Source organism: Xenopus laevis, chromosome 7L (assembly GCF_017654675.1).
Source record: "Xenopus laevis strain J_2021 chromosome 7L, Xenopus_laevis_v10.1, whole genome shotgun sequence".
Taxonomy (NCBI): domain Eukaryota; kingdom Metazoa; phylum Chordata; class Amphibia; order Anura; family Pipidae; genus Xenopus; species Xenopus laevis.
Genome location: NC_054383.1, coordinates 58,499,696 through 58,571,784, shown reverse-complemented (window position 1 = coordinate 58,571,784; position 72,089 = coordinate 58,499,696). Strand labels below are relative to the sequence as shown.

General features: G+C 41.1%; 1 protein-coding gene across 4 annotated transcripts; it reads right to left on the bottom strand.

The window, feature by feature from the left end:
• Positions 1–26,196: 26,196 nt before the first annotated feature.
• On the bottom strand, positions 26,197–47,654 carry LOC121395443. Of its 4 annotated transcripts, none has more exons than XM_041568996.1 (6): positions 46,878–47,645; positions 29,631–29,794; positions 28,891–29,536; positions 28,104–28,754; positions 27,858–27,972; positions 26,197–27,190 (listed from the first exon to the last, which is right to left on the bottom strand). In XM_041568996.1, the coding sequence occupies exons 2-4, from the start codon at positions 29,654–29,656 to the stop codon at positions 28,515–28,517; spliced, it is 912 nt and encodes a 303-aa protein (XP_041424930.1). In that variant the 5' UTR covers positions 29,657–29,794; positions 46,878–47,645; the 3' UTR covers positions 26,197–27,190; positions 27,858–27,972; positions 28,104–28,514. The 4 variants fall into 4 exon arrangements, with proteins under 4 accessions (XP_041424930.1, XP_041424931.1, XP_041424928.1 ...); XM_041568997.1 differs by having other exon boundaries at positions 27,858–28,276; positions 28,640–28,754; positions 46,878–47,639; XM_041568994.1 differs by having other exon boundaries at positions 26,197–28,754; positions 28,891–28,998; positions 29,416–29,536; positions 46,878–47,651.
• Positions 47,655–72,089: the final 24,435 nt, after the last annotated feature.

Sequence of the window (72,089 nt, the reverse complement as noted above, 5' to 3'; positions counted from 1 at the left end):
CAAATTTATCATGTTAATTTACTTAACCTTGGAAGGACAGGATATCATTGATTGCAGTACCAGCTTATGCTGTTCCTAAGGTAACTCGCGAGACCCCTCTCGTACGTGAGGTTACCATTGCAGAAACTTTGTCCACCTCCCAAAAACAGGAGGTAAAAGAATTCTTAATGAGAAAGAGATACTTTTTCTGACCTGAAAGGAAAGACTCCAGTGGTTGAGCATGATATTGAGGGTTGAGGGTGTTAAACTCAAACCCTATAGGATTCCCGAAGCGAGACGAAAAGCTGCGGCTGATGAAGTGGCAAAAATGCTTGAGTTAGGGGTAAATGAAGAGTCCAATAGTGACTGGTCTAGCCCTATTGTTCTTGTTCCAAGCCAGATGGTAGCTGGCGGTTCTGTAATGATTTTCGCAAGCTTAATTCGGTATCCAAGTTTGACACTTACCCAATGCTTAGACAAGCTTATAGACAGGCTGGGTACTGCTCGTTATCTGACAACATTGGATTTAACAAAAGGGTATTGGCAGATACCATTATCGGAACAGGCCAAGGAAAAAACTGCTTTTGTCACTCCAGGCGGTTCTTTCCAGTACAAAGTAATGCCCTTTGGCCTACAAAATGCCCCTGCCACGTTTCAAAGAGCTATGGATAGAATATTAAGACCTCACCAACAGTATGTGGCTGCATATTTAGATGATGTGGTGATACACAGTACAGATTGGGAGTCTCACCTGCACAGAGTTCAAGCTGTGTTGGATTCCCTCCGTAAAGCAGGCCTTACTGCCAACCCCAAGAAATGTGCCATTGGTTTGGAGGAGGCCAAGTATTTAGGTTACACCATTGGCAGAGGTGTGGTAAAACCCCAGGTAAATAAAACAGCAGCCATTCACAATGGCCACGCCCTCTTAATAAGAAGCAGGTTCGAGCTTTTCTGGGTATCACTGGCTATTACAGGAGGTTTATTCCTCATTTTGCCACCTTGGCTGCTCCCTTAACAGACTTAACAAAGGGAAAAAACTCTGTCATGGTCAAGTGGTCCCCTGAGGCAGAAAAATCTTTTCAGGCCCTCAAAGATGCGTTATGTGCACAACCAGTCTTATAGTCTCCAGATTTTTCGCAGGACTTTGTGGTCCAGACAGACGCATCAGATGTGGGGTTAGGGGCAGTATTATCCCAGCTTTATAACGGGGAAGAGCATCCAGTGGTGTACTTAAGCAGAAAGCTAAATGATTGTGAGAGGAAGTATGCCACAATTGAAAAAGGAGTGTTTGGCCATAAAGTGAGCCTTAGACGCCTTAAGGTATTACCTCGTAGGCAGAAAATTTGACCTTATTACTGACCATGCACCTCTAAAATGGATGGCCCAAAAGAAGGAGACCAATAGACTAGTGAATCTTTGGTTCCTCACGCTGCAGGACTACTGTTTCACAGTGAAACATAGGCCCGGGTCAGAAATGGACAATGTTGATGCCCTGTCCCGGGTTCATTCCTGTTGGGCCTCAGTTGTTCCAACCATTCCAACCATATACAGTATATATATATATGTAAGGAAAATTAGTGATTCACAGAGCAGAAGATAGAGAGAATAGAGCAACACCTTAAAGATGGCGTTTAGGGCTTTTAGCAATTCAAGGAATGTGACACTGTTTAATGGTTGATTTTACCATATATAGTATGCTATTTGCTAAAATGTATATATTTCTTATATCCTGTGTGGGGGAAACATATATAAAGCTTTATTTGAGGGGAGGCTCTTTGACTTCTGCCTGGAATTCAGAGTGCCTGGTTATGTTTGAATTGCTGCTGAACCATTTTATGGAGGGGTCCCTCAGCTAAGTATCAATAAATCTCTTATGTTTGTTTTACTTGTGTGTGTCAGTTTAATCACTCTAAAGACTGAACAAGAGCCCAATCTCAATATATTTGGTACGAGGAGTGGGGTCTGTATTTTGATAACTGATGGTGTCTGTATGTCTACTCTACCTCTTTTCCTTGTCTATCCACAAATTGTATTTTTTGTATTAGGTCTGGGGATAGTAGGTATTGTGAATTGTGTATTTTAATAAGAGACATTCTAAAAAATGTCGTGGCTAAAAAGGCTCAAAGGGGTGGGGAAAAGCACTAGTGAGAGAACGGGGACAGTTGGGTGTCTGTCACAGGACAGTGGATATCAGTAGCCCGGGAATGTGCTAAGAACTCCCCTGCCATTGAGGTGGCTAACCCAAAGTATGTAGTAGCGAATCTTGACTTCTCAAAGTATGATAAGAGGGAAGGTAGAGCTGCTGCAGAGGTGGGTTGGTTGTGTTTTCAAGTGTTAGAGCAACAGACTAAGCAGATACAGGATTTAGAGTTACAACTTCAAACTGTGAAAGACCAACTGCAAATGTTAAGGTTATGCAGTCAGAATGCAAAGCAAGAAAAGGAACAATTAGCTGCACAGTTTGAACAGTATATTATAAAGACTGTTAATAGGAAAAGAAGGAGAAAGAAGCAGAAGCTCCTTAGAAATCATGCAGAAGTGCGGGCTTTGATAACCTCTCAGGATTGGGAGGGTGTGAATGAATGGTCAGGGTCTGAAGAGGGATGGATGATAAAATTTGTGAAAATGAAGTTGAGGTCAGACCCATTGTAACTCATAGACAAAAGAGAGAGATGAGGGAGAAAAGTGGACAGCAGGCAGAACACACATGTTCCACATGGGGAGGTGATGTGTCAGCTGAGCAACAGTTAACTGAGGAAACTCGGTCATGGTCAGCTAGTGAATTAACTGAAATTGGGCAAATGTTTACACAAAAGGTTAGAGAGGGATTACTGGAATGGGTTTTACGTGTCTGGGATTTAGGACAGAGAAGCAGTGGGTTTAGAAAGTGTAGCCAAGGATCCCGTGTTCGTTTATACATGAAACGTGGGTGTAACACAACTGGGACATTTTCCTTATTACATTTAATTAGGGATTCTATTGCACAAACTATAGACAGTCCCTATGAATTAATAGACCAGAACCCTTGGGAAGTTACAACAGAGGGGATGCAGAGACTGAGAGCAATGGGATGTATGTCTGGTATCACTCCCGATCCTTTACCTGACACAGGGGTGAAACATGTAGTGGTTGACTGGGAGGGTCCTGACATGGCTGCTTTTACCCCATTGATCAAAAGGAAATTGCTTATCACAGCCCTAGAACAGTTAAAATTACTCGCAGACAAATGTTTCTAGATTTGCTAAACAGTGGTGTTCCAATAGAAACAGAAATGTTGTTGGAAAGGAGACTAAATTTCTGCTCGCTATGTGGAGGGAACTAACAGCAAAGGGGAAGTTGAGGCCAGCCAAACCTAAAAAGGTTGCCCTCGGTGATGTTGAAGAATCAACTCCGTCAGCTCCTCCTATAATTGACTTAGATGAGGAGTTGAGCCCAACCCCATTAACTCTTCCCTCCACATCACCATATGCAGAGTGTAAGAATCTGTTAGATGACAAAAATCAATGCTATGAAACCTGGGGATCCATGCCCTTACATACCAGTCATTTTATATTGGCAGGGACACAACTCATTCCAAGGTACAGCTCAGCCAGACCAACAAAATGCAGTTGCAATGACTGAAGGGTTGGGAGGCAAAGCTGCTGTTGCTGTACCTGTTGGAATGCAATTAGGTAAAAGTCGTATTTTTTAAGCACAAATCTTAATTTTCTTAGTACCAGATAATATTGTGGGAATGGATATTTTTAAGGTACAATATGTTGTTATATGGTTGGGAACATTTATTGTTGGAGTCAAGAGTTTCACTATAAATGCTGTAATGCCAATTGTGTATGACAACATTGAATGGACTCCAATTCACATATTACCTCCACCAAACTTGAAACAATGCCACCGTCCAGGTGGTCAAAAGGACATAATAATGGCAACTGAGATGATGGTGGAGGTGAGAGTTTTCAGACTGGTAGTCAGTCTATTCAGTGCCCTAATGTTGCCAGTAAAAGAGACAGATAGCTCTTGGCTTTTAACCATTGATTACAGAGAAGTGGATAAAGTAGAGTCCCCTTTGGCCATATCAGTGCAAGAAATGGGAACAAGTGACTGATGCATTTACCAGTTTGGTTACAAATCAAGGACTGGTTCAAAGTATGACTTTCATGACCATTATATGGACTGACCCAATCAAAGTTATTCCACAACTGGTTTTGAACTGTATAATAGAGGCACAGCACATCACTGGACTGTTTTTTTTTTGCATATTATAAGCACACGTATGGTCATGTAAAATTGTAAAAATGATAGCATTAACACAGATTAACTCCGTAAGGCAAATAAACCTTCATGTTTCTCAAATAAACTTGTCATTGTTTTTATTATCATCATCATCGACTGTGAATTAACCAGTGTTACATGGTCTAAATTGCCTAATCCATTAATGATGCTTTTCTATATATCTCAGAGGGGAAAAAAGGGAGAAAAGAAAAGGAAAGGGAGAAGGTAACTAGGGAAGGGGACGGGAGGTGAGCGCAGAGGAGTCAAGTCCGTGAGTCAATTCATATCTATCTGAGTTGTCTCATATTCTGCCCAAGGAAGCCATAACAGACCATTTTGATAGTTTTTGCCCTGTAGATATGCTCTAATAGTCTCCATATTTTTCATCCATTTCACTTTAGCAATAAGGGCCGATTGGTTCAGTAGAGAGACGCCCTTCCATTTGGGGCCCTTAATGTTTTTGCAGCCGTAAGTATATGAGTCGCTAGCTTGTTGGATTCAGAGGATTTCAATGATTTAATAGGCAAACCTAGGAGAAATGATAAAGGCTTGGGCTCGATATGTTGTTTGAAGACAGCTGACAGGGTATTAGCCACCATTTCCCAAAATGTTTTAACTATCTGGCAGGTCCACCACATGTTATAGAATGTTCCTCTCTCTCCACATCCTCCAAAACATTGTTGGGCAAGGGTGTTTTTCGATAGATGGGCCAGCTTTGATGGAGTGATGTACCATCTGAATATCCGTTTATAGGCCTTCTCCATTATTATAGTGCATACTGACGTCTTACTGGCCATCTCCCATATTTTCTGCCACCTTTCACTTTCAATTGTCACCTGTACATCTTCCTCCCATCTGATCATATACGTTTGTGTTGAAATAGTATTGTCTTCAGAGAGCCTATTGTACAGACTCGAGATCAGGTGGGCAGATCGGTCCGAGGAGTTGCACAAGAGTTCAAAATGCGTGGGGGTCGGTGGAAATGAAGAAAGGTTCGAGAGATGAAATGGCGTATTTGTAGGTAGCGGAAGAATTGGCCATTTGGTATCCGAAGGTTGTCTTTGAGGTCTTGGAAGGTACATATCTCCCGTCCTTTGACCAGGGTTGCACATAAGTGAGCTTTATTGTCAATCCAGGGCAGGAAGTCTCGTGTTTCTATTCCCAGAAAAGTGCAAAATATGGAGTTGCATGGGGATAAGTGTAGCTTTCTCTGTATTTGTCCCAAATTTGTAAAGAGTGCGCTGAAGTAGGGGGAAGATGATCAGGTATGTCCCTATCTGCTTTCGGGATCCATGTAATCTGATCCATTGTAATTGGAGCTAAGTAGGTATTTTCGATATCTAGCCACGGCATGGTCGGATTTCTATGCATAGCCACCATTTCTGATAATCTTGCTGCCATATAGTTTCTAAATATGTGTGGAACCCCTAGTCCTCCGATGTTTTTCGGTTTCGTCATTATATCCAATTTGATTCTGGGACGCTTATTATTCCAAATGAACTGTGTGATGGCTTTTTGGAGGGAGTTAGCTGTCTTCTCTGAAAAGTATACCGGAAGGACTCTGAAGAGGTACAGAATCTTAGGGAACAGTGTCATCTTCACTGCTAAGATACGGCCGAACCAGGACAGCCCATATTTGCTCCAAATCTGTAGGCTTGATTTTAAGGAGGCGATTAGCGGGATATAGTTGCTATCATATAGGGAGTCATACTTGATGGTTAACTGTATTCCAAGATATTTAATGGCCCTTTCTTGCCATTGGAAATCAAAGTTTGTTTGAAGTAGTTTTTTCTCCATAGGATGCATCCTGATTGATAATGCTTGTGATTTGGAGTTGTTGATCTTGAACCCTGATATAAGGCTGAATTGGTCTAGCAGTTCGTTAAGGTGTGGTAGGGAGGTCTGAGGTGAACTCAGAGTCAGGAGAATGTCATCTGCATATAAGCTAATTGTAACGAAGTCTCACCCTGGTGGTCTAGTGGGGGGACGGCAGGGACGCCTGCCGCCCCCTCGACGGGGACGCCCGTCACGCCGCGCCGATCCTCGTCCTGTGCCGGCTCCCTAGTGCGCGCGTGCATGCGCACTTCTGATTTAAAGGCGCATGCGCGCTGACGTCAGCGCGAGAGGCGCCAAATTCAAAAAGTATTTAAAGGGCATTCTCACAGTAATCATTGCCCGTGATAGGATTTTGTTCCTGGTGCTTTTGAGCTTTTGCTATATTCTGAACCTGTTTGATTCCTGTTTTTGACCCCTGCCTGGCTATTTGACTATTCTGATTTCTGGATTCTGACCCTTGCCTGATTACTGACTACCGCCTCTGATTAACCCTCTGATTGACTCCCTGGTTTGACCCATGCCTGTCTGATAACGATATTCTCTGCCTGCCTCAACCCGGCCTGATCTGACTACTCCTTTGCCTAACGCCTTGTACTGCGATCTTCTGTTCAAAGACTTTTCTTTACTGTCGTGCCCCTCTGCCTATCCAGAACCCTCATCTTGCACCTCTCGTTTAAGTCCAGGTGGCATCCAAGTAAGCCGAGGGCTCCTCCCGAGGTCCAAAAGCGGTCACACTACTGGTGAAGCACGAGCCGAGACCAGGGTGCCTGGTGTTTGTTCTGGTGTTGGGTGCCGACCGAGACATTATCACGGGCCCAAGATGGACGAAGAAGGTCGAGCTGCCGCTGCTCCTTCCACCACTGAAGCGCTACTTACCACACTGTTACAGGGCCTGGAAGAACATGAGCAGAGGCAAGATTACCTGATGCAAGGTTTCCACAATTTGACCCGTCGACTGGATGCTTCTGTTCAGTCTCCAGCTTCAGTAGTCACCCCTCCTGTGGCCACTCCTGTGGGTTCTCCTGCTCTGTTGGGTAATGTATCCAAAACCCATGAACCCAAAATTGTGTTTCCTGATAAATTCAATGGGGACAGGTCAAAATTTTTCATGTTCCAAGAGGCATGTAAATTATACCTCAGCTTTTTCCCCCATTCATTCACTACTGGCGAGGAAAAAGTGAGGTTTGTAATAACCCTATTACAGGGTGATCCCCAAGTTTGGGCTCTCAGATTGCCCCTCTCAGATCCTGCCCGTTTTTCCCTTGATTCATTTTTTAAAACCATGGCTGTACTTTATGATGACCCGGATCGTGCATCTTCTGCCGACTCCGCGATTCATAAATTGCGCCAGGGGAGACGGGATGCGGAGGTGTATTGCACCGAGTTCCGCCGGTGGGCAGTGGAGACTGGGTGGAACGACATGGCGCTTCGTAGCCAGTTCCGTATTGGGCTGTCTGATTCTGTCAAAGATAGCTTGGTAAATTACCCTTTAGCCTCCAACCTGGATGATCTCATGTCACTTGCCATCCAGGTAGATAGGAGGCAGAGGGAAAGAAGGGGTGAAAGGGGTTCTCCTATGCATTCTGGGTTTACCAATGTTAAGTATAACTTTTCTAATATGGTGTCCAATGTTAAGTCCCCTAACCCTTCCATGGTTCAACCTCAGGAGGAAAAAATTCAAACTGCTCACGCACACCCAGTAGAATACTAACCCTGGTGCTCGGGGAAAAGGGCTTCGGCAAACCCACGACAATATGAAGAAAAGAATTCACCGGCACACAGGTATTGCTGGCAGGGTGAAAGCCCTTGCTTTAAAGTTTAATAGTGCGACATGCAACGTTTCAAGCATGATGCTTGATAAAGGGGTTGTCCCCGAAACGTTGCATGTCGCACTATTAAACTTTAAAGCAAGGGCTTTCACCCTGCCAGCAATACCTGTGTGCCGGTGAATTCTTTTCTTCAACCTCAGGAGGAACCTATGCAATTGGGCATATCCAATCTAACCCCTGAGGAAAAAGCCCGCAGGCGTTCCCTTGGTCTTTGCATTTACTGTGGGGAAAAGGGTCATTTCCTGAATTTATGTCCTAAGAGGCCGGGAAACTTCCAAGCCTAAATGGAGAAGGGGAGCTCCATTTGGGTGCAGAAGTTTCCTCTCCCCAGTCTACCTCTAGGATTCTGATACCTGTTAAACTCACCTGGCCACGGGTTCTGTCAGGGTGTCCGCTTTTGTGGATTCAGGGGCGGAGGGAAATTTTCTGGATGCCACCTTTGCGGCAAAATTTGGTATTCCCTTAATCCCCCTAATTCCACCTATGAGGATTTTGGCAGTTGATAAAAAACCTTTAGGTTCAGGCCTGGTAACTATAAAGTCTGTGTCTCTTTCCATGTGCTCTGATAATCATCACAGTGAGAGGTTAGCCCTTTTTATAATTGAGGGTGCGTCTTCTCCTCTTATTTTGGGGTTACCTTGGCTCCAGACCCATAATCCTCATATTGACTGGGTATCAGGGAAGATTCTGCAATGGGGTCTTAAGTGTGGTGGTTCATGTATTCCTCAGGTGGTGGCAACCACTTCTTTAGAAGGTTTACCTGCAGCATATGCTGAATATGCTGACGTGTTTTCTAAGAAAGCTGCAGAAACCCTTCCTCCACACAGGCAGTATGATTGCTCTATAGATCTTATTCCTGGGTCTATTCCTCCTCGGGGTAGAACATACCCTCTTTCCTTGCCGGAGGCCCAGGCAATGAAAGAATATATTAAGGACAACCTTGAAAGAGGGTTCATTAGGCCTTCTAGTTCCCCTGCGGGGGCGGGTTTTTTCTTTGTTGGGAAGAAGGATGGTGGTCTACGCCCCTGTATAGATTATAGGGGTCTCAATAAGATCACCATAAAAAACCGCTATCCCCTCCCGTTAATTTCTGAATTGTTTGACCAGGTTAAGGGTGCCAAGATCTATTCTAAGCTAGATCTTAGGGGCGCCTATAATCTCATACGCATTAGGGAGGTGGATGAGTGGAAAACTGCATTTAACACCAGGGACGGCCACTACGAATATCTTGTAATGCCCTTTGGTCTCTGTAACGCACCCGCCGTGTTCCAAGAATTTGTCAACGACATCTTTCGGGACCTGCTGGGGATATTCGTAGTGGTCTATCTTGACGATAGATAGACCACTGCATATCACCATATGCAGAGTGTAAGAATCTGTTAGATGACAAAAATCAATGCTATGAAACCTGGGGATCCATGCCCTTACATACCAGTCATTTTATATTGGCAGGGACACAACTCATTCCAAGGTACAGCTCAGCCAGACCAACAAAATGCAGTTGCAATGACTGAAGGGTTGGGAGGCAAAGCTGCTGTTGCTGTACCTGTTGGAATGCAATTAGGTAAAAGTCGTATTTTTTAAGCACAAATCTTAATTTTCTTAGTACCAGATAATATTGTGGGAATGGATATTTTTAAGGTACAATATGTTGTTATATGGTTGGGAACATTTATTGTTGGAGTCAAGAGTTTCACTATAAATGCTGTAATGCCAATTGTGTATGACAACATTGAATGGACTCCAATTCACATATTACCTCCACCAAACTTGAAACAATGCCACCGTCCAGGTGGTCAAAAGGACATAATAATGGCAACTGAGATGATGGTGGAGGTGAGAGTTTTCAGACTGGTAGTCAGTCTATTCAGTGCCCTAATGTTGCCAGTAAAAGAGACAGATAGCTCTTGGCTTTTAACCATTGATTACAGAGAAGTGGATAAAGTAGAGTCCCCTTTGGCCATATCAGTGCAAGAAATGGGAACAAGTGACTGATGCATTTACCAGTTTGGTTACAAATCAAGGACTGGTTCAAAGTATGACTTTCATGACCATTATATGGACTGACCCAATCAAAGTTATTCCACAACTGGTTTTGAACTGTATAATAGAGGCACAGCACATCACTGGACTGTTTTTTTTTTTTAAAAAAAAATGTCTTTATTTTATGGAAAACGTTAACATGCATATTATAAGCACACGTATGGTCATGTAAAATTGTAAAAATGATAGCATTAACACAGATTAACTCCGTAAGGCAAATAAACCTTCATGTTTCTCAAATAAAATTGTCATTGTTTTTATTATCATCATCATCGACTGTGAATTAACCAGTGTTACATGGTCTAAATTGCCTAATCCATTAATGATGCTTTTCTATATATCTCAGAGGGGAAAAAAGGGAGAAAAGAAAAGGAAAGGGAGAAGGTAACTAGGGAAGGGGACGGGAGGTGAGCGCAGAGGAGTCAAGTCCGTGAGTCAATTCATGTCTATCTGAGTTGTCTCATATTCCGCCCAAGGAAGCCATAACAGACCATTTTGATAGTTTTTGCCCTGTAGATATGCTCTAATAGTCTCCATATTTTTCATCCATTTCACTTTAGCAATAAGGGCCGATTGGTTCAGTAGAGAGACGCCCTTCCATTTGGGGCCCTTAATGTTTTTGCAGCCGTAAGTATATGAGTCGCTAGCTTGTTGGATTCAGAGGATTTCAATGATTTAATAGGCAAACCTAGGAGAAATGATAAAGGCTTGGGCTCGATATGTTGTTTGAAGACAGCTGACAGGGTATTAGCCACCATTTCCCAAAATGTTTTAACTATCTGGCAGGTCCACCACATGTGATAGAATGTTCCTCTCTCTCCACATCCTCCAAAACATTGTTGGGCAAGGGTGTTTTTCGATAGATGGGCCAGCTTTGATGGAGTGATGTACCATCTGAATATCCGTTTATAGGCCTTCTCCATTATTATAGTGCATACTGACGTCTTACTGGCCATCTCCCATATTTTCTGCCACCTTTCACTTTCAATTGTCACCTGTACATCTTCCTCCCATCTGATCATATACGTTTGTGTTGAAATAGTATTGTCTTCAGAGAGCCTATTGTACAGACTCGAGATCAGGTGGGCAGATCGGTCCGAGGAGTTGCACAAGAGTTCAAAATGCGTGGGGGTCGGTGGAAATGAAGAAAGGTTCGAGAGATGAAATGGCGTATTTGTAGGTAGCGGAAGAATTGGCCATTTGGTATCCGAAGGTTGTCTTTGAGGTCTTGGAAGGTACATATCTCCCGTCCTTTGACCAGGGTTGCACATAAGTGAGCTTTATTGTCAATCCAGGGCAGGAAGTCTCGTGTTTCTATTCCCAGAAAAGTGCAAAATATGGAGTTGCATGGGGATAAGTGTAGCTTTTCTCTGTATTTGTCCCAAATTTGTAAAGAGTGCGCTGAAGTAGGGGGAAGATGATCAGGTATGTCCCTATCTGCTTTCGGGATCCAGATAATCTGATCCATTGTAATTGGAGCTAAGTAGGTATTTTCGATATCTAGCCACGGCATGGTCGGATTTCTATGCATAGCCACCATTTCTGATAATCTTGCTGCCATATAGTATCTAAATATGTGTGGAACCCCTAGTCCTCCGATGTTTTTCGGTTTCGTCATTATATCCAATTTGATTCTGGGACGCTTATTATTCCAAATGAACTGTGTGATGGCTTTTTGGAGGGAGTTAGCTGTCTTCTCTGAAAAGTATACCGGAAGGACTCTGAAGAGGTACAGAATCTTAGGGAACAGTGTCATCTTCACTGCTAAGATACGGCCGAACCAGGACAGCCCATATTTGCTCCAAATCTGTAGGCTTGATTTTAAGGAGGCGATTAGCGGGATATAGTTGCTATCATATAGGGAGTCATACTTGATGGTTAACTGTATTACAAGATATTTAATGGCCCTTTCTTGCCATTGGAAATCAAAGTTTGTTTGAAGTAGTTTTTTCTCCATAGGATGCATCCTGATTGATAATGCTTGTGATTTGGAGTTGAATTGGTCTAGCAGTTCGTTAAGGTGTGGTAGGGAGGTCTGAGGTGAACTCAGAATCATCTGCATATAAGATAATTGTAACGAAGTCTCACCCTGGTGGTCTAGTGGGGGGACGGCAGGGACGCCTGCCGCCCCCGCGACGGGGACGCCCGTCACGCCGCGCCGATCCTCGTCCTGTGCCGGCTCCCTAGTGCGCGCGTGCATGCGCACTTCTGATTTAAAGGCGCATGCGCGCTGACGTAATGACGTCAGCGCGAGAGGCGCCAAATTCAAAAAGTATTTAAAGGGCATTCTCACAGTAATCATTGCCCGTGATAGGATTTTGTTCCTGGTGCTTTTGAGCTTTTGCTATATTCTGAACCTGTTTGATTCCTGTTTTTGACTCCTGGCTGGCTATTTGACTATTCTGATTTCTGGATTCTGACCCTTGCCTGATTACTGACTACCGCCTCTGATTAACCCTCTGATTGACTCGATGGTTTGACCCTTGCCTGTCTGATAACGATATTCTCTGCCTGCCTCAACCCGGCCTGATCTGACTACTCCTTTGCCTAACGCCTTGTACTGCGATCTTCTGTTCAAAGACTTTTCTTTACTGTCGTGCCCCTCTGCCTATCCAGAACCCTCATCTTGCACCTCTCGTTTAAGTCCAGGTGGCATCCAAGTAAGCCAAGGGCTCCTCCCGAGGTCCAAAAGCGGTCACACTACTGGTGAAGCACGAGCCGAGACCAGGGTGCCTGGTGTTTGTTCTGGTGTTGGGTGCCGACCGTGACATTATCACGGGCCCAAGATGGACGAAGAAGGTCGAGCTGCCGCTGCTCCTTCCACCACTGAAGCGCTACTTACCACACTGTTACAGGGCCTGGAAGAACATGAGCAGAGGCAAGATTACCTGATGCAAGGTTTCCACAATTTGACCCGTCAACTGGATGCTTCTGTTCAGTCTCCAGCTTCAGTAGTCACCCCTCCTGTGGCCACTCCTGTGGGTTCTCCTGCTCTGTTGGGTAATGTATCCAAAACCCATGAACCCAAAATTGTGTTTCCTGATAAATTCAATGGGGACAGGTCAAAATTTTTCGTGTTCCAAGAGGCATGTAAATTATACCTCAGCTTTTTCCCCCATTCATTCACTACTGGCGAGGAAAAAGTGAGGTTTGTAATAACCCTATTACAGGGTGATCCCCAAGTTTGGGCTCTCAGATTGCCCCTCTCAGATCCTGCCCGTTTTTCCCTTGATTCATTTTTTAAAACCATGGCTGTACTTTATGATGACCCGGATCGTGCATCTTCTGCCGACTCCGCGATTCGTAAATTGCGCCAGGGGAGACGGGATGCGGAGGTGTATTGCACCGAGTTCCGCCGGTGGGCAGTGGAGACTGGGTGGAACGACATGGCGCTTCGTAGCCAGTTCCGTATTGGGCTGTCTGATTCTGTCAAAGATAGCTTGGTAAATTACCCTTTAGCCTCCAACCTGGATGATCTCATGTCACTTGCCATCCAGGTAGATAGGAGGCAGAGGGAAAGAAGGGGTGAAAGGGGTTCTCCTATGCATTCTGGGTTTACCAATGTTAAGTATAACTTTTCTAATATGGTGTCCAATGTTAAGTCCCCTAACCCTTCCATGGTTCAACCTCAGGAGGAACCTATGCAATTGGGCATATCCCATCTAACCCCTGAGGAAAAAGCCCGCAGGCGTTTCCTTGGTCTTTGCATTTACTGTGGGGAAAAGGGTCATTTCCTGAATTTATGTCCTAAGAGGCCGGGAAACTTCCAAGCCTAAATGGAGAAGGGGAGCTCCATTTGGGTGCAGAAGTTTCCTCTCCCCAGTCTACCTCTAGGATTCTGATACCTATTAAACTCACCTGGCCACGGGTTCTGTCAGGGTGTCCGCTTTTGTGGATTCAGGGGCGGAGGGAAATTTTCTGGATGCCACCTTTGCGGCAAAATTTGGTATTCCCTTAATCCCCCTAATTCCACCTATGAGGATTTTGGCAGTTGATAAAAAACCTTTAGGTTCAGGCCTGGTAACTAAAAAGTCTGTGGGGCTCATTTATCAACAATGGGCAAATTTGCCCATGGGCTGTTACCTATAGCAACCTATCAGTGATTAGCTTTTTAAAGCCAGCTGTAAGAAGAACAATGAATGCAGCAATCTGATTGGTTGCTATAGGTAACAGCCCATGGGTAAATTTGCCCAGTGTTGATAAATGAGCCCCACTGTCTCTTTCCATGTGCTCTGATAATCATCACAGTGAGAGGTTAGCCCTTTTTATAATTGAGGGTGCGTCTTCTCCTCTTATTTTGGGGTTACCTTGGCTCCAGACCCATAATCCTCATATTGACTAGGTATCAGGGAAGATTCTGCAATGGGGTCTTAAGTGTGGTGGTTCATGTATTCCTCAGGTGGTGGCAACCACTTCTTTAGAAGGTTTACCTGCAGCATATGCTGAATATGCTGACGTGTTTTCTAAGAAAGCTGCAGAAACCCTTCCTCCACACAGGCAGTATGATTGCTCTATAGATCTAATTCCTGGGTCTATTCCTCCTCGGGGTAGAACATACCCTCTTTCCTTGCCGGAGGCCCAGGCAATGAAAGAATATATTAAGGACAACCTTGAAAGAGGGTTCATTAGGCCTTCTAGTTCCCCTGCGGGGGCGGGTTTTTTCTTTGTTGGGAAGAAGGATGGTGGTCTACGCCCCTGTATAGATTATAGGGGTCTCAATAAGATTACCATAAAAAACCGCTATCCCCTCCCGTTAATTTCTGAATTGTTTGACCAGGTTAAGGGTGCCAAGATCTATTCTGAGCTAGATCTTAGGGGCGCCTATAATCTCATACGCATTAGGGAGGGGGATGAGTGGAAAACTGCATTTAACACCAGGGACGGCCACTACGAATATCTTGTAATGCCCTTTGGTCTCTGTAACGCACCCGCCGTGTTCCAAGAATTTGTCAACGACATCTTTCGGGACCTGCTGGGGATATTCGTAGTGGTCTATCTTGACGATATCTTGATTTTCTCCTCTAATTTGGGTGAACATAGAAATCATGTTCATCAAGTCTTGTGCAGATTCAGGGAGAATAATCTTTATGCAAAACTGGAGAAGTGTATCTTTGAGGTTACTTCCGTTCAGTTTCTAGGGTTTAATATTTCCAGCAAGGGTCTTGAAATGGATCCAGGCAAGGTGAGAGCTGTACTGGATTGGACTCAACCCCAATCATTACGTGCTACCCAAAGGTTCCTGGGGTTTGCAAATTACTATCGTCAATTTATTAAGAATTTTTCCATTATTTTGGCTCCCATCACTGATTTAACTAAAAAAGGCGCTGACCCCAGCATTTGGCCTCCTGAAGCTGTACAAGCTTTTGAATTCCTCAAAAAAGAATTCAGTTCTGCCCCAATCCTTCATCACCCCGACACTGCGCTTCCTTTTATTGTGGAGGTTGACGCCTCTGAGGTAGGAGCTGGGGCAGTCCTTTCTCAAAGGCACCTTACTACCAACAAGTTACATCCCTGTGCTTTCTTCTCCAGGAAGTTTTCACCCGCAGAGGTGAATTATGATATAGGTAACAGGGAATTGTTGGCAGTCAAATGGGCCTTTGAGGAATGGCGGCATCTTCTAGAAGGTGCTAAACATTTGGTGACGGTCTATACCGACCATAAAAATTTACTGTATATTGAATCAGCTAAACGCCTAAATCCAAGGCAAGCCCGGTGGGCTTTATTCTTCTCTAGATTCAATTTTTTGTTAACTTTTCGGCCTGGTTCCAAAAATACCAAGGCGGATGCACTCCCTTTTCCTCTGACTCTAGTGAGTGCACTCCCATCATTCCCAGGGAAATAATTGTTGCGACCTTGGAGTCTGACCTCTCTTCCTTGTTGTCCCCTTTACAGTCATCTGCTCCTGCTGATACCCCATCTGGTAAATGGTTCGTTCCTGAGGAGCTTAGGGAACAAGTGTTAAGAGAGGTTCATGATTCTAAAGTGGCAGGTCATCCAGGTATTGCAAAAACCATTTCTCTTTTATCCCGTCATGTCTGGTGGTCTTCCTTCAAACAGGATACTAAAACATTTGTCAATTCCTGTCCAGTCTGCCAAAGGTCTAAGTCATCTCATCTTCTGTCCCAGGGTCTATTAAACCCCTTACCCGTCCCAGAGAAACCATGGTCTCACATTTCCATGGATTTTATTGTGGAGTTGCCTCCTTCTCAGGGTAAGACAGTGATTTGGGTGGTGGTCGATAGGTTCAGTAAAATGGCTCATTTTATTCCTCTTCCACATCTCCCTTCTGCTAAAACCCTGGCTGACTTATTCATTACTCATATTTTTAAATTCCATGGTTTTCCTGAAAATATTGTTTCTGACAGGGGGGTTCAGTTTGTTTCAAGATTTTGGCGTGCTTTTTGTTCCTTGGTGGGTACTGAATTGTCTTTTTCCTCTGCCTATCACCCCCAAACTAACGGTCAAACCGAAAGGGGTGAACCAGTCCCTTGAGCAGTATCTCAGATGCTATGTGTCCGATAACCAGTCCACATGGTCCGAACTGCTACCCTGGGCAGAATTTGCATACAATAATGCTACCCATTCCTCCTCAGGAGAGTCTCCTTTCTTTGTTGTCTATGGTTTGCACCCCAAAGCGTTTTCTTTTTCTGACTCTAATTCCCCTGTACCCTCTGCCAATTCTTCTGTCCTGAAATTTTCCAAAATTTGGTCTCAAGTTCATAATTCGTTATCCGCAGCTTCCCTAGCTCAGAAAAAAGCTGCTGACAAATCCCGTAGGGAAGCACCCCAGTACAAGGTGGGAGATTTGGTATGGTTGTCGACTAAGAATATCAAGTTGAAGGTTCCCTCTCCTAAACTGGGTCCTAGGTTCATTGGTCCATACCCCATCATTGCAATAATTAATCCATCTTCTGTCCGTCTTCAGTTACCTCCTAATTTTAAAATGTCTAATTCCTTCCATGTCTCTCTTTTGAAGCCTGCCAATAATTCTCGTCATCTGTCTGTTCCTCCCCCAGTGTTGGTTGAAGGTCAGCCTGAGTATGAGATCCAGGAGTTCCTCGACTCCCGCCTCGTGAGGGGTAAGTTGCAATATCTTACCAGGTGGAAGGGCTTCGGTCCTGAGGAGAACTCTTGGGTCTCAGTTGATGACATCAAGGCTGACCGCCTCAGGAGGCAATTCCATGCTAAGTTTCCTGGTAAACCTGGGGGTCCAGTGGCCCCCCCTAGAGAGGGGGGTAATGTAACGAAGTCTCACCCTGGTGGTCTAGTGGGGGGACGGCAGGGACGCCTGCCGCCCCCTCGACGGGGACGCCCGTCACGCCGCGCCGATCCTCGTCCTGTGCCGGCTCCCTAGTGCGCGCGTGCATGCGCACTTCTGATTTAAAGGCGCATGCGCGCTGACGTAATGACGTGTCAGCGCGAGAGGCGCCAAATTCAAAAAGTATTTAAAGGGCATTCTCACAGTAATCATTGCCCGTGATAGGATTTTGTTCCTGGTGCTTTTGAGCTTTTGCTATATTCTGAACCTGTTTGATTCCTGTTTTTGACCCCTGCCTGGCTATTTGACTATTCTGATTTCTGGATTCTGACCCTTGCCTGATTACTGACTACCGCCTCTGATTAACCCTCTGATTGACTCCCTGGTTTGACCCTTGCCTGTCTGATAACGATATTCTCTGCCTGCCTCGACCCGGCCTGATCTGACTACTCCTTTGCCTAACGCCTTGTACTGCGATCTTCTGTTCAAAGACTTTGCTTTACTGTCGTGCCCCTCTGCCTATCCAGAACCCTCATCTTGCACCTCTCGTTTAAGTCCAGGTGGCATCCAAGTAAGCCGAGGGCTCCTCCCGAGGCCCAAAGGCGGTCACACTACTGGTGAAGCACGAGCCGAGACCAGGGTGCCTGGTGTTTGTTCTGGTGTTGGGTGCCAACCGTGACACTAATTTTGTGGTTCGTCGTACCCACCCTAATTCCTTTTATTTGTGGGTGATTTCTTATGGCATCGGCTAATGTTTCTAGAGAAAGGGCGAACAAGAGAGGGGAGAGTGGACACCCCTGTCTAGTCCCCCCCCCTATCCCGATTTCCTCCGAGAGTGTACCCATCATCGCAACCCTAGCCGATGGGGCATTGTAAAGTTGTTGGATTCCTCACAGAAAGGGAAGTGGTAGTTGGAAGTCTTCCAGCACTGTCTTCATATATTTCCAGTTCAGCCTATGGAAAGCCTTTTGAGCATCTAATGACAGCAGCATTGTGGAAGTAGATTGTTTCTCTGAGGGTAATGACTTTCCTGATGTTATCTCCTGCCTGTCTACCCGGGATGAATCCCACCTGGTCTGGGTGTATTAGTAAGGGAAGATGTGGAGCAAGTCTAGTAGCTAGAATTTTTGCGAATAACTTCATGTCTACATTGATCAGTGATATAGGGCGAAAGCTTTCGCAATTCAGTGGATCTTTTCCCTCCTTATGTATCATGCATATAGTTGCTGCTTGCATGTGGGGGGTAGGGGGATGTCCTTCTAAAAAAGATTGGAAAAGTGGTGTCAATTGAGGGGCTAGGATTTCCGCAAATTGCTTATAGTATCTGGTAGCCACCAGGGCCCGGGATTTGCCTGTTTTAGCTTTTTTGATTGCTTCCTGGATTTCTTCTTGTGTAATGGGAGCCTTCAGTTGTTCTTGCTGCGTAGGGGGAGAGTATAGGTTTAGACCACTCCGAGATGATTGGGGACTGCCGTGAATGTTGTGCCAGTGGGGCCTTGCCATCTGAGTATAGCTCCTTGTAAAATTTACGGAACAGGTCTGCTATCTTAAGTGTATCTCTTGTAATGAGCCCCTTCGTGTCTCGCATGGCGTGTATGGCCTGTGCAGCGCCGTAATTTCTCAGCTTGCGCGCTAACATGGTGTGAGGTTTGTTGGCATATTCAAAATTCTTCTGTTTAGTTCTGGTTGATGCGAAGGCTGCCTTATCTGCCAGAAGTTGCGACAGGTCTGTTCTCAGTAAGTTAATACGTTGCAAGACAGCTGGGGTGGGGCTTTGTTTATGTTGTATCGACAGTCTATGAAGTTCATCCGTTATAGCAGACACTTGAATATAGCAGATGTTCCTTTCTTGCCCTTGAAGCAATGTTGATCAATAACCCCCTTACCACCGCCTTGTGGGCGTCCCATCTATTAGCTAATGAAGTGTCCTTGGGATCATTTTCCTTAAAATAGTCAATCAGGGTCTTCCTCACATTTAAATTAGTAGTTTGGTCTACAAGAAGTGCGTCATTCAACTTCCAGTTGCTTCTGCCCCTTATTGCATCCCATCGATCAAAGATAACCTCAACCATTCCATTATCTGACCATGTTATATCCTGTATTTTGGCTACTCCAACTATCGCAATCTGAGTGGAATTAGTGAACAGAAAGTCAATACGGGAGTATGAACCGTGTACTGGAGAAAAGTACGTGTAATCCCTGTCTAGAGGATGCTTTTTTCTCCATATATCCACTAGTGCCAAATTCCTCAGATATTGAGTTAGTCATTTGGTATCAGATGAAAGTTCCAGGGGAGGTTGTGCTGCAAGGGTATCTCTAGTCCTGTAAAGGAATCTCCTTGAGGCGTAGAGCTTCTGTAAGTGGTTTCATCTCTCTTCTCTTTTGTAGAGTAGATGGGGCAAGATCCGTGTAGAATTGCGGTTTGACTCCGTCAAGTTCCATCTGGTCCTCTCGAACAGCATTGAGTACTGCTTCTTTTGTGCGGAAATAGTGGAATCGCACTATGATGTCCCTAGGGGGTGCGTTATTCTTTGGTCGTGCTCTGAGAGCTCTATGAGCCCTATCCATAAGTAGATCAGTCCCCTGCATATTCGGTAACAATTGTTTAAAGTATCGTTTCAGGAAAGATTCTAGTTGAACCGTTTCAGGGACATTTCTGATGCGTGATTATTTAGTCTTGAACGATTCTCTAAGTCTTCTTGGGAGTCTTGGAGCTCCTTTAGTTGTAGTTGCAGATCTTGAATCTGAGCTTCTGAGTTGGTAAGCCTCTCCTGTATTTCCCCCTGGTCTTGAGAAACAGTCTGGAGTTTGTGATCCAGGGTAGAGAGTTCGGAAGTGATCTCTGCTAATGAGTTTCTGAGCTCTGATTGGATATCCTCTTTAAACCTGCACAAAAACTGCTTTAGTTCTTGGATGTCCTTCTTCGTACAGGGGGCATTGGATGATTCTTGATCTGAGGAGTCTGCTCCTTGAGAGCCTGCGAGTTATTTTTTGGATGCATTCCTACTTTTAAAGAAGTCTGCTTGCTTTACTATTGCCCCCCGTTATTGCAGGGTGAGACAGGGCAATGGTCTGCTAATACTGAAGAACAGTTAATGTCCCTCCTTTAGCAAATGAGGTGATTTGGGCGGCTGTGTATCCCTCGTGGAATATATGGGGGGAGATAACACACCTTGTCTAGTGTTATGGGTCCCTGTGCATTTGCCCTTCCCCCTCACAACTGAGGTCTATAGCTGAATAGGGAAGCTATGAAACAGTGCCACGTTGTTTGTAGTAAGGCCAAGAGGATCTTATCAGTGCTTTAAGCGGAGTGACTGGTAAGCGTAGAATAAACAGCAGAGTGAGGTAGAAGCAGCGGTTTGTAAATACTTGGCCCGGTTACTCACTCTCTGGGGATGCAGTAAGCAGCAAGGCCCGTGTGACGTAGTGTTCAGTGAGGCCTCTAGGGTCGTGGCAGCGCCGCCGGGTGATAGATTTATGTGTCCGTCTCAAGCACCGCCTCTCCTCGATGCTGTTCGTAGGCCTCAGACGCCGGCACAATGGAGGCGTACAGCTTGCGGCAAGGGCTGCCGTGTATGGGACCTATGCGGCAGTAACGGTGTCCGAGGTAGCAGCGATAGGGCCCACGTGGCCGCTTACCGGGTTGCGCTTCCCCCATATTAGCTTGTGTCGCGTCGGGCTCTCTGGTATGTTTGCAGATCCCGGCTAACAGTCCAGTTGACTCACAGGCCGGCAGCGTCACTTCAGCTGCGCAGCAGATGGGTTGAGGCTCGATCCCAGTCTCTGCGGCTATAGCTGCCCGGTGAATCTAGGCCGCACAACACGTGTGCTGAGAACACGCTCCGCTTTTCAGTGCCGGTATCCTTTGGCTCCCCTCATCCGTTGCGAAGTTGATACTGATCTCTGGGTATCGTTAGTGGCTTAATGTTGCATATTTGATGGCTATTGGGGCTGAGGGAGAGTGGAGCTCCCAAATTATGCGGCCATTTTGGTCAGCGTTCAAGCCACACCCCCATCACTGGACTGTTTTGTTACTGGATACGTTATGTGCTACTGACTGTTTGTTCAATTTACTTTGTTACAAGGAAAAAGACTGTTTTTCAGTTGAGAGAAAAGGACAAAAGTGCCCTGCAAACTGCTATGGAAGAAAAACAATTCCTTGTACTGTACACTGCCCTGAACCTGATGAAGGAACTATTATGGATGTACCTGTCACAGTCGGGACTGATTTAGCAATATCTGGATGGGTAAATGGTAATGAAATTAACTTGTGTGCAGCTTTTGCACAGAAACTCACTTTCCAGAAGTGGAAATTGTACGTACAAGTAAGGGGGAGTGTCAAGTGAATCTTCATCTCAAGTGTCACAGCAGTTGTCTGGATTAGTACAGTTTGGATGTGATAGCTTTGAGCTACCCGTACTGACACTTTCTCCATCTACCATAAAGGAAGCAGTGATATGGGAGGACTTAATTCTATTGTTTACAGATAGATCTGTCACTATTATTGCTGCCAGACCACGACACGTCTGGACTACAGCTGCTTTCCAACCTACAGCCCATCCAACTGGAGTGTGTGGATCAAGCCAATATGCTGAATTAATGACAGTAGTTTCTGTACTGGAGGAAACATAAGGTTTGGTTGATTATATATACAGATGAATGGACAGTCTTCAGAGCTTTGACTGTGTGGAATATACAATACCAAAAAGACAAATGGATTCTCAATAGAAAACTCTTATGGGGTGGAGCATACCTGTACATTTGGTTTAGTATTACTGAAACAAGAGACAAACAAGTGGTATGTGTGGATGCCCATACTGGACAGCAACAAAATGAACTTGTACATGGATTAGCAAAAATACTAATTCATCAAGAGGAAGAGACTGAGATACATATTTTAGCCCAATGGACACATGAGCACTCTGGACATCGAGTGGTTTAAGGCACTATGGACTATGCAAAGCATAAAGGAATACCTTTAACCACTGTACTTGCTGAAGACATTGTGCAACAATGCCCTGTATGTCAGAAAGTGAAGAAAAGATCTAAAGCATATGGAACACTACTGACAATGGGACTAATTGTACTGGAGTGGGCATCTCAACAAGGAGTATATAGGGTGTTCCTTATTTCATATTATCTGCAAGCCATAGGATTAACTGAATACATTAATTGTTTGTTAAAACAGCAGGTAAAACTTTTGGCTTCAACTCATACACTCAGGGGGATGGAACAAGTTACTTTTATGGGTGGATAATAGGATCATGGAATATACTGCTGAGAGTAAATGTGTGTTTCAAGCTAGTAATGATAGTGTGAAATGCCAAACTGAACCTGTTTGGGAGAATTGTCTACTATATGTGCAGGGGGTTATGTAACATCTTTTTGGATGTGTATGAAGAAGATACTAATATTGTTTTATCTTCCAGCCTACTATGAATAGAGAGGTCAATATCCTAAAAACATGGCTGGCAACATGGTTATACCTTCCTTTTCTGATGATTTGTGTGGTCTGCTGTGATATAACTTTTGGTTTATGGCAAGAGAACTCGATTCTACAAATGCTTATACAGACTGCAAAGCAGCAAAATGATTCTAATTGTTGGGGGGGGGGCATCATTAACATGGACTGAAAGATTTCCAAGAATGAGGAGAGCACTCGTAAATAGCAATTTTATGCTGTGATGTGTTTATTCAGGCTACTACACGACATGTTTCGGATCCATGTTGATCCTTTATCAAGTGTGACTAATACAGAACAAATCAGGCTTATATAGGCCCTCCCATAAAGTGACTAATTAGCCCTCAGGCGTGTCATAAGTTAATAGTATAAAGATATAAAACGACATTTAACCAATTGAAACCATATTCAACATCAAGTGAATGAAAAATCCATTTTGTCCAAAATATAGTGCTTAATATTCTTCGGTATTCTGAAAGTGCTGTAAAACAACATATAAAAATATGATAATCTATTTAAGAATATTCAACATACAATTAAAAACTTTAAAACACCAAATCTTGACAGGATACTTTCATTATTTGTCTAACGAATACTAGTAAACTGGTACTTTCCTTTCTAGTAGTTACATTGTAGTCTATTTGCTCTCAAAAAGTATCATAAATGAACTGCAACATAGTATTCAAAATATCACTAACTTACTATGGATCAAATCGTTACATTTATTCTGCTGACATGTATTTGCACTGGTATTAACTCTTACCACATAACTTTACTCATCTATGCTGATGAAAATTCAGGGCCTGCAAATTCAAAGAAGAAGAAGAAAGAAAGGCATGAAAGGATTATAAAAATGGTTTCAAACTCCAACTATCATTTAGCCCATTTGGGGTTAATGTATTCAGCCTTCTAATCCACTTCCCTTCTGCTTGAAGTAATTTCTTATGTCTATCTCCACCTCTGATATCCATCCCAATCTGATCTAGTACACACCATCTAAGTTGCATTGGGTTGTGATTACATTCAAAAAAATGTCTAGACACCTGCGTGTCTGTTTGTGTGCCTGCTTTAAAATTCCTAATATAACCTCTATGTTCCTGAATTCTCTTTTTCACTTCTCTTTTCGTTTGACCGACATAACCCATGCCACACGGACATTTTAACAAGTACACTACAAATGTAGAATTACATGTGGTATGACATTTTATATTTATTTCATATCCCTTTGTCATGGACTGAACTAAGGGACTGTTCTTAATTTCTCTTCAGTGGTTAATGCTTCATGTATGGATTATTGGAAGAAAAATCATATGAAAGGACTTGCTTGGGATGGGATAAATAGGACCCTGGTTTATTTTATGCTTGTGTTTAGCATTTTATACTATTCTGAAACTGATTTAATGTATCAAGGCTAGTACCATATCTGACAAGCGTAAGGTATTATTCATACGTGTCAATGCTTTTGAATTGATTTCCTATCATACTTCTCTGTGAATCATGGGGTGGAATGTAAGGAAAATAAGTGATTCACAGAGCAGAAGATAGAGAGAATAGAGCAACACCTTAAAGATGGTGTTTAGAGCTTTTAGCAATTCAAGGAATGTGACACTGTTTAATGCTTGATTTTCACCATATATAGTATGCTAAGTGCAGTTTTTACCATATATAGTATGCTAGTTGCTAAATTGTATATTCCTGTGTGGGTTAAAACATATATAAAGCTTTATTTGGGGGGAGGCTCTTTGACTTCTGCCTGGACTTCATAGTACCTGGTTATGTTGGAATTGCTGCTGAGCCATTTTATGGAGGGGTCCCTCAGCTAAGTATCAATAAATCTCTTATGTTTGTTTTACTTGTGTATGTCAGTTTTATCACTCTACAGATTGAACAAGAGCCCAATCTCAATACAATATAATTATATATATATGCATACTCATACGAAAGAGCCCAATCTCAATACAATATAATTATATATATATGCATATATATATATATATATATATATATATATATATATAGAGAGAGAGAGAGAGAGAGAGAGAGAGAGAGAGAGAGAGAGAGAGCAGTCCATGAAAGCACTCACAGTGATCACCATCCAGTGTGTGTCAACAAATCATTTATTAGTACATGGTGTATCGACGCGTTTCGGCTCACATGGAGCCGTCGTCAGGATAACAACAGGAAGTGAAACACATCATTAAATAGCCCCCTCACCCAATCAGGGTAAATCCCTCATTAAAACATCACATCTGTGTGTATAATATTAATCAAATGCTAAAATGTGTGGTTAAAGTTATCTCACTTCTATCATGTGACCATTATACATATATATGTATGTATGTATGTATGTATGTATGTATGTATGTATGTATATATATATATATATATATATATATATATATATATATATATATATATATATATATATATATACACACACATCAAATCACCACCTGTGCGGCCTCTAGTGCCTAAAATTATTAAAACATAATGTGAGCTGATGTCAAGGTTAAAATCAATTGTGTATATAAAATCTCATTCATATCTAAATAGTGTTATCTATAGAAAATATTGCAGGTAAGTGCAAATAGAACAAAAAAGGGCAGCCAAGTTTGGGAGTTTTACTTTGAAAGCAGCAAGTAAGTTGCAGGTAAAACTTAGTCCCTTTGTAAAATGTATAATGAAGCAATAGAATTCTTAATGAATCCGAATGAAATTTAAGCGTAGGACTGGCCAGATATGGGATGACTTTGACGTAGTTGGCCAGCTTAAATATATTGCAATACATGGACAAACAATCCCTGTTTTGTTTAAAGGGTAAGGCATTTTCAGTAGCAGTAGGCACAAAATGTCTCTGTCTTAAATATATAGATAATGGGTTGAGTGCAGGGAAATCTTGTATTTTTCCATATATATAAACATATATATATATATGAAGGATCAGCACACACTGTTCTGTAGTGAAGCAATAGTGTTTATTTTCAAACAAAACACATTTTTATCCGACGTTTCGGTCCCACCTGGGGACCTTTTTCAAGGATATTGTAGTGTAACAAACCATGTATATATATACACATGTACACATATGTATATACACATATATATATACATACATACATATATATATACATACATACATATATATACACACACACATATATATATACATATATACACACACACATATATATATACACATATATATGGAAACCATAGTAGTGCAGGGAAGTATGTAATGTATACAGAATTTAGTAATGGGTGGAGGGCACACCAATTCAGCAAATGCTGTAGGTAAACAGTGCAAGAGGTGCAAACATCAAAAGGGTACCCCTACAATGGGTACCCCACAACGTAACAATATATAGATAGGTATGCACACTCAAAAGAAGGCAAGTATGGTATATTTAAAATAAAGTTTTACTTGTTTATGCAAATAATACACACAAAGCCACAATAGTAGGCCTGTATAATACAATACATAAGCTTACATGGTATATACCTAACGTTTAAACATAGCCACAATTACATAACAGTAAACAGTAAGTATTACAATTATACAGCAAGGAGCAGATACACCTACCACCAGTATGAGAATGGCCCCAACGTTTCGGCGTAAGCCTTTGTCAAGGGGATTCTGACGTTTGCCCTATCGTGTGGAGCTATAAATACCCTGTTCAATTACCACATGGTGTGTGACGTCACTTCCGCCTATGTCACTTCCGCGGATGAATCATCCGCTTAGCAACACGGCTCTCTATATTGTACTTGCCTGCACTACAGGGAAAGCATGCGCTCATGTTTACTCTGTCGCTAGGTAACCAAAACATGGGGTAACTCACGATAGTTCACATAGCAACCAAATGTCATCCAGCAACACAGGATATAAACCATACTACTAATTAATCACAGATCAAAACAAAAAACCAATTTATCATATAGATAAAACATATAAATATATGTTCTAAAGTGCTTGTGTGCAGAATTAATTGATTTATACCATTGCATATAATAAAATCGATAAAGTTGGTCATATGACCTCAAAAGTGGGTATGTGCTTATAATCATGTGTCTCAATGTATCCAATCGATGATCTGGGTCATATGACCTCTAAAGTGGGTGTGTGCTTATAATCATGTGTCCAATGTGTATAATCGATGACCTGGGTCATATGACCTCTAAAGTTAGTATGTGCTTATAATCATGTGTCTCAATGTGTCCAATCATATGTAGGGAATTCATGTAAAAAGATTTGTTCATAAAAATACATATAATAACCAATCATCTTTCATTAGTTCATTATAGTGACAATCAATATTATAAAACAGTCCATATTGTGCAATCTAATATTAAACAATATAAAAACAGACCCGTGGTCAGTGCAATATATTTAAAGTGACAGTGCTCATTAACATATTTCCTCGTTTTTTCGTTTTTTTTAAAAAAAAAACCTTTGGTGAGGTTAATAGGAGGACACAAAAATTCAATGGATAATCCATCACTCATTTCTTATATGATCTGTGAAGATAGTAGAAATAGTAACATATAAATAAGGTTAAAAACAATTATTAAAAACATCAGAAAAACATTACTATATAGTAAACTCATATAGGTACACAGGCTGAGGTCCTACGACTCACATCAAAATTCTTAATAAGAGGAAAGCCTCATTGTTTAACACAATGTCCATCAGAGGTCAATTACCAATATTGAAGGTAACATTAAAAAAACAGTGATAATTCCCTATCCTCATTTAGACCATTCGGAGATAGGGTTTGTAACCTATATATCCACTTCAATTCACGCTGTTTCAATAGAATTTCCCTATTACCACCACGGGTAGGGGTTCTTACTCGTTCTATCCCCATAAACTTCAGTTGACTGACCTGATGGTTTGCTTCCATGAAGTGCCTTGCCAAAGGGGATGTATGTTTCTTAAGTCTAACATCACTTCTGTGTTCCCCAATCCTAATACTGAGGGACCTGGTAGTTTCCCCTACATATACTTTACCACAAGGACATTTTACCATATATATGACATAGTCAGTCTGACAATTTATGTAGTCTGTCATTTCATACTCCCTACCCGTCATCGGGTGATAGAATTTATCTGTGCGCATCACAAAATTGCAATTAACGCACCTTCCACACTTAAACATTCCCTTAGCCCCACTCAGCCAAGTACCTTGCTTCTTTTGTGGTTCAATTAACGCATGGACCAGATGGTCCCTCAGGTTGCTTGATCTTTTATAGGCCATCATTGGAGGTTCCGCCACCCATGGTTTTAACCTCTGGTCCATCTGTAATAAATGCCAGTGTCGATATATTATCTTTTTTACCCTACCTGATTGTCTTGAGTATGTAGTGACAAAGGGTAATCTGTCTGATTTTTTCTTTGCTTTTTTGGATAATAGGGTCGTTCTCGATGTACCTTTTACTTTCTCCCTGGCTGTTTCCAACATATCTGTCCCATAGCCTCTACTCTCAAAGTGGGTCATCATTTCTTCTGCTCTCTCTTCAAATTTGTCATCTTCACTTACAATGCGTCTTGTTCGTAACATTTGGCTATATGGTAGCCCTTTGATTGTAGAGGGTGGGTGAAAACTGTGTGGATTTAGATAAGTGATTCTGTCAGTCGGTTTCCTATATATATCAGTGGAGAACTTCCCATCTTGTAGCCTGACTGTCACGTCTAGAAAGTGTATCTGATTTCTATCATACTCCAAAGTGAATTTTATAGTTGGAATCCTGGAATTGAGGTGATCTACAAATAGTTTTAGTGATTCCTCTGTCCCTTGCCAGACAAAGAATAGATCGTCTATATAGCGAAGCCACATCAATATTAGGGCCAAAACTCCTGATTATTATAGACAAAATTGTCTTCAAAGTGTGCCATGTATAAATTTGCATATGCAGGAGCAACATTAGAACCCATTGATGTGCCTTGGCTTTGTTCATAGAATTTACCTTCAAAGAGGAAATAATTCCTTTTCAGGATCCATCCCAGAAGTTGTAGAAGTAAATCCACCACTCCCCCTGGTAATCCAAGATCTGCCATTGCTGCTGTGATAACCTCGATTCCCTGATCATGGGGGATAGAGGTATAGAGGGAGGAGACGTCCATTGTGCAAAGAAATACATCTTTTGTGTTCAATTCAATCTCATTTAGCTTATTAATGAAATCAGTAGTGTCCTTAACATAGGAACTTAGTACATACCACTATAGGATTGAGGACAGTGTCCAACATGACTGCTATAGGTTGAAATATAGACGACATTCCTGCCACAATGGGTCTCCCTGGTGGTCTCTGCAGATTTTTGTGTATCTTTGGTAAAAGATAAAAGACAGGTATTATGGGGTTATCAACCTGCAAAAAATTTTTTAAACGGTTTGTAATGATACCAGCTTCTTCACTGATCTTTAATAGATTATCTATCATCTGTTTCAAATCATTTGTCGGATCCCCACCTAATATCCTGTAATGCGTTGTGTCTTGTAACTGAGAGAGTGCCTCCCCCCTGTATGTTTCCATGTCCATGACCACTATAGCGCCACCTTTGTCGGCTGGCTTAATGATGATGGAAGTATCATCTTTCAAAGTCTGCAAAGCCACGCGTTCCTCCCTAGATAGATTTAGGGTTTTACTATGTCTTTTTGACCATTCTAGTTTTCCAATGTCCCTTTCTACTGCCTTTACAAATGTCTCAACGCAGTGATTAGTCATTGGGGGAAAAAAACTTACTTTTTGGTCTACATTTGGTCGTGTCATACCAAGATTCTGTTTGCATATCCTCTGTTTCCTGTGTGTCATCATCATCATCATTATTTTTCCCCAATGGTGGCATATTATTGTCCGACGTTTCCTGTGCAAAATGAGCCTTAAGTCTTAAAAGACGAAAAAATTTCTCCAATTCAACATCAAGACATAATCGGTCACCATTGTTAGTAGGTACATACCCCAAACCTTTGGAGAGAACACTCATCTCGGCATCCGTTAAAATCCTTGCGCTGATATTGACTACTAGCGTACTTTCGTCCTGGTGGACATTTGGAAGGCTACAGGCTCCTTTGTTCCTTTCTTCCTTTTCCTCCCTCTCCTGGTTTTCCTCTTGTACCTCTGTCTAAAAAAGAACTAGAGGAAGTGTCCGAATTTTCTGAGCCACTAGCCCCCTCACTATCCACAGACCGTGTTTTACTATATTGTCTCTTCCTAATGAAAGGTCTCTTCCAATTATACACCCTTTCCTCCTGATAGTCAATAGTATCCCTTTTGAATTTATCCATTTTTACTTTCAGCAGGTCAGATTTATGCTTAGCTGTCATATCCCTTAATTGTGTTTCAAAATTGTTCATTTCACCCTCATTAAGTGCAGCCTGTAGTTTCTGTTTAACCACATTGATATCAACCCTTAATTTCATCAGCTTTGTTTGAACTCCTTCCACTGTTAGTGTCATCAAATCCAAACTGCATTTATTGAGGATCTTCTCCCAATTTTTACAATGTGTAGTGTCCTCTTTACATAACGTGGGCCCACGTTTGGATTTGATGACACTAACAGTGGAAGGAGTTCAAACAAAGCTGATGAAATTAAGGGTTGATATCAATGTGGTTAAACAGAAACTACAGGCTGAGTGGGGCTAAGGGAATGTTTAATGTGTGGAAGGTGCGTTAATTGCAATTTTGTGATGCGCACAGATAAATTCTATCACCCGATGACGGGTAGGGAGTATGAAATGACAGACTACATAAATTGTCAGACTGACTATGTCATATATATGGTAAAATGTCCTTGTGGTAAAGTATATGTAGGGGAAACTACCAGGTCCCTCAGTATTAGGATTGGGGAACACAGAAGTGATGTTAGACTTAAGAAACATACATCCCCTTTGGCAAGGCACTTCATGGAAGCAAACCATCAGGTCAGTCAACTGAAGTTTATGGGGATAGAACGAGTAAGAACCCCTACCCGTGGTGGTAATAGGGAAATTCTATTGAAACAGCGTGAATTGAAGTGGATATATAGGTTACAAACCCTATCTCCGAATGGTCTAAATGAGGATAGGGAATTATCACTGTTTTTTTAATGTTACCTTCAATATTGGTAATTGACCTCTGATGGACATTGTGTTAAACAATGAGGCTTTCCTCTTATTAAGAATTTTGATGTGAGTCGTAGGACCTCAGCCTGTGTACCTATATGAGTTTACTATATAGTAATGTTTTTCTGATGTTTTTAATAATTGTTTTTAACCTTATTTATATGTTACTATTTCTACTATCTTCACAGATCATATAAGAAATGAGTGATGGATTATCCATTGAATTTTTGTGTCCTCCTATTAACCTCACCAAAGGTTTTTTTTTTAAAAAAAACGAAAAAACGAGGAAATATGTTAATGAGCACTGTCACTTTAAATATATTGCACTGACCACGGGTCTGTTTTTATATTGTTTAATATTAGATTGCACAATATGGACTGTTTTATAATATTGATTCACGATAAACAAAGATCCTCTTTCCCCACCTCTCTCTTGAAGTAGCAGCCCGGTGTTGGTTGGAGCGGTCGGCGCCTCTCCTACTTGAATGCAGCAAGGATACCAGACACACGATGGCTAGTGAAGCGGGGATAACCCCTGCGTGTTTATTGCGTCAAATGTAACGTTTCGGGGGCGTGCCCCTTCGTCAGACATGCAGAACAATTCACACAGTGTGCTTTATAGCGTAAGTAATTAGCATAATTATATCCATATAAAATAATTAAACAAAAACATGATCTCAAACATTTTAGAAGAGGAAAAATTTTTTTAAAAAACCATTTTTATACAAAAGTGTCCAAGTTGCTTAAAAATCTTCTTTTTATCCCTTGTAAATTTTGTGACAGTTATATTTAGAAACATGAAGCACCTGTGTGCGCACAAACCGTATACAATATATATAAAAACAAAAATCAAAAATGAAGTATTTACTAAATGTCCCAATTGACACTCTTAGTAATAAACTTTTAAAGCCAAATGGCTGGCATTACTCCCATAAGAGATACTATCTTACCCTCCTCATAAGCTTTCCCTGGGTTGTATCGAATCAATGAAAGTATCTAGAATGGAGAAATAGTTATAATTAGTTGCAATTCAGTTGGTGGATAACAAGATAGGAAGTAGAGACACAGTTACAAGTAGCAATTCATATTGAATTCTTCATTTAACCCACGAGGTTGTTTAGTCTGTAGTAGCCAAATCCAATAGCATTCACGTTGTAATAAATACCTTTTTGTTTCGTGTTCTGTTTTACCCCATACCTTTTCTAATATTTGCCATCTTACTTGGGAGACAGTATGATTTTTGTCAAAGAAGTGTCTTGCTAATGTGGTTTCTTTTCTTTTCTTTCCTATTGTTGGTTCATCTTCCTTAGGAGGTTGATAATTTCGAATGACCGATTTATGTTCATTTACTCGTGTTTTCATGCTCCTGCTGGTTTGGCCTATATAGGCCAAACCGCACGGGCATTTTATGGTGTATATTATATTACTGCTGTCACAAGTGTGAAAACCTTTGATGTCATGTTGTGTCCCTTTTTGGGGGTGTTGTACTGTACTCCCTTTAATAATACCGTTACAGTGGCTACATTTACGGCAAGGAAAAGTGCCATTAGTTTGAGTTGTGGGGAATGGTTTTCTTTCTGTCTGATGTTTAGGTTTTATACAGTCCCCTATGCTTCTCCCTTTCTTATATGAAAAGAGTGGTGGTGGGCCGAATAATTTCCCATGTTTAGGGTCTGATTTTAAGATGCCCCAATATTTTAGAATTATTTTGCGTACAGTTTTGGCATTAGCACTATAGGTCGAGATGAAGGGTATTCTATTTAGGGTTTTTGATGTTTTCTTCCCTTTTGTTAATGTGCTTTCTCTAGGCGTTTCCCCAATCTCCTTTTGTATGCTACTTAGATGTTCCTTGTCGTAGCCTCTGTCCACGAATTTTTTTAACATGTTAGTTGATTCTGTCATATAAAGTTCCTTAGTAGATGTTATTCTACGTACTCTAGTGAATTGGCTACGTGGTAATCCTTTAATGAGGGCAGGTGGATGGAAACTATTGGCCTTTAGTAAGTTGTTTCTGTCCGTGGGTTTCTTGTACAGTGTAGTGGTAAATGCACCCCCTGTAAATGTTATATCCACATCTAGAAAATGTAAGATATTTGGGTTACTCTCCAGTGTGAACTTAATGGAATGGTGAATACCATTCAAATACCCCAAAAACTCTGCCAATTTTTCTTTGGTGCCTTTCCATATAAAGAAGGTGTCGTCCACATATCGCATGTAGTGTTCTATATATTTACTATATTCGCTGTTAGCTGTAATATAAGTGGTTTCAAAAAAATCCATGAACACATTTGCATATGTTGGTGCCATATTAGCCCCCATTGCGCAGCCTTGTAGTTGTAAAAAATATTCATTATCAAATTTAAAATAATTTTTAGTTAGTACCATGTCAAGCAATGTGCAGACAAAATTTATCTTAAAACTTGGGCATTTGGTGTGAGTTAAAAAAGTTCTTATGCACTCGATACCCTCTTCATGGGGGATTGACGTGTACAAATCTTTCACGTCCAGTGAGCAAAGTAGAAACTCACCTTCTGGTGGAGATATGGCATTAAACTTGTTTAAAAAATCAGTAGTGTCACTTAAACAGTACTTTAACAAGGCCTTGGTCTCCTGTAGTTGTGTATCCACATATATAGCTAATGGCTGAAGAATGGATCCTATATTGGATACTATAGGTCTGCCCGGTGGTTTACTTAAATCTTTGTGTATTTTTGGGAGAAAGTAGATATTCGGTACTTTATCAGAAGGTGGACTTAAAAGATTACACATTTCCTCTGTGATGATACCCTCTGTGACCGCATCATTTAGAAAAATCTTAATTTCCTTAGCAAATTTATTCGTGGGATCCCCCTTCAATTTTTTGTAATGTGTTACATTATGAAGTTGTCTCTCCGCTTCAACAATGTAATCAGATTTATTCATTATCACAGTTGCTCCTCCTTTGTCGGCTCTGGTGATAAGTATAGAGTCATTTTGCCCAAGTGTTTTAAGGGCCTTGTGTTCTTCTAAAGATAAATTTTTATGATGGTTATTTTTCTTTTTTGTTTTATTCACTTTTTTCGAAATGTTGCTCTATATCCATTAACACCAGAGTCTCAAAGGTTTCAATACTGGGAAAATTACCCGGTGGGGAGAAATTACTTTTAACCCCAAGTTTACTCCTTAATTTTAGCACCGTGTCGTCTTTCTGAGTGCCAACAGATTTATCTGAAAAAAATGCTTTTAATTTCAATGCTCTCACAAACTTAAATATATCTTTAGTAATGTCAAAGTGTGAACTAATACAAGTTGGTACATAGTTAAGTCCCTTATTAAGTACTGACAGTTCAGAAGGAGTTAATGTGTGTGTGGATAAATTAACCACATTATTTACCTCCGTTGTCTCCGATCCCCCTGTCTCCTGGGGTCTGTCCCGTGTGGTAATTTTTCTTGATCTTTTCTTTTTGCCTTTGTTTGATTCGGGCCCACTCCTAAAAAAGGCGAGGTAGAGGCTTGTGAAGAAATAGGCGATGCGTCTGCTGATGTTGTTGCTTGTGAAGTTGGGGTGCTTTGTAAGTAACTGGAGACATCCCTTCTCTTGTGTTGTATTTTCCGTGATTCCTTCCAACTGTAGACTTCTCCCTTCTCGTAGTCGCGAGTGTCGCGCCTGAATTTGCGCAGTTTCGTTAATAGGATTTCTTGCTGTAGTTTCACGATCTTCTGATCCAGTTCCTGCAGTAGCGTGTTGTCGCCGCCCTCCATCTTGGATTTGCAGCTTTCTTCCGTGGTATGAATTTGTTGCTTTAGCTCTTTTAATCCGCTCTGCAGTTGTTGTATAGTTAGCGTTATGAGGTCAAGCTGCATCGATTCAAGATGCCTTGCCATTTTTGTAAAAAGTCACGATCCTCCCGAAACAGAACTGGGGTCAGCCGTTACGCATTCGGCTGACCCCAGTTCTGTTTCGGGAGGATCGTGACTTTTTACAAAAATGGCAAGGCATCTTGAATCGATGCAGCTTGGACCTCATAACGCTAACTATACAACAACTGCAGAGCGGATTAAAAGAGCTAAAGCAACAAATTCATACCACGGAAGAAAGCTGCAAATCCAAGATGGAGGGCGGCGACAACACGCTACTGCAGGAACTGGATCAGAAGATCGTGAAACTACAGCAAGAAATCCTATTAACGAAACTGCGCAAATTCAGGCGCGACACTCGCGACTACGAGAAGGGAGAAGTCTACAGTTGGAAGGAATCACGGAAAATACAACACAAGAGAAGGGATGTCTCCAGTTACTTACAAAGCACCCCAACTTCACAAGCAACAACATCAGCAGACGCATCGCCTATTTCTTCACAAGCCTCTACCTCGCCTTTTTTAGGAGTGGGCCCGAATCAAACAAAGGCAAAAAGAAAAGATCAAGAAAAATTACCACACGGGACAGACCCCAGGAGACAGGGGGATCGGAGACAACGGAGGTAAATAATGTGGTTAATTTATCCACACACACATTAACTCCTTCTGAACTGTCAGTACTTAATAAGGGACTTAACTATGTACCAACTTGTATTAGTTCACACTTTGACATTACTAAAGATATATTTAAGTTTGTGAGAGCATTGAAATTAAAAGCATTTTTTTCAGATAAATCTGTTGGCACTCAGAAAGACGACACGGTGCTAAAATTAAGGAGTAAACTTGGGGTTAAAAGTAATTTCTCCCCACCGGGTAATTTTCCCAGTATTGAAACCTTTGAGACTCTGGTGTTAATGGATATAGAGCAACATTTCGAAAAAGTGAATAAAACAAAAAAGAAAAATAACCATCATAAAAATTTATCTTTAGAAGAACACAAGGCCCTTAAAACACTTGGGCAAAATGACTCTATACTTATCACCAGAGCCGACAAAGGAGGAGCAACTGTGATAATGAATAAATCTGATTACATTGTTGAAGCGGAGAGACAACTTCATAATGTAACACATTACAAAAAATTGAAGGGGGATCCCACGAATAAATTTGCTAAGGAATTAAGATTTTCTAAATGATGCGGTCACAGAGGGTATCATCACAGAGGAAATGTGTAATCTTTTAAGTCCACCTTCTGATAAAGTACCGAATATCTACTTTCTCCCAAAAATACACAAAGATTTAAGTAAACCACCGGGCAGACCTATAGTATCCAATATAGGATCCATTCTTCAGCCATTAGCTATATATGTGGATACACAACTACAGGAGACCAAGGCCTTGTTAAAGTACTGTTTAAGTGACACTACTGATTTTTTAAACAAGTTTAATGCCATATCTCCACCAGAAGGTGAGTTTCTACTTTGCTCACTGGACGTGAAAGATTTGTACACGTCAATCCCCCATGAAGAGGGTATCGAGTGCATAAGAACTTTTTTAACTCACACCAAATGCCCAAGTTTTAAGATAAATTTTGTCTGCACATTGCTTGACATGGTACTAACTAAAAATTATTTTAAATTTGATAATGAATATTTTTTACAACTACAAGGCTGCGCAATGGGGGCTAATATGGCACCAACATATGCAAATGTGTTCATGGATTTTTTTGAAACCACTTATATTACAGCTAACAGCGAATATAGTAAATATATAGAACACTACATGCGATATGTGGACGACACCTTCTTTATATGGAAAGGCACCAAAGAAAAATTGGCAGAGTTTTTGGGGTATTTGAATGGTATTCACCATTCCATTAAGTTCACACTGGAGAGTAACCCAAATATCTTACATTTTCTAGATGTGGATATAACATTTACAGGGGGTGCATTTACCACTACACTGTACAAGAAACCCACGGACAGAAACAACTTACTAAAGGCCAATAGTTTCCATCCACCTGCCCTCATTAAAGGATTACCACGTAGCCAATTCACTAGAGTACGTAGAATAACATCTACTAAGGAACTTTATATGACAGAATCAACTAACATGTTAAAAAAATTCGTGGACAGAGGCTACGACAAGGAACATCTAAGTAGCATACAAAAGGAGATTGGGGAAACGCCTAGAGAAAGCACATTAACAAAAGGGAAGAAAACATCAAAAACCCTAAATAGAATACCCTTCATCTCGACCTATAGTGCTAATGCCAAAACTGTACGCAAAATAATTCTAAATATTGGGGCATCTTAAAATCAGACCCTAAACATGGGAAATTATTCGGCCCACCACCACTCTTTTCATATAAGAAAGGGAGAAGCATAGGGGACTGTATAAAACCTAAACATCAGACAGAAAGAAAACCATTCCCCACAACTCAAACTAATGGCACTTTTCCTTGCCGTAAATGTAGCCACTGTAACGGTATTATTAAAGGGAGTACAGTACAACACCCCAAAAAGGGACACAACATGACATCAAAGGTTTTCACACTTGTGACAGCAGTAATATAATATACACCATAAAATGCCCGTGCGGTTTGGCCTATATAGGCCAAACCAGCAGGAGCATGAAAACACGATTAAATGAACATAAATCGGTCATTCGAAATTATCAACCTCCTAAGGAAGATGAACCAACAATAGGAAAGAAAAGAAAAGAAACCACATTAGCAAGACACTTCTTTGACAAAAATCATACTGTCTCCCAAGTAAGATGGCAAATATTAGAAAAGGTATGGGGTAAAACAGAACACGAAACAAAAAGGTATTTATTACAACGTGAATGCTATTGGATTTGGCTACTACAGACTAAACAACCTCGTGGGTTAAATGAAGAATTCAATATGAATTGCTACTTGTAACTGTGTCTCTACTTCCTATCTTGTTATCCACCAACTGAATTGCAACTAATTATAACTATTTCTCCATTCTAGATACTTTCATTGATTCGATACAACCCAGGGAAAGCTTATGAGGAGGGTAAGATAGTATCTCTTATGGGAGTAATGCCAGCCATTTGGCTTTAAAAGTTTATTACTAAGAGTGTCAATTGGGACATTTAGTAAATACTTCATTTTTGATTTTTGTTTTTATATATATTGTATACGGTTTGTGCGCACACAGGTGCTTCATGTTTCTAAATATAACTGTCACAAAATTTACAAGGGATAAAAAGAAGATTTTTAAGCAACTTGGACACTTTTGTATAAAAATGGTTTTTTAAAAAAAATTTTCCTCTTCTAAAATGTTTGAGATCATGTTTTTGTTTAATTATTTTATATGGATATAATTATGCTAATTACTTACGCTATAAAGCACACTGTGTGAATTGTTCTGCATGTCTGACGAAGGGGCACGCCCCCGAAACGTTACATTTGACGCAATAAACACGCAGGGGTTATCCCCGCTTCACTAGCCATCGTGTGTCTGGTATCCTTGCTGCATTATAATATTGATTGTCACTATAATGAACTAATGAAAGATGATTGGTTATTATATGTATTTTTATGAACAAATCTTTTTACATGAATTCCCTACATATGATTGGACACATTGAGACACATGATTATAAGCACATACTAACTTTAGAGGTCATATGACCCAGGTCATCGATTATACACATTGGACACATGATTATAAGCACACACCCACTTTAGAGGTCATATGACCCAGATCATCGATTGGATACATTGAGACACATGATTATAAGCACATACCCACTTTTGAGGTCATATGACCAACTTTATCGATTTTATTATATGCAATGGTATAAATCAATTAATTCTGCACACAAGCACTTTAGAACATATATTTATATGTTTTATCTATATGATAAATTGGTTTTTTGTTTTGATCTGTGATTAATTAGTAGTATGGTTTATATCCTGTGTTGCTGGATGACATTTGGTTGCTATGTGAACTATCGTGAGTTACCCCATGTTTTGGTTACCTAGCGACAGAGTAAACATGAGCGCATGCTTTCCCTGTAGTGCAGGCAAGTACAATATAGAGAGCCGTGTTGCTAAGCGGATGATTCATCCGCGGAAGTGACATAGGCGGAAGTGACGTCACACACCATGTGGTAATTGAACAGGGTATTTATAGCTCCACACGATAGGGCAAACGTCAGAATCCCCTTGACAAAGGCTTACGCCGAAACGTTGGGGCCATTCTCATACTGGTGGTAGGTGTATCTGCTCCTTGCTGTATAATTGTAATACTTACTGTTTACTGTTATGTAATTGTGGCTGTGTTTAAACGTTAGGTATATACCATGTAAGCTTATGTATTGTATTATACAGGCCTACTATTGTGGCTTTGTGTGTATTATTTGCATAAACAAGTAAAACTTTATTTTAAATATACCATACTTGCCTTCTTTTGAGTGTGCATACCTATCTATATAAGTATGTAATGTATAACTGATCCAACCTATACTGTCCAAAACAGTATATTTATCTGTGATCTAAATAAAAAATCTTTAGTGCCTTTATTAGGTGAATCAGGGGCCGATTCACCAAGGGTTGAATATCGAGGGTTAATTAACCCTCGATATTCGACTGGGAATTAAAATCCTTCGACTTCGAATATTGAAGTCGAAGGATTTAGCGCAGATAGTACGATCGAAGGATTATAATCTTATATAATCTCCTGACGAAGATCCCTGTTGGGGATCGAAACGTTGAGTGGAATAAATACAATTTGCCTGCATTGAAAACAACCCTGTGAGTGTCGCTCTTTTTCATATATATATATATATATATATATATATATATATATATATATATATATATATATATATATATATATATATATATATATATATAAGATAATCAAAGGATCGCACTCCAATTCCTTTTTCGTGAATAAACGTGTTAATTTATTTTTAGTTGCATTTTTCCAACGTTTCGGCCCACATTAGGGCCTTTATTTTACCTTTAATGTGGGCCAAAATGTTGGAAAAATGCAACTAAAAATAAATTAACACGTTTATTCACGAAAAAGGAATTGGAGTGTGAGTCCTTTGATTATCTTATCTGAACAATATTGACCCACGCACCCTAAATTGTTTGGAATATCTGGTAAGAGTGCATAATTGTTTGGAATATCTGGTAAGAGTGCATACACTGGATGGACTGGATCAAAAAAAAGACCAGCAACACTGGGGTTTTCATACAAAACACAATATATTATTATGTTATGTGCATAACCGACGTGACTTTTCGGTCCCCACTGGGACCTTTTCAAGGTAAATATGCATATAGTGATACACAATTTATACCCACCCTCCATCAGTGCATACAGGAAGTGACCTAAAACCAATTTAGTATTCATAAAAAGCATTTATAAACAGTGTTTTTGAATATTTTGTGCTGATAAAATACGTAGATAAAACACCTTCATCAATTGTAAAGGCTATAGTAAAGTGCAGTGTGTTCCCCTAAAAAAATATATGTTGTTATCAAATTAGTCAAATAATATATGTTAGCCATACAGTCTGCTTCAATCAATATCTCACTGCAGAAACTGAATTCTCATCTGTAAATCCTTAAGATAACAACAAATTAGGTTAAAAATGTATATACTACCTATTATCGTATCTGCAAAAAACAGTTAAAGTGCATATTTGTATTCAGGCCCTTTGGTGTTACACAGTCCAATTCGTAAGTCCAGAATGACTATGAAGATTTTCATTCATCCAGGTCATAGTATATCTAGTATAGGTCAATCTAAAAACAACTGGACTTGCTGAGTAATCAATGAAGACGTTTCACTACTCATCCGAGCAGCTTCTTCAGTTCAACTGACTGGTGCGGGAAGTTTATATGCCGAGAACTACCCACACCAGTCAGTTGAACTGAAGAAGCTGCTCGGATGAGTAGTGAAACGTCTTCATTGATTACTCAGCAAGTCCAGTTGTTTTTAGATTGACCTATACTAGATGTAAGTCCAGAATGTTTCCCTTTGCAACAGTAAACGGTCCACATCCCCACCTCTAGGGGGATTTGGGATCTGATCTATTGGCATGCATTTAAAGGAGGTTATTGAATGTTTCGCTTGTAGCCAGTGTAGTGCCACTGGTTGCTTAGATATATCCTTTTTACCCTCCTTCTTGGGTTTCGTTTCCAGAGCCGTCGCTATGGATGCACAATGCATACTGATCCATTCCTTAAGTTGTCTGCATGTTTTGCAGCAATATATTAATCCGCAAGGGCATTTGATGATATACACAACATTACTGGACATACAGGTCAATCTGTGTTTAATGTTGTATATTTTACCATTATGAGGGTGGGAAAATGTTCTGCCCTTTATCAATGTGTTACACATAGTGCATCCCCCACATCTATATATTCATAGTTTAGTGCTTACTGTGTGTTGTTTCTGGATATATTTGTTCACCTGATCTGTCTGTGTAAGTAGCTCCTTAAGATTCCTATTTCGTTTATATCCAAATGTAATCTTGTTATTCATCACTTTTGAAAGTTCCGGATCCGTTGTGACAATTGACCAGTTCTGCAAAATGAAGTGGGTATGCGGGCCAGATGTAGTCATATAGAACAGTTTATCCATATTTTCGTCACTAGTTTTCTCATTTGTCTGTTTAGTGTTACTGAGTACCGAGGTTCTGTCCAAAGACATGGCCCAAGATTTAACTTCCTCAATTAAATGCGAAGGATAACCCTGTGACTGTCTGCAAGTGCTTTGTCTCTTTCTGTCACATCACTTGTAATTTGAACTGCTCGTAGCATCTAAGACTTAGGTAAAGACTGTAACAAATGTCTGAGATGACTGCTCTGATAATGTAATAAAGTATTCCTGTCCTAGATTTTTTGAAAATCTTCGTATGAATTTGATTGTCCAATTTATAAATAGTGACGTCCAAAAAATCAATGGATTCCCAATTATATTGTAGAGTGAAGCATACAGTGCTATTTATAGAGTTTAAATCTGCACAGAAGCTCAAAAGTTCCTGCTCTGTTCCAAACCATAGGAAGAACAGGTCATCGATATACCCTCTGTAATATCCGCCATGCTTGCGGAAGAGGGGATGTTTTAGAATGTGGTTGTTATATTAGATTAGAAATATTATTGTCCTGAAATATACTCGCAACTTTCTGAAACTACCTGTGATCAAAAACAGGTTGTTGGGCAATGTCCTGTTTGTCAGGATTTACTCTCCTATCGAGGTCCAAAGCTGCCCTAATACTTGCCCTATGCATATTGATCCTGTCCTTGAGTTGCCTCACGGTTTTACCACAATAAAACAGACCACAAGGGCATTTGATTACATACACCACCATGGTGGTAGTGCATGTCATCTTATGCCTAATGTTATATTTCTTACCAGTCCTTGGGTGTCGAAATTCTGATCCTAAGATCAGAGTACTGCACACCACACAGCCAGTACACCGGTGTACCCCTGGACGTGGTGATAAAAAATGGGTGGCCTGTGGTTGAGTATATTTGCCCACCGGATCAGACGGGCTGAGATGTTCTTTGAGGTTGGTACTTCTTGAGTAACTAAACCTGGGTATACAAGGAACCTTGCCACTCAGAACTTCATCATTGGACACTATATCCCAATGTTTTAGTCCTGAATGTTTAGTGTTGATGCTGTAAGGGTTATACTTGCTCACATAATACAAATCACTAGCCTTCTCCCTCTCTGCCGGGTTATCATTTTGTTTTAAGAATTGCTCCCTGTCCAAGGACATGGTGAGATCAATGGTTTCCTCAATCAATGTATGTGGGTAACCTCTATCCAAAAATGTTTTGCCCATTTTAATAAGATCCTCCTTTTTCTGTTCTGGGTCACTATCGATGCAAACTACCTGCATCATCTGAGACTTAGGGAGGGAATTCAGGAGGTGCTTTGGGTGATGGCTGGTATAATGTAACAGCGTGTTCCTGTCTGTGGCCTTAGTATGTATCCGTGTGTGTAGGACCTTATCTGATTTGTATAATAATACATCCAAAAAACTGATCTGTTGTGAATCGTAATTTAGTGTGAGCTTAATAGGTGCGTCAAGCTGGTTAAGGCTTTCCACATACTCTTCCCTGATGTACCGGTCCATAGAAAGAATATATTGTCTATATAGCACCTATAGAAACTGCCATGCTTTTTGAATTGATTATGACCATAAATGTTCTTCTGCTTGAAGTCATACATAAACGCATTGGCATAAGCGGGTGCTACCCTCGATCCCATGGCGGTACCAGTCCGCTGTAGGTAAAATTGCCTTTCAAATTTGAAATAATTCTTTCGAAGTATGAAATCTAGCAATTGTAGGGCGTATTCAACAGGTGGGCCGGTGTAGTTGGAATTGTCTGTGATAAGATGTTTAACAGCCTCAATGCCATCAGTGTGGGGAATACAAGTATACAAGCATACAAGCTCTGCACGTCCATCGTCACCAATAACAGCTTGTCCACATCTAAATTGATACTCTAGCTATAATAGGTCTCCCTGGGGGTCTGTCAAGATTTTTGTGGATTTTGGGTAGCGTATAAATAACTGGTATGACCGGGTGTTCGGGGATCAAATATTTATTTCACTGGATAACCAGCCCTGTATGACCTGTTTGGTTAAGGCCTCCAATTTACCTTTAAACTTACTGGTGGGGTCATAAGTCAGTTTCCCATAGTTATCAACATTTGACAACTGTGTTAACAGTTCTGTCCTGTAATAACTGTAATCCAAGATCACTATTGCCCCTCACTTATCGGCACTCTTAACAATAATATCTTTGTTGTCCTTTAAAGACTTAATAGCCGCTTTCTCCACGGGACTCAAATTGCCCCTCCATTTACATTTCTTATGATATTCTGCTATCGCATTGTTATTAAGCAGACGGTGAAATATTTTTAGGGAGGCATTACTACTTGGAGGGTCATATGTACTCTTAGGTCTAAAAGATCTTAAGTCCACTGTATGTATGTCCTGCACATTGTCTCTTGCCCAGGCCCAGATTTAGGGAAAGGCCCCCTAGGCCCGGGCCTAGGGCGGCAAGATGTTAGGGGCGGCAAGAAGGCACCCCCTAACATCTTGTGTAAGTCGGCTGCTGCTGATAGATCCGGCTGGCTTTAGGACCGCTCCTCCAGCCTATCTCCCGCTGTGGCTCCGCCCCCTCCCACTCCTCTCTGTGCTCGTGCTGCTGCTGCCTCTGCTGTGCTGCGTGTGTCCCAGCAAGCTGATCTGTTCCTTAGCTGGTATGTACATTTAACATTTCCCCTGCAGATCTGCTGTATATCGGCCATGTAGAGAAATATGTCTAGTCAACTTGCAGCTTTGCTGGAGGTGCAGAATCACAAGTGTTCTAAACCTGTTACAGATGTTTTTATGTCCCTTTCCTGCTTCCTACAAAATGAAAACCATTTCAGTTCTATTACACAATTAGTCTATTTTTAATATAGAACTTTTTATGCTTTAATTTACTGCTACGATAATCAAGATGAAATAAATATTTATATACAAACTAATAATATGAATTGAATGCTATAAATTAATGGCTACATATGAAATTTGATAAATGAATTTTGTACATGATTTTATATATATTGTGTGATGAAATTAAAAACCTCAATTAATTTAAATCCATTTACTCCATTTAATTAATTAATGATTATTATATTTCATTAAGAAGAAATTTACAAGAGTGCGACATAAGGGACCTTTTTCGTTTCAACCTATTACAGAATTAGGCTTCCCTCCTTACACTTTTCCCTTGTTTACAAAATGTGATTGACTTGCATCTTAGCTGCAGGGTTCAGCAGAACATATTGGTTTTCTGTTATCTGACATACAGACTTGTGCAGCAGCAGATACGGCCAGAAACGGCTTCTTATAAGAACAGCTGCACTGCAGTACCAAGTGCAACATCAGACACAGTTTGTTCTATTTGTAAATTATCTTTTCAACTGGAAACAGGGTACTCTGAGAATTACTCATGTATAATAAGAGATAATGTACCCCCTACTGTAAATGATAAGGATATTAGAAGTCACTGAGGGGTTCTATGGCCATATAAAGGCACAAGGCTGCAGGCTGAGTTATACAGGGAACTCTGAGTATCACTCATGTATTATAATGGATAATGTACCCCCTACTGTAAATGATAAGGATATTAGAAGTCAATGAGGGGTTGTTCTGTGACCATATAAAGACACAAGGCTGCAGGCTGAGTTATACAGGGAACTCGGAGTATCACTCATGTATTATAAGGGATAATGTCTGCTGAGAAATAGGAACTACAAAGATTATGCTGCTGCCAAGATTTGACTTTTTTATTTTATAATAAATATTTAACTGATGCTGCGGCTGCCCACTGGAGCACAATTGACAAACTTATCAAAACAAGGGACACATCTCTCTCTGCATCTATGTATAAAAAGGTGTCTATACTGTATATAGAGAATATATATAGATATATCTCAAACAAGCCTAACTGCTAGTTGATCCATCTGATCCACTTTTGCATAAATGTCCTGATTGGAAAAATATTCACATCGCGGGGGGGGGGGCACAGTAGCTGGGCCTAGGGGGGCAAGGAGGGTAAATCCGGCCCTGAGAGAAACACTTGAAAACATTTTGTATACCCTTTAATAAATGATATAGGTGTCTGTGGGGGGAAAAAATCGTTGCTAACCAAATCACTAGGAATGTGTAATTAGCTGTAAGAAATTATTGTATTAGAGAGGGTACAGAGAAGAGCAACTAAGCTGGTAAAAGGTATTGAAAATCTTAGCTATGAGGAAAGACTGGCCAAATTGGGGATGTTCACGCTGGAGAAGAGGCGCTTAAGGGGTGATATGATGACTATGTATAAATATATAAAGGGATCATATAACAATCTCTCTAATGCTTTATTTACCAGTAGGTCTTTCCAGCTGACACGAGGTCACCCATTCCGATTAGAAGAAAAGAGGTTCCGCCTAAATATTCGGAAGGGGTTTTTTACAGTGAGAGCTGTGAAGATGTGGAATTCTCTCCCTGAATCAGTTGTACAGGCTGATACATTAGATAGCTTTAAGAAGGGGTTGGATGGCTTTTTAGCAAGTAAGGGAATACAGGGTTATGGGAAATAGCTCATAGTCCAAGTTGATCCAGGGACTAATCCGATTGCCATTTTGGAGTCAGGAAGGAATTTTTCCCCCTCTAAGGCAAATTGGAGAGGCTTCAGATGGGTTTTTTGCCTTCCTCTGGATCAACTGGCAGATAGGTAGTTAATAAACAAAACAAAAAAAAAAAGGTTGAACTCGATGGACATGTGTCTTTTTTCAACCTTACTTACTATGTTACTATGTTACTATGTTACTATGTAAAATAAATACAGATGGTTCTGTTACATGGGAAAGCGAATGTGGCAGGTTTCGTTAGAATGAAAAATAATTGTACCAATAATTCTCACCTCCAGTAATTAACGTGCAGAAATATAATGTATGCGACTTTTTTTTTTTTGTATTTTTCTTTATTTTGATATATTTATGTTTTTTTTGTGTGTGTCTATAAATAAAGGGAAGATCAGCTAGAAACAAGAGTCTGAATGTAGATGCAGCAGTAGCAGTACAGGGTTTGGAATAACTGATCAGCCATATAGAAGAATAGGTGACTCCCTGCTGCACCCCAGATCTCTGACAGTGAGTCAGTAACTGCCCTCCTTGCTAATTACACCTCATTACACTAATCCTGTTAGATATTACAGCACCTTCCCCAGTCAATTCTTTTCACCCTTCCTATGGGGCAAACTCTAACTTTATTTCACTTTATATCAAATCAATCAATCTCACTGATACCGAATGTGTCTGATCTTAAGGACTTTAAAATAATATATGCGTATGTATATGTATGTGTGTGTATATATATATATATATATATATATATATATATATACATATACCTATCTGCTTAGCTACCTGTCTCCATGTTTCGAATCACCTGTGTATGTCTATCCCCCTATTCATCTGTGTATAAGAAATCTGTATATGCATAATACACACAACATTACACACGTTAAATACTAGGGGCAGTATATCTGATAGATTATGATATAGATAATAGATATTGCCTGATGATGACAGATGATAGGCATATAATAGAAAGATACACAGATAGATGATATAAAATATCTAAACACCAAGAGAAGTTGCACCACTGCAGAATATACAAATTAGATAGATAGATAGTGAATTGCCCTGTGACTTACCTTGATTCCTCATGCCCTGTTGGTTATCTAGGCAATTGGACAGGTAAGGGGCATTGGAGAACATCCTTGCTTGGCCTGTTGTTGCCTGACTGGGTGTTGGGGCCCCAAGGGGCCCATACCTACAAGCCCCGGCTGTCCCAGTGAACTGACCGGAGAAATGGACAGTAAAGGCGCTGAGACACTGATCTTCATGGGGGTCTGGGTTCCAGGTGGGTTCTTGTTTGATAAAAGAGTGAGGGGTCAGGGAGCTGTAAGGGGCCCCGGGGGGGAAGTCCAGGACTGGAGCCCATTAAGCACTGCTACTAACTGGCATGTTACAGCTGCTGTTCCCGGACAGACTAGAGACTGGAGGCAACAGATTCATATCCCGGACATCAGACCCCATCTGAAAGCTCAGCTGCTCCTGGGGTCCAACCTACAGGCTCCCTGTACTGGGCTGTGCTGGTCTGGCAGGAGATGCACCTAGTAAGTCCCGACCCTTCCGAGCTCACAGCACCCAGCAGCACCCCCCTGTTGGCTTCAGCTTAGTCAAGTCCTGAGGAAATAACTGTGGAGAGTGTGAGCTGCCTCCTCTTGTGTCTCCAACCCCTCAATTCCCTTTGCTCTAATAGGGTTTGACATGGAGGTGAGGAGCTTGGGCAGCTCTGATGCTTCTCTCAAACCCAGTCCCTACCCGACACCAGGCCCGGATTTAGGGAAAGGCCCCCTAGGCCGGCAAGATGTTAGGGGCGGCAAGAAGGCGCCCCCTAACATCTTGTGTAAGTCGGCTGCTGCTGATAGATCCGGCTGGCTTTAGGACCGCTCCTCCAGCCTATCTCCCGCTGTGGCTCCGCCCCCTCCCACTCCTCTCTGTGCTCGTGCTGCTGCTGCCTCTGCTGTGCTGCGTGTGTCCCAGCAAGCTGATCTGTTCCTTAGCTGGTATGTACATTTAACATTTCCCTGCAGATCTGCTGTATATCGGCCATGTAGAGAAATATGTCATAGTCAACTTGCAGATTTGCTGGAGGTGCAGAATCACAAGTGTTCTAAACCTGTTACAGATGTTTTTATGTCCCTTTCCTGCTTCCTACAAAATGAAAACCATTTCAGTTCTATTACACAATTAGTCTATTTTTAATATAGAACTTTTTATGCTTTAAGTTACTGCTACGATAATCAAGATGAAATAAATATTTATATACAAACTAATAATATGAATTGAATGCTATAAATTAATGGCTACTGTAATATCTCATATCCCATAACTAAGTGAGTTAAAGAATTAACAGTGACTCTGGGCTCAGGGCAGTGTACACTATAAACACAGACGCAAAGACTGACAGAACAAAGGCTATCCTGTCGTAAAAGGTGATTGCCTTCATATCTATCTCCTAACACTGTTGTATAAATGAGGAACAGCTATCATGGACAAAGAGAGGAGTCCATAGACCCGGCCTCGGGTGAGGAAACAACAATGTCAATGAATGGCATGGGAGGATCCCAACAACAAAGGATGAAAGGATATGTGTTTACACCCTCAAGGTGTCAGAACAGGTTTCAGACCTTGGGAACAAATGTCAGATATGGAAGTGACTGTCTGTGCAACACTGCCACCCACAGGACATCTTAAACATCATCAGTTGATCTACACTGCCATCTACAGGACACTACTAACTTGGAGGTTTCCATGGCTCATCATATGACATCGACTTGATTGGCTGGGACTGTCTTTTGGGTGTGGCTATCCTGGGAAAAGTGTAGTATGCTTGTTTGAATGGTCTTCTTTATGTGTATATAAAGAGCATTGTAAATACTTTATTAGTTAGTCACTTTCCACTCCCTTCCATTGCATCCTTCCTTATCCCTTTCTACCTCCCTCCATGTTAGTTAGTTCCCTTTTTATGTAATACCTTTTAGTTCCTTTGTAAATAAATACCACTTATTTAAAGATCAGTCTGCCTCAAGTCAAGGTACAAATGCATTGGAGAATGCAAGGTATAGGAAAGGAGATGATCCAATGTTATTTTGCACTGATTATCTCTCCCTATATAAAGTTGTATTCAACTGCCCTGATATGTTGCCAGATGAGCCCAATTTCCTCTACTCAATGGCAAATAAATGTAATGTTGATTACAATACAAGAACTGCCCTTAGGTATGCCACCTCATACAACAACTTTATAAATACACTTAGGGATTGGTCTCAGGAGTCTTTTGAATTCCAGAGACATATTTCTGTTGCTTCTAAAAACAACCAAAGCAGGAGATTTCCACGGAAATGTTACAGTTGTGGTAAGTATGGTCATATTGCTCGATTTTGCAGAACTTCTGCCAATCAGCATGATACTTACCCAATCCATTCAATACAGAGACAAGAGGGGGATGCACAGGAAAATCTAAATGATTATCTCCTAGACCAGTGGTCCCCAACCAGTAGCTCGCGAGCAACATGCTGCTCACTAACCCCTTGGATGTTGCTCCCAGTGGCCTCAAAGCAGGTGCTTATTTTTGAATTTCTGGTTTGGAGGCAAGTTTTGGCTGCATAAAAACCAGGTGTACTGTCAAATGGACCCTCCTTTAGGCTGCCAGTACACCTAGGGGCGACCAAATAGCCAATCACAGCCCTTATTTGGCATCCCCATGGACTTTTTCATGTTTGTGTTGCTCTCCAACTCTTTTTTACATTTAAATGTGGCTCACGAGTAAAAAAGGTTGGGGACCGCTGTCCTAGACCATAGCCCTCCCTCAGAGCCTGAAACTGTTGTCTCCTCTGATAACATAGACACAGGTTCCAATAGTGCAGGAGATCAAAAAGAGAGCCAAAATGAGCCCAAAAGGGAATTTCACACACCTCCCTGTAAAAGAGGAAAAGAAGGGACAACTGCCCCACCCTTTATGCCTTGGGTGAACATTCCACTGTGGCTTTACAGCAGTTGGTCTCACATTGCTATGCAAATGCTAATGGCCAATTTAACACAGTTTGCCCAGGGTGTACCAGACACAAATATGCCTGTTTTCTAATGACAAGGAATGTGATTTGGAATTAAAACTAGATATGGCCATGACCACTGTATGATGGATAGGTACTATGTTATTTGTAATGTTATGTATATTAATTATATGTATGTTTCTTTTTCAGAGTACTAGTGGAAGAACGATTGTCCATTTATCCTGTAAAATGAAGAAGATACTGTGATTTTAAAATTTATTTTTGTTTCAACAGGTTGTAGATTTGTTTTAAGGAGCACAGCACCTGATGACTTTGTGTCTTACACTAAATAACCCTGATTGACTGGATAACTGTATTGTTTTTAAAACCACGTGGTACAATCAATGAGCTCAATAGTAAAATAATTGTTTGCAAACAATTTAAAAAACAATATTTAACCCTTTAAGTGCCAGCAGAATTTCACATTTTGGTTACGCGAAATGCCAGCCGTTTTTAAGCATTTTGTGCTCTCTCACTTTAGGGGCATTTTCTGAGGGGAAACCTATAGTTTACCTAGGAAAATTATACATTGTTTTTTTCGGTAGAAACTGAGCTTTCTAAATCTGCCTGAGTTTTCATGTATTTCCACCTGTGCAAAAAAATTTATAGTGCTAAATAACAAAAAAAAATGAAAAATTACCATTTTTCATCGTATATCAATTTATACCAGAAAAATATTTCATTTTACAGATGAAAATCCAACGTATTTGGAAAGCCTTATGTCTCTCGAACGTGCCAATACCAGATATGTATAGTTTTAGGGAGATTTAGGATTTCTGTACAGCAAAAACTCCCGGCAGTATATTACTGAATTTTGAAAGCACTAAGGCAGAAAACGGCATGCTTTAGATTCCAAGGCAAAAAATCCTGAAACCATAGGTTTACCCCAGAAAACCATACATTTTTGAAAAGTACACATTCTGCCAATTACAAAATGGGTAACTATGTCTCTCTACTCCCAACTACCAAACAGAAAAGCTTGTCTGAACATAGCGGTTTTTCAAAATAAAATTCAAAATTTTGAAAAATCATTTCAAAGGTTTTATTTTGCTGCTCCGCATATCCCAAACTATATTACGTACCAAGAAAAAGCACCTGAAATATGATTGCCAGGGGTCTACTGAACAGTTTGATACCCATTATGCATAGGTTTACCAAAGTATCTGGCATTTAGAGACACAAATATGAAGTTAGCGCATCCAAATTGTTCAGGACTTTACTTCAGCTACTGAGAAATCAAAACATTGACTGCATTTTTTGTGGGGTAAAAACACAGAAATATATGTTTACCCCCCCAAACCCATATATTTTTGGAAAGAACACATTCTACAGAATCTAAAATGGGTACCCATGCCTTTCTGCTCCAAACTACTGAGTCGCAAGGCTTTCCCAAAATTGTCGGTTTTGGTGAAATATCTGAAAATTGCCTCAAAGCTTCAACTTCCCAGCACCATATCACCCATGTATCATTACGTACTAAGAAAAAGCACCCTAAATATGATTGCCAGGGTTCCTCTGAACATTTTGGTGGCCATTGTTCATAAGTTTACCAAAGTATCTGGCATTTAGAGTCCCCAAAATGAAGTTAGCGCATACAAACAGTCCCGTGAGTAACTTCAGCTAATGAAAAATCAACACATTGACTGCATTTTTGTGGGGTAAAAACACAGAAATATATGTTTACCCCCCAAAACCCATATATTTTTGGAAAGTACACATTCTACCGAATCTAAAATGGGTACCCATGCCTTTCTGCTCCAAACTACTGAGTCGCAAGGCCTTCCCACAATTGTCGGTTTTGGTGAAATATCTGAAAATTGCCTCAAAGCTTCAACTTCTCAGCACCATATCACCCATGTATCGTTACGCACCAAGAAAAAACACCCTAAATATGATTGCCAGGGTTCCTCCAAACAGTTTGGTAGCCATTGTTCATAGGTTTACCAAAGTATCTGGCAGTTAGAGGCCTCAAAATGAAGTTAGCGCATACAAATAGTCCTGTGGGTAACTTCATATAATGAGAAATCAACACATTGACTGCATTTTTGTGGGGTAAAAACACAGAAATATATGTTTACCCCCCAAACCCATATATTTTTGGAAAGAACACATTCTACAGAATCTAAAATGGGTACCCATGCCTTTCTGCTCCAAACTACTGAGTCGCAAGGCTTTCCCAAAATTGTCGGTTTTGGTGAAATATCTGAAAATTGCCTCAAAGCTTCAACTTCCCAGCACCATATCACCCATGTATCATTACGTACTAAGAAAAAGCACCCTAAATATGATTGCCAGGGTTCCTCTGAACATTTTGGTGGCCATTGTTCATAAGTTTACCAAAGTATCTGGCATTTAGAGGCCCCAAAATGAAGTTAGCGCATACAAACAGTCCCGTGGGTAACTTCAGCTAATGAAAAATCAACACATTGACTGCATTTTTGTGGGGTAAAAACACAGAAATATATGTTTACCCCCCAAACCCATATATTTTTGGAAAGTACACATTATACAGAATCTAAAATGGGTACCCATGCCTTTCTGCCCCAAACTACTGAGTCGCAAGGCTTTGCCAAATTTGGCGGTTTTGGTAAAATATTCTGAAAATTGCCTCAAAGCTTCAACTTTCCAGCATCGTATTGTCCATGTATCATTACCAGCATAAAGCATCCTAAATATAAACATAGGGGTCTACTAAACAGTTTGATGCCCAATGTGCATAGATATACCAAACTATGTGGGGCACAGAGACCCCCAAATGACAATATGTATAGACATTTTCACGGCTGACGCGCTGGCTGCTGCAATATAACCACCCGGTGTGTGTATTATGCGACATTAGACCACCTAACAGTACAGAGACCCCAGAAAACCATATATTTTCAGAAAGTACACATTCTGACGAATCCAATATGGGTAAATAAGCGTTTCTACTACAAACTGCCAAACTGCAAAGCAATGCTGAACATAACGGTTTTTATCAAATTTCTGAAAATCGTCACAAAGCTTGAATTTTACCCCATTATATGCCCCACATTTCGTAACTTATCAGCCTAAAACATCCTGAATATGAACGCCAGGGGTCTACTAAACACTTTGATGCCCAATATGCATAGATATACCAAACTATGTGGCGCACAGAGACCCCCAAATGACAATAGTGTATACATTTTCACGGCTGACGCGCGCTGGCTGCTGCAATATAAGCACCCGGTGTGTGTAATATGCGACATTAGACCCCCCTAACAGTACAGAGACCCCAGAAAACCATATATTTTCAGAAAGTATACATTCTGACGAATCCAATATGGGTAAATATGTGTTCCTACTGCAAACTGTCAAACTGCAAAGCAATGCTGAACGTAACAGTTTTTATCAAATTTCTGAAAATCGTCACAAAGCTTGAATTTTATCCCATTATATGCCCCACATTTCGTAACTTATCAGCATAAAACATCCTAAATATGAGCGCCAGGGGTCTACTGAACACTTTGATGCCCAAAATGCATAGATATACCAAACTATGTGGCGCACAGAGACCCCCAAATGACAATATGTATAGACATTTTCACGGCTGACACGCTGGCTGCAGCAATATAACCACCCGGTGTGTGTGTATTATGCGACATTAGACCACCTAACAGTACAGAGACCCCAGAAAACCATATATTTTCAGAAAGTACACATTCTGACGAATCCAATATGGGTAAATAAGTGTTTCTACTGCAAACTGCCAAACTGCAAAGCAATGCTGAACATAACGGTTTTTATCAAATTTCTGAAAATCGTCACAAAGCTTGAATTTTACCCCATTATATGCCCCACATTTCGTAACTTATCAGCATAAAACATCCTGAATATGAACGCCAGGGGTCTACTAAACACTTTGATGCCCAATATGCATAGATATACCAAACTATGTGGCGCACAGAGACCCCCAAATGACAATAGTGTATACATTTTCACGGCTGATGCGCGCTGGCTGCTGCAATACAAGCACCTGGTGTGTGTAATATGCGACATTAGACCCCCCTAACAGTACAGAGACCCAGAAAACCATATATTTTCAGAAAGTACACATTTTGACGAATCCAATATGGGTAAATATGTGTTCCTACTGCAAACTGTCAAACTGCAAAGCAATGCTGAACGTAACGGTTTTTATCAAATTTCTGAACATCGTCACAAAGCTTGAATTTTACCCCATTATATGCCCCACATTTCGTAACTTATCAGCATAAAACATCCTAAATATGAGCGCATGGGGTCTACTGAACACTTTGATGCCCAATATGCATAGATATACCAAACTATGTGGCGCACAGAGACCCCCAAATGACAATATGTATAGACATTTTCACGGCTGACGCGCTGGCTGCTGCAATAGAACCACCCGGTGTGTGTATTATGCGACATTAGACCACCTAACAGCACAGAGACCCCAGAAAACCATATATTTTCAGAAAGTACACATTTTGACGAATCCAATATGGGTAAATAAGTGTTTCTACTGCAAACTGCCAAACTGCAAAGCAATGCTGAACATAACGGTTTTTATCAAATTTCTGAAAATCGTCACAAAGCTTGAATTTTACCCCATTATATGCCCCACATTTCGTAGCTTATCAGCATAAAACATCCTAAATATGAGCGCCAGGGGTCTACTGAACACTTTGATGCCCAATATGCATAGATATACCAAAGTATGTGGCGCACAGAGACCCCAAATGACAATATGTATAGACATTTTCACAGCTGACGCGCTGGCTGCTGCAATATAAGCACCTGGTGTGTGTAATATGCGACATTAGACCCCCCTAACAGTACAGAGACCCCAGAAAACCATATATTTTCAGAAAGTACACATTCTGACGAATCCAAAATGGGTAAATAAGTGTTTCTACTGCAAACTGCCAACTGCAAAGCAATGCTGAACATAACGGTTTTTATCAAATTTCTGAAATCGTCACAAAGCTTGAATTTTTACCCCATTATATGCCCCACATTTCGTAACGTATCAGCATAAAACATCCTAAATATGAACGCCAGGGGTCTACTGAACACTTTGATGCCCAATATGCATAGATATACCAAACTATGTGGCGCACAGAGACCCACAAATGGATATATAGTAGATAAAATTTACATAGGCAAAACAAAATAACACAGAACAGTGTGAAATGCAAATAAATCACCAAAAAACTAATAAAACCACAAAAATCAATGCTTTTTTTTTCACACTAGTGTAATCGGCCACCAGAATTACCGTTTGAATATTTTAGCTGGGCCAAATCGATTATACGGACAGAAACAAGTGAACAACACAAATGCAGAGCTGAAAATGCAATAAAATGGCTAAAAATTCAATAAAATGGCTAAAAATGCACCAAAATACCCAAAATTGCAATATAACCACCAAAATAACATACAAATGCTATTGCACAGTACGGTTAGCGAATACGCTATTCGGAACGGCAATAAACATTTTTTTTAGCCCAAAAAGAGACGATGCGATAAGAAAAAAAAAAAAAAAGCCACAAAGCCATATATGTACATATGCGTGTGCACAACGGGTAAATTGCATGTTATTTGCGCGTGTGCGCGTGTGCAAGTGTACATGGGTGCTGTGAGTGTGTGTGACCCCCCCAATCCCCAAAAATCTATGTGTGAGTGTGTGTAAGTGTGAATGTAAGTGTATATTACTGTAATAAGTGTGTGTTGGTGTGTTTGTGTGTTTTTGTGTGTGTAAATGTTACACTTACCTGGGGTAGATGCCTCAGATCGATGAGAGAGGGCTCCACGCAGCAGATCTGCAGCTCCAACGGTCATCAGCCATGTGGGGGCGGAGCTGGGCGGAAGTGCAGCGCAGGCAGCAGCAGGACGCATAGGAAACGCGTCCCTGCTGCTGCTTTGGGGCCCCTGGGCGATCGCGCCCCAGGGGCCACACGATCCCCTGCTCTGCTCGTTGTCTAGGGGCAGGGGATCGTGAAGGAGCGGAGCGAGCGGCTCTAACAGCCGCTCCTCCGCTCGCAAACCCGGAAGTGCTGCAGAACGTAGAATCTACGATCTGTGGCACTTTGGTCCTTTGATCCACAGAACGTAGATTCTACGTTCTGTGGCACTTAAAGGGTTAAACTCAATAACATCTCTTCACAATACTGGTGTCCTTGGTATATTATTAACTTTATTGTCCACAGGTATTTGTTTTTGTTCATGTATTTGTATTGTTAAATGTAAATGTGTTTATCTTTGTTTTACATGGTGTCTCTGTTTAGTGTTTTGTGTTAGTTTGTATACAGTATTAGTATCTTCATTGTTTTAATCAACACACTGCTAAAAATAGCAGACCATGTAATTTCTAATTTTTTAATTTTTTTGTTTTTCCAATTTTTTTTTGCTCTCTACTTGCATAATGGTACCTACGTTTTTCGGTACCAAATGGGGGGTGATCATAGTTTTTCTTTCCTAAAGCCCATCAAAAGATGCAGTAGATACATGAAAATGTTTTTACAATTTTTTTATTGTTATTTTTGTTTTTTTGCAGCTTTCATTTTATATCATTTTATATTATTTTTTTTAACAGAATGTACTGAACAGATAATAATGCTAAGCATATGGTCCTGCTCTTGCTCATTTATTTTCAGGATCCATGAAACTACATAGAAAACAAAATGTGGGCCCTGGATCAACTGAGTTTGGTTATGTTTTGAAGGGCAAATGTGTTTAGAACTTTTGAATTTTATTAAGACAGGTTTCAGAACAGCATTACTCACACATTGTTCAGGTTAAATGGAATACATAGGGCACAACTTTCTTCTTAGAATAAGTATGTTTATGTGTATATATATATAGCAATATAAGTATGTTATTTATGTTTTAGTTAATGATGTGTTTCGTTGGTTATACATAGTGCATTTGCATATAAAGTTAGAAGGCATTATGCAGATAAAAATAACATTAATTTAAGAATATGCAGACTAGCAAACAAATGTCTGTATTATACAGAGTTTAATTTGGTGTTATGCTACATGGAATGTACATGTATATGTAAGGTGCAGTGTTTGGTGTTATTGACAACCTATGTTATTGCCTTGTATCTTATCATGTGTGAATGAGAGTGAATGGTGCAATGTTGTCTGTTCCCTGCCCAAGGATGTTACACCGATATAGCCACAAGTCCGAAGAGGTTCTTCCAATGCTTTCATGGTGTGTCCTTCAGACACAAATGAGGGAATGTAATATCTCATATCCCATAACTAAGTGAGTTAAAGAATTAACAGTGACTCTGGGCTCAGGGCAGTGTACACTATAAACACAGATGCAAAGACTGACAGAACAAAGGCTATCCTGTCGTAAAAGGTGATTGCCTTCATATCTATCTCCTAACACTGTTGTATAAATGAGGAACAGCTATCATGGACAAAGAGAGGAGTCCATAGACCCGGCCTCGGGTGAGGAAACAACAAAGTCAATGAATGGCATGGGAGGATCCCAACAACAAAGGATGAAAGGATATGTGTTTACACCCTCAAGGTGTCAGAACAGGTTTCAGACCTTGGGAACAAATGTCAGATATGGAAGTGACTGTCTGTGCAACACTGCCACCCACAGGACATCTTAAACATCATCAGTTGATCTACACTGCCATCTACAGGACACTACTAACTTGGAGGTTTCCATGGCTCATCATATGACATCGACTTGATTGGCTGGGACTGTCTTTTGGGTGTGGCTATCCTGGGAAAAGTGTAGTATGCTTGTTTGAATGGTCTTCTTTATGTGTATATAAAGAGCATTGTAAATACTTTATTAGTTAGTCACTTTCCACTCCCTTCCATTGCATCCTTCCCTATCCCTTTCTACCTCCCTCCATGTTAGTTAGTTCCCTTTTTATGTAATACCTTTTAGTTCCTTTGTAAATAAATACCACTTATTTAAAGATCAGTCTGCCTCAAGTCATTAGCCTGGCACCTCAAAATAGAGCAGATCCAACAGCTACATATGAAATTTGATAAATTAATTTTGTACATGATTTTATATATATTGTGTGATGAAATTAAAAACCTCAATTAATTTAAATCCATTTACTCCATTTAATTAATTAATGATTATTACATTTCATTAAGAAGAAATTTACAAGAGTGCGACATAAGGGACCTTTTTCGTTTCAACCTATTACAGAATTAGGTTTCCCTCCTTACACTTTTCCCTTGTTTACAAAATGTGATTGACTTGCATCTTAGCTGCAGGGTTCAGCAGAACATATTGGTTTTCTGTTATCTGACATACAGACTTGTGCAGCAACAGATACGGCCAGAAACTGCTTCTTATAAGAACAGCTGCGCTGCAGTACCAAGTGCAACATCAGACACAGTTTGTTCTATTTGTAAATTATCTTTTCAACTGGAAACAGGGTACTCTGAGAATTACTCATTTATAATAAGAGATAATGTACCCCTACTGTAAATGATAAGGATATTAGAAGTCACTGAGGGGTTCTATGGCCATATAAAGGCACAAGGCTGCAGGCTGAGTTATACAGGGAACTCTGAGTATCACTCATGTATTATAATGGATAATGTACCCCCTACTGTAAATGATAAGGATATTAGAAGTCAATGAGGGGTTGTTCTGTGACCATATAAAGACACAAGGCTGCAGGCTGAGTTATACAGGGAACTCGGAGTATCACTCATGTATTATAAGGGATAATGTCTGCTGAGAAATAGGAACTACAAAGATTATGCTGCTGCCAAGATTTGACTTTTTTATTTTATAATAAATATTTAACTGATGCTGCGGCTGCCCACTGGAGCACAATTGACAAACTTATCAAAACAAGGGACACATCTCTCTCTGCATCTATGTATAAAAAGGTGTCTATATATAGAGAATATATATAGATATATCTCAAACAAGCCTAACTGCTAGTTGATCCATCGAATCCACTTTTGCATAAATGCCCTGATTGGAAAAAGATTCACATCGCGGGGGGGGGGGGGGCACAGTAGCTGGGCCTACGGGGGCAAGGAGGGTAAATCCGGCCCTGAGAGAAACACTTGAAAACATTTTGTATACCCTTTAATAAATGATATAGGTGTCTGTGGGGGGAAAAAATCGTTGCTAACCAAATCACTAGGAATGTGTAATTAGCTGTAAGATAAAATAAATACAGATGGTTCTGTTACATGGGAAAGCGAATGTGGCAGGTTTCGTTAGAATGAAAAATAATTGTACCAATAATTCTCACCTCCAGTAATTAACGTGCAGAAATATAATGTATGCGACTTTTTTTGTTTTTGTATTTTTCTTTATTTTGATATATTTGTTTTTTTTGTGTGTGTCTATAAATAAAGGGAAGATCAGCTAGAAACAAGAGTCTGAATGTAGATGCAGCAGTAGCAGTACAGGGTTTGGAATAACTGATCAGCCATATAGAAGAATAGGTGACTCCCTGCTGCACCCCAGCTCTCGCCTCTAATATGGATGCATCACCCCCTTGTACTCCCTTAGTAGAAAATTGTTCCCGCAATCTGAGTTGCCTGGTGAATTTATAATTGTCCACTATATGTTCAAAGGGGTGATTACTCACCATTGGGACGAAACCTAAGCCTCTATGAAGAACCGCCATCTCTGCAGGAGTTGGTGAATATGCTGAATCTAATGTTTCTTTTTCTTTTTTTAATACAATGTTTCTTTTATGGACATTACACAGCACATTGTGCTCACTGTGACACCTGGTGGTGTATAAACGAAATTACACTTGGACATTTTATGGATAAAGGAAACCAGAGAAAAAAACTTTTGTATTTGGCACTTCATTATGGACATCTGACGTAAATTTTGTCGCCAATATTCACAGATGGGGGTGGGTATTTAAATGTTTTCAATGCTACTACACACTATCCTTGAGAAAGGGCCCCATGCGGGTCCGAAACGTCGGATTGAGATGTAACACTTGTTTGAAAAATAAACAACCTTTTTCACTACAATTACAGTGAGTGCCGATCCTCCTTTTTACTACATGAATATTTTGATCTGGCACCATTGGAATCGCCTAGATTTGAGTGCGGGTACTGTGGGATTTTATATATATATATATATATATATATATATATATATATATATATATATATATATATATATAGTCAAACATAGACATCTGCTACAACTATAGTTGTTTATGTTATTTTCTGTCTGTGGGCTCCTCTACTGTAGCAAAAAAATTAAACTGAAAGAATAGCATTACAGTTACTCAGGGCCAGAACTAGGGGTAGACAGAGTAGGCACATGCCTAGGGTGCAAAGCTGGGGGTACCAGGCACGCACCTTAAATTCTCTACTTCCTACCCCTAGTCCGCACTCTCCACTCTCATACTGGCTGTTCCCGGCTGAGAGGGACTGTGTGCTCACGCCTATTTGCGTCATTGGAAGTGGCGTGATCATACAGGTTGCCTAGGGTGCCTGGTCCGGTGCTGCAGTTACTTTGTACCCAGAAAGGCGCCCCCCCACAGCTTTGCGCCCTAGGCACGTGCCTACTTTGCCTACCCCTAGTTCCAGCCCTGCCAGAAAGAGCAAAAATTCACAATTTAAGCCCAACAACTGGTGGCTAAACATTGAGCAGAGGCTTGGCTTGACCCAATGGGGTTCAGGTGTGTGTTGGTTGATCATGTTGTTGACAGATCAAGAGATAGAAAAGACAATACTAGTAATGAATAGGTATTCTGTGAAGAAACAGTGCCATAGTATTTACCAGATGTACCACAGTCATATAAAGACTATCTAACTTTAACTAACTAAAACTATAAAGTGTAAATAAAATGTCATACAATAGACATCTATACTATTTTAGGCTAATATTATGTGTAGAAAATATGCTTCATTTTTTTTAAAAAGTGTATGGTAGTGTTTGCAGCACTAAGTACACGGTTTCAAACTCACCAAAGGAAACATTAATAAAGTTAAAATGTTCTACTTCAGCATGTGCAGTTTCACAATAATAGCAATAACATCACTGCTCAATCACTATATCTACTATAGGTAAATCGAAAACAACTGGACTTTCTGAATAATCATTGAAGACTCAGTGTAGTTCCCTGGAATGTAAGTAAGGCCCTCCTTTCCACTTCCTCCATGTACATGTTAGCTACAATGGGAGAGACTGGAGAACCCATTGCACAGCCATGTTTCTTTCTTTAAAAAATGTTCTTGTATTTGAAGTATATGGTGTTAAGGCACAAATCTTCAACCTAGCAAAACACTGAGACAAAACCTGGTACACACAAAGGATCCAACACCAAAAGAAAAACAAAGCAATGTTGTATATAGAGTCCAGTGTAGCGAGGAGTGCACAGATCTATACATTGGGGAGACAAAACAACCAAGCGAATGGCTCTGCATAGGAGGCCAAACTCTACAGGGCAATACTCAGCTGTCTTTCTACACCTAATAGACAAGGGACATTCCTTTGAAGATAGCAAGGTCTAAATCTTGGATAAAGAAGACCGCTGGTTTGAAAGAGGCGATTCATGTCAAAGTGGAGAAACCATCCCTGAACAGAGGCGGGATGGTTTCAGAACACTTCACACATCCATTCATGCAACTCATAAGTAACACCTGTTTCTAGGAGTAGCGTGACACATTGTATAATCCTATAAGAATCAATACCTCTGTAAATTTCAGATGTCACCTCTTTCAAGAGTTACAATGTGCCATTGTGATTGGATTAGTGGAATAGTTTACATGCCGAGAACTTCTCACACCAGCCTGCTCAGATGAGTAGTGAAACGTCTTCAATGATTATTCAGCAAGTCCAGTTGTTTTAGATTTACCTATACTAGCTATACCATGACCTGGATGAATGAAAATCTTCATAGTAATATGCTCAATCACTATTTTTGGTAGACATAGAGTAGAGTAATAGAAAACCAACAGACCCAACAATCATGACATGCATGCTGCTGATTCTGTGTAAATAAATCATTAATTGAATCTTGTTCAAAATAATATCAGTGTGGAGTTCAATTAGTGAGGTCATTCAAAAAACAGGTGTCAACTACAACCCTTATTTAAGGAAGGAAGGTGGCAAATGTTGTGCATGCTGGTTATAGTGCATTTCTCTCTGAAGAGTAAAATGGGCCATTGTAGACATTATTCAGAACAGCATACTTTCATTAAAAAGTTGGAGGGGAAAACATATAAAGAAGTGCAAATGGCTTAACATTTTATGGACTGATGAAAGCAAGATTACTCTTTTTGGGTCTAGGGCTGCAGACAGTTTGTGAGACAACCCCCAATCACTGAATTCAAGCCACAGTTCACAGTGCAGCATGGTGGCGCAAGCATCATGATATGGGGATGTTTTTCATAGTATGGTGTTGGGCATATTTATCGCATACCAGGGATCATGGATCAGTTTCAATACATCAGAATACTTGAAGAGGTCATGTTGCCTTATGCCAAAGAGGAAGTGCCCTTGAAATGGTTGTTTCAACAAGAAAATTACCCCAAACACACCAGGAAACAAGCAACATCTTGGTTTCAGTCCAACAATATTGACGTTATGAAGTGGCCAGCCCAATCCCAGGAACTTAATCCAATAGAAAACTTGTGGGGTCACATTCAGTTTCTGAGGCAAAACCAAGAAATGTAGAAAGATTGTGGAATATTCAGTCGTCCAAGTGTCAGAAGATGGTCTACCCCATGCAACAGAGATGTGCAGCAGTTCTCAGAAACGGTGTTTATACAACTAAATATTATATCAGTGATTCAAAGGGAGGCAACATTTTGAAACATTTTTTAGTTGTAAAGTTGTTAAAGTGAATGTTTGAGTTTGTAAAGAATGCAGACAATGATATTTTTTTTTTGGAACAGCCTAATATTCCCTTCTCTTAATTTTCTTTAAAGGAATTTGATTCATTTTTCTACAAGTTTTGTGCAGTGTTCCCAATGCATTTGCTTGTATGGAAATAGAAGCTATTATAATGATTTCGAGCTTTATTTACTTTTTTAAACCCATTGCTATTTTTCTGAACACAACTTTATGGATTTCATAAAGAACACGCCTTGAAATGTGGCTTTTCTACCTTATTTTTATTATAGAATTTATGTGACTTGGTTAATAAAAATACATGAGGAACTCTGCCCAAAAATCTAAGTGGCCACTAGAGAACAATTGTATTACTAGGGTGCCATGAGAAATAGTAATGTATTTGGCAACACAGTGCCATAATGGTTAGCTCAAATACACTGATGCTGGAAAAATAATCATGAATACACTCAAGGTAAATATACATAATACCAAACACATTTCTAACCTTTATATTTAAAATGACTTAAGTTAACAAAGATCTTGAAAAATTACATACAAAATGCTCATACACACAAGAATTATGAAAAGTACAAGATTTAGGAAGTGGGATGTATTTTTAGACTATTTGAAATACACAATCAACCTTTTGTAAATAACATAATTATTCACATCACGGAGAGCACTGAACCTGATTCCAGATGAGAGGTCCATTCACAGGTGTGTCCATAAAGGGTCCTAGGTTCACAATAGGCCAAATATTTGCCTGACAAACACAGCTACAGTAAATACTTTAGGATGTTGCCACCTAATGGATAAACTAGGATTTGCCATTGATCAACTATGCAAACATATAAAATTATGTTATTCTTCTGGTGGATTATATCAATTTACAAAAAATGTAGCGTAAACCTCCTTCCAGATTAAATTATTTACATGAGCCCTGTGCCTTGTCTTAACTTTCTGCCTATTTAACACATTTAGCAATATGGGGCTCTCCATCCACTGACCCAACTTTATGCAAATATATTGGCAAACCCATTTATCAATATTTACTCGTGGATACAATGTCAAAGCTCCTTCCATGTCTATTTATTCACATTGAAGCCTAGATGCATTTAACTAAAAGTTAACCAAAGGCCCATTTATCCTCACAAACACTATAATTTCTATCTTTACTACTTAGTGTCTTGCAACACTATTATTGTATATATACTACTGAATATAAAATGAAGTGGCTGATGCACAGATTGGCCAGGAGCATCTCAATTTAAAAACATGTAGTTCAATAACATGGTGGACATGGGCATATTAGAAGCGGTTATAGTCCAACACCACAGTTGAACCAATTAAGATGCAAGTGCAAACAATTCGGCAATAAATACAACACATTGTATCACTAATCAGCAAACATGAAATACTTGTGAGTACAGTGCAGATGCTTAAAATGTTTTTAAAAGCTGCCACTGGCTCCTGCTTCTCGGTTACCCTCACTGCAGGTGCAGTTGCTCCTCTCCAACTACTCTCATAGTCGAAGAGATAAGGAGAGATCTCAGAAGGGTAAGGGTGGGGTTTCACACTAGACCAGGAAGTAAGTGAAATGAGCTGAAAATTTCAACTGAATGCTGGGACTAAGTAAGGTTATGTCAGGGAGCCGGGAGCTCCCTCCAGGGAGGTAGTCAGGATCAAGGAGGAAGCCCTCTTGAGGGAGCAAGGTCGCGGTATCCAAAGGGTTAAGCAAGCGGATGGTCAGAGTGGAAGTGGCACAAACGGTACAAGCATCAACAAAGTCTTTGACACCTTTACGAATAGTCGGCCACCAGACTAGACGCCGTAAAAGTTCTAGAGTCTTTGCAGGACCAGGATGTCCCGCTTGCTTGGAACTATGAGTCTGTTGCAGGATAGGCAGATGAAGTTCAGGAGGTACGAATGCCATTCCGATGGGAGTATCAGGAGGGGCAGAAGATTGACCAGCCAGAATTTGATCAGCAAATTGAGGGTACAAAGAAGCGATGATCTTAACAGGAGGAATAATTGGCTCTTGTCTTTCTGGAGTACTATCCACCAGAGTGAAACTTCGAGACAGAGCATCGGCTTTCTGATTCTTGGAGCCTGGGCGATAAGTCAAGACAAAGTTAAATCGAGAGAAGAAGAGAGCCCACCTTGCTTATCTGGGATTCAGCCTCTTGAGAGATTGAATGAACTCAATATTCTTATGATCTGTGTAGATCGTGACTGGGATCGAGGAACCTTCAAGGAGGTGACGCCACTCTTCTAAGGCAAGCAGGAGAGAACTTCTTAGAGAAATACGCACATGGGTGCAACTTTCCATCAGAGGGATGTCTTTGGGACAGGATAGCTCCAGCTCCAACTTCAGAAGCATCCACCTTGATGAAGAAAGGTAACTCCGGATCAGGATGGTGGAGAACCGAAGCAGAAGTGAAGGCCTCCTTCAAGGATTGAAAAGCTTCTATAGCAGGCGGGGGCCATGAGCTGGGTTTACCCCCTTTTCGGATAAGGGCCAGGATAGGAGCAATATGAGAAGAGAACCCCTTAATGAATTGCCGGTAGTAATTGGCAAAACCAATGAATCTCTGGATTGCCTTGGTGCTCAGCGGTAGGGGCCACTCTTGGATTGCAGACACTTTCACAGGATCCATCTCGAAACCCTCTGGGGAGATGATATAGCCCAGAAAAGGAATCTTGGACACTTCAAACACACATTTCTCCAGCTTGGCAAAGAGAGAGTTCTTCCTCAAACGAGAGAGTACTTCCTTCACCTGGGAGAGATGGCTTGCTAGGTCCTTGGAGAAAATCAGGATGTCATCAAGGTACACGACCACAAACTTTCCCAAGAGATCCCGGAAAATGTCGTTCACAAATTCTTGGAATACAGCGGGGGCATTGCAGAGACCAAAGGGCATCACAAGATACTCATAGTGCCCATCACGAGTGTTGAATGCGCCCCATGGAGATCCAGTTGGTCAAAAAGTTCTGCAATCAGAGGCAAGGGATACCAGTTCTTAACGGTGATTTTATTAAGACCCTGGTAGTATTGACAAGGATGTAGGCCTCCATCCTTCTTCTCCACAAAGAAGAATCCAGCCCCTGCAGGAGAAGTAGAAGGGCGAATGGAGATTTTCTTGGATATATTCCTTCATGGCAGAGGTCTCTGCTGGGGAGAGAGGATAAGTGCGACCTCTAGGAGGCATGGTTCCAGGCAGGAGATCAACTGGACAATCGTAGTCACAATGAGGAGGGAGAAATTCTGCAGACTTTTTACAGAAGACATCGGAGAATTCCTTGTAGAAGGAGGGAAGCGTCTTCAAATCTGACGTATAAATATTCACCCTCTGGATGGGTTCAGCAGGAAGGCAGTGCTGTTGGCAGTATGGACTCCAACGGGAAACCTTCCCCCGAGGACCAATCAATGATAGGGTTATGCAGGCGTAACCAGGGAAGCCTGGGAACAGAAGGACAGGAAATAATCAGGAACGATAACTTTTCTTTGTGTAAAGTCCCAACCTGCACAGGCAATTCCCCAGTCATCATAGAGATAAATTCAGATTCAAGGGGTCGGTCATCAATGGCAGTTACTCGAAGTGGAGGAGTCAATGGAAACAGGGGAACATACATATACTTGGCAAAGAGAGCGTCCATGAAATTCCAGAGTCAATAAAAGCTGAGCCAACAATGGTCTTAGTGGACAGACGGATCTGTAAAGGCAGAAGAAACCTGTGAGAGTTCTCTTGAGATTTGGGAGCAACATCCCTCACATGAGACTTTCCCAGGTCACCTTGAAGAGGGGAACGCTGAGGCTTTACAGGAATAACACCCCTCACACGAGTCTTTCCAGGGTTACCTTGAAGAGGGGAACTCGAAGGCTTCACAGGACAAGAATTGGCAAAGTGGGACTGACCACCACAATAGAGACAAAGTCCAGCCGTCTGTCTCCGGAGTTTCTCCTGTTCGGAGAGACAAACTCTTCCGACTTGCATAGGTTCCTCCAGAGGAATAGTAGAAGCGTGAGTAGCTGGGGTATGCAAGAGAGGTCTTTGGAAGTGAGGTGCCAACAAGGGTTGAAATCTTTTACTGCGCTCCTTCTCTACTTGATGCTCTCTGAGACGAGTGTCCACTTTAATGGATAGAGCAATCAGATCTTCCTGCAGGTCAGGGAACTCCCTGGAGACAAGATCATCTTTAATTCAAATAGACAGACCTTGATAGAATACAGCCTTAAGCTCCCCATAGACGCAACGATTCTTCTTGCCGAACGACCGATTTTAGGGAAGCCGGACCAATCCTTTGAAATTATCGTGCGGTTAGTGGTATTCGAACGATCGTACATCTTATGATTTTTCGTCTGACATCTGTCGGGAAATTGATCGGCCAGGTCAAAAAATCTTTGTCGGTCCCAGTGCAATCTATCTATGTTTGCAGGGCCAAGCAGGCAGCTCCCCTTTGTTTTCCTGGCAAATTGGTCTTTTTAGTTGATGGTAAATTCTTACGATCGTTCTGAGAAGATCGTGGTCTCAATAAAAACTCTATGGCCAGCTTTATAGGCATCGTCATTCCAGGAAGTCTCAGCCATCAAAGTTCTAAAGTCAATAGCATAGTCACAGACACTGTGGTTTCCCTGCCGGAGTTGCAGAAGACGAGAAGGGGCATTTATGACCCGACCTGGGGCATCAAACACAGTACGAAATGCTTGAAGAAAATCCTTGGCATCAAAAGTCACTGGAGAATTCTTCTCCCAAAGAGATGTTGCCCACTCAAGTGGAGGTGGAATGCGAGGCTCACCAGGCGAGGAACCTGCGGTTGGCGAGACGGCCGCCATGGGAGGATTTCCAGCAGCTTGTGAAGCAGGGGGCGCAGGAGGCATACGAGAGAGAAGGGTATCGAGTGCCTGCCCTATGCGGTACTGCTGGGCTTCATAATCCTCCATGCGGGATGCCAGGCCGCGGAGCGCTCGTCCGACAACAGGCGTTGCTTACTCAGTAGGATCCATGGCCCAAGAATAATGTCAGGGAGCCAGGAGCTCCCTCCAGGGAGGTAGTCAGGATCAAGGAGGAAGCCCTCTTGAGGGAGCAAGGTCGTGGTATCCAAAGGGTTAAGCAAGTGGATGGTCAGAGCCCAGGCAAGAGTTCAATGGCAGGCAGATCAGGATCAAATAACAAGAGTTCAGGCAGAGGGTCAAAACCAAGGCAGGAGCAAGAAACAATCTAGGAGCAGGAATCAAGGCTGGAGCAGGGATCAGGAAACACAAACAGGAACCCAGGATCAATGGCAGCAAATCCTATTCTTGGGCGCCCTTCTGGCGTCCTGGGCGCCCTTTTATAGTTGAATTTGGCGCCATAGTGACGTCATTGGCGTCCTTACGCCGGTGTGCTTGCGCCCGCGTGTTTGCGCATGCGTGTTTATGCATGCGTCTGCGTTGCGGCACTGGCGTCCCAACGTCCACGTGGACCGACTGGGCGCCGCCATTTTGGATTCTTCGCCGCCGGAAGCAGACGCGTATCTTTGACAGGTTATTGCAGCGGACTATTTAGAGCAGTATGAGAGATAAAAAATATATATTTACCTATTCTTTAAAGTGTTCCACTTCCATTTTCTGCCAAAACAATAGAAAAGAAAATAATAAACCCAGTACATTGCACACCATTCCAAAATATAGGATGCCAGGATTTCAACAGCAGCTGTAAAATATACAAATAAATAATCAATTATTAACATGTTCATGTCTAAATAGTATCTAAATAATAATAATATCTAAAAGTATCCAGAGACAAACCCCACGAGCATCCAGAGACATAAATACCACCCACCCCACAAGTATCCAGTGGCACAGTGATCCCCACCTTACAAAGAACCAGAAGCACAGTGGTCAGTAAACCCCACAAGGATCTAGAGGCATAGTGTCCCCCCATTTGCAAGAGACACAGTGACCCCCACCGTACAAACATCCAGAGACACAGTGACCCACCTGAAAATCCATAGAAATAGTAAACCCTTCACACTGTAGTTATACACTCAAAGTCAGTATATGATATATCCTATATATGTCCCACTGATGCTCTGTCCTAACACCATGTGGGACATTCACTAAGATTCGTAGTTTCGCCAGGCGTAACTTCGCCGCACTTCGCCAGGCGTAGTTTCGCCAGCACTTCGCAAATTCACTAAAATCCAAAGTTGCACTCAGGGGTAGTGTAAGGTTGTGAAGTTGCGCTAGCGTTGATTCGCTAAGCGAAGCGAAGTTACGCTAGCGATGGTTAATTTGCATACGGCGCCAAATTCAAATATAAAAATGGAGGAATATGTAGCAGTACTACAAATGCCTGGGAAACCTTCAAAACATCAAATAAAATATTTATTTTGCCCTACACATGTGCCCACTGTATAGTTAAGTTGCCATGAGTTAGGAAATGTAGGGGGGAAGGAGGGGAGCCCCAAAAATGTTTTCGATCTTTTTCAGCCTATCAACCATAATATAGAAAAAACGCCAGCATTTTTTGGGACATAAAAAATATGTTAACTTTTTTTGAAGAAATCCCTATCTACTCTATTGCGCTTCGCCTGGTCTGAGGTGGCGAAGGAAGTCTAGCGTAAAAGGTAGCGTTCAGAACAATGCGCGCGTTAGTGAATTTGCATAGTTACGTCCGTTGCGCAAATTCGCCAGGCATAAGGGTGTGAAGTTACACTATCGAAGTTACGCCAGCGTCCGTTAGTGAATTTGCGAAGTAACGAAAAAGCGAATTGACGCTAGTGTTAGGCGCTTCGGCGCATAGTGAATTTGCCCCATATATTCCAATAAATTACATCAATGTGGGGGGCAAAAAGACAGAATGCAGGATTACTGCTAATGTGCAAGTTTATTGCAATCCACACCACACGTTTTGGCCTACTATTAAATTTACTGGTGAATAGACGAAAACATGAACTTTGAACTTTCTAGATGTTAAACAGAGTCTGTGATAATAAAATCATATCAGAAAAATATTCAAAACACACAGACAGCAACACATTACTGTTATCAACCAGTTACCATAATCCACATACTATAAGCGCTATATCAAAAAGCCAATATATGCACGCCGTATTGCGTCAGAATAAAAAAAAGCACCAGATTCACTCACGAAAAAACTCAGAGCGTGGTTACCACGAAACCAAACTGCAAGAAATTCAGAATATATTAGGTAAAGTAAATTGGAACTTTTGAAATGGTCAAAGGCTAAACAGAACCATTCAGATAAAATCCCCTTTGTGTCAAAATATGGCCAACAAAGTAAAACAATTTAACAAATTATCAAACAGTATTGGCCCATATTACAACAAGATAACAAATATGGCACCCTCTTCAAACAACCATCCCTATTTAGTTATACTAGGGGCGGAAGTCTTAGAGATATTCTCTGCCCATCAGACGTTACTTTGAAAAAAAGAAAGGAAGCTGTTTTAAGAAACATCGAAAAGGGGTTCACATGCATGTCTGAACTGCGTATGCTGCTTCTCAATAGTTAAAGGGGAAATGGAATGTCACCCCACAAAAGGTAACACCATCCACCTAAGGGATTTCTCCACATGTGATACTAAAAACTTAATTTATATGTTGAAATGCACTCGTGGATTAGCCTATGTAGGCCAAACCAGTACAGTAGTGAAAGAACGCATTAAAGAACAGAGGCAATATTAGAAAATTTAACTGCAAACCCAAAAAATATTAAAAATATTAAAAATATTAAAAATATTTATAAATATTTGCTGTATGACCAAAGTTTCTGAGATTTCCCCTTAGCGACAAAACGCGTAAGGCATAGCTGGCTGACATCATACCCGAGCGCCCAGGAAGTAACGAGTGAAGTAGCGTGTAAAGGCAACGCTGGTCGGAACCAGAAACCAGAAACTGCTAAAGACACTTTTAACAACTGGGACCAAACGGAAAGAGATGTTATGCCTGTTTTAACCACTCAAATGTAATTGTTTTTTATTATCATACAATAAAGAAGTTTTTATACTATTTGCGCTCTTTAACTTCCTCTAGCAAGAGAGATCAAGGCACAGTGACCCCCACAAGCATTAAGAGGCACAGTGACCCCCTAGTTTCAAAAGACACAGTGACCCCACAAGCATCCAGAAGCACACTGACCCTCTCACCCGCGTTTCCAGATGCACAATGCACCCCTTACAAACATTCCAGGCACAGAGAACCCCCAACCCACGAAGATCTATAGACAGAGTGTCCCCCCATTTTCAAAAAGCACAGTGACCCCACCCCACAAGCATACAGAGATATAGTGACCCCCCCCATCCTACGAGCATCCAAGGGCACAGTGACCCCCCCCATCTCATGAGCATCCAGAGGCACAGTGACCCCAACCCCACAAGCATCCAGAGGCACAGTGACCACCCCCACACCAAGCATCCAAAGGCACCGTAACCCCTCCACATCCCAAGAGGCATCAAGAGGCACAGTGAACCCCCTAAATGAGCATCCAGAGACACAGTGCCCCCCCCCCAGTTTGAAGAGGCACAGTGACCACCCCGCAAGCATCCATAGACACAGTTAACCCCCACCCCTTGAGGATCCACAGGCATAGTGCCACCCCCCCAGTTTCAAGAGGCACAGTGACCCGCCTTGACCATCCAGAGGCACAGTGAACCCCCCATCCCACAAGCATCCAAGGGCACAGTGACCCCCACCCCACAGGCATCCAGAAACATAGGGACCCCCCCACGTTTCAAAAAGTACAGTGACCCTCTCCACATTTCAAGAGGAACAGTGACCCCCACCCACACACAAGAGCATCCAGAGTCACATTGACCCCTCCGTTCCAAGAAGCAGTTACCACCCACTCCATGAGCATCCAGAGGCAATGTGACCCCCCCAGCCCCACAAGTATCCAGAGGCACAGTGACCCTCCCAACCCCACGAGCATCCAGAGACAAAAATACCCCTGACCCCACGAGCATCCAGAGGCACAGGGACCCCCCTCAATTTGAAGAGGCACAGTGACCCCCACCCCATGAGCATCCAGAGGCACAGTGACCCCCCCACAAGCATCCACAGGCACAGCGACCCCTGAAAATCCATAGGGACAGTAACCCCCCTCAAAAACATCCATAGGCACAGTGATCCCCAGCCACTACATGACAATCAAGCGGCAGAGTAACCCCCCAAGCTTCAGGATGCACAATGAACACAACCACAAGCATGCTGAGGCACAATGACCCCCCACCCAGAAAGTATCCAGAGGCAGTGACCCCCCCACCTTACGAATGTTCAGAGGCTCAATAACCCCCCACAAGCATTCAGAGGCATAATGACCCCCCCAGTTTCAAGATGCACATTGATCCCCACCCCAAGAACATCCACATGGAAAGATAATAGAGGCACAGTATCCCCCACCTTACGAACATTCAGAGGCATACAGATCCCCAAAC

Excerpts from the sequence above, each read along its gene's own strand:
- LOC121395443 (XM_041568995.1), bottom strand. The coding sequence starts at position 28,509 with ATGTGGCTTCGCTATATAGACGATCTATTCTTTGTCTGGCAAGGGACA.